The 70,550-nt window shown below is 32.7% G+C and overlaps 7 protein-coding genes and 1 non-coding gene across 42 annotated transcripts; 3 read left to right on the forward strand and 5 right to left on the reverse strand.

The window, feature by feature from the left end:
* Positions 1-5,782: 5,782 nt before the first annotated feature.
* On the reverse strand, positions 5,783-6,901 carry LOC112803165 (uncharacterized). The gene is made up of 2 exons (XM_025846679.1): positions 6,301-6,901; positions 5,783-6,186 (listed from the first exon to the last, which is right to left on the reverse strand). The coding sequence occupies exons 1-2, from the start codon at positions 6,899-6,901 to the stop codon at positions 5,783-5,785; spliced, it is 1,005 nt and encodes a 334-aa protein (XP_025702464.1).
* Positions 6,902-13,757: 6,856 nt separating this feature from the next.
* LOC112800317 (GDSL esterase/lipase EXL3-like) lies at positions 13,758-17,933 on the reverse strand. 2 transcript variants are annotated; one of them, XM_025842533.3, is made up of 5 exons: positions 17,037-17,933; positions 16,818-16,948; positions 16,219-16,446; positions 15,879-16,134; positions 13,758-14,087 (listed from the first exon to the last, which is right to left on the reverse strand). In XM_025842533.3, the coding sequence occupies exons 1-5, from the start codon at positions 17,329-17,331 to the stop codon at positions 13,894-13,896; spliced, it is 1,104 nt and encodes a 367-aa protein (XP_025698318.1). In that variant the 5' UTR covers positions 17,332-17,933; the 3' UTR covers positions 13,758-13,893. The 2 variants fall into 2 exon arrangements, with proteins under 2 accessions (XP_025698318.1, XP_025698319.1); XM_025842534.3 differs by having other exon boundaries at positions 17,163-17,877.
* Positions 17,934-24,687: 6,754 nt separating this feature from the next.
* On the reverse strand, positions 24,688-30,748 carry LOC112803166 (uncharacterized). 24 transcript variants are annotated; one of them, XR_011861832.1, is made up of 8 exons: positions 30,155-30,670; positions 29,878-30,037; positions 29,551-29,625; positions 29,062-29,382; positions 27,809-28,812; positions 25,625-25,705; positions 25,371-25,510; positions 24,688-25,016 (listed from the first exon to the last, which is right to left on the reverse strand). XR_011861832.1 is itself a non-coding variant. In XM_072196307.1 (7 exons), the coding sequence occupies exons 3-7, from the start codon at positions 29,612-29,614 to the stop codon at positions 24,968-24,970; spliced, it is 375 nt and encodes a 124-aa protein (XP_072052408.1). In that variant the 5' UTR covers positions 29,615-29,625; positions 29,878-30,037; positions 30,155-30,670; the 3' UTR covers positions 24,688-24,967. The 24 variants fall into 24 exon arrangements, 6 of the variants coding, with proteins under 6 accessions (XP_072052408.1, XP_072052409.1, XP_029154036.1 ...); XR_011861836.1 differs by lacking the exon at positions 29,878-30,037 and having other exon boundaries at positions 25,636-25,705; positions 30,155-30,729; XR_011861838.1 differs by lacking the exon at positions 29,878-30,037 and having other exon boundaries at positions 25,419-25,510; positions 30,155-30,729.
* Positions 30,749-31,601: 853 nt separating this feature from the next.
* LOC112800319 (uncharacterized) lies at positions 31,602-36,300 on the forward strand. 5 transcript variants are annotated; one of them, XM_072196312.1, is made up of 8 exons: positions 31,835-31,990; positions 32,392-32,461; positions 32,762-32,908; positions 33,025-33,574; positions 34,815-34,891; positions 34,992-35,159; positions 35,405-35,486; positions 35,982-36,300. In XM_072196312.1, exons 3-6 carry the CDS (start codon positions 32,901-32,903, stop codon positions 35,089-35,091), a joined length of 735 nt encoding a protein of 244 aa, XP_072052413.1. In that variant the 5' UTR covers positions 31,835-31,990; positions 32,392-32,461; positions 32,762-32,900; the 3' UTR covers positions 35,092-35,159; positions 35,405-35,486; positions 35,982-36,300. The 5 variants fall into 5 exon arrangements, with proteins under 5 accessions (XP_072052410.1, XP_025698328.1, XP_072052412.1 ...); XM_025842543.3 differs by having other exon boundaries at positions 31,709-32,461; XM_072196311.1 differs by having other exon boundaries at positions 31,749-32,461; positions 33,022-33,574.
* Positions 36,301-38,467: 2,167 nt separating this feature from the next.
* LOC140173305 (uncharacterized) lies at positions 38,468-40,521 on the forward strand. The gene is made up of 4 exons (XM_072196313.1): positions 38,468-39,574; positions 39,677-39,856; positions 39,960-40,040; positions 40,171-40,521. Exons 1-4 carry the CDS (start codon positions 39,431-39,433, stop codon positions 40,252-40,254), a joined length of 489 nt encoding a protein of 162 aa, XP_072052414.1. The 5' UTR covers positions 38,468-39,430; the 3' UTR covers positions 40,255-40,521.
* A 5,068-nt stretch (positions 40,522-45,589) lies between these two features.
* Positions 45,590-52,126, reverse strand: LOC112800318 (lysine histidine transporter 1-like). Of its 7 annotated transcripts, none has more exons than XM_072196314.1 (12): positions 51,565-52,126; positions 51,085-51,156; positions 50,658-50,974; positions 49,403-49,509; positions 49,198-49,302; positions 48,336-48,497; positions 47,745-48,128; positions 47,102-47,495; positions 46,434-46,539; positions 46,223-46,314; positions 46,062-46,130; positions 45,590-45,839 (listed from the first exon to the last, which is right to left on the reverse strand). In XM_072196314.1, the coding sequence occupies exons 6-12, from the start codon at positions 48,482-48,484 to the stop codon at positions 45,741-45,743; spliced, it is 1,293 nt and encodes a 430-aa protein (XP_072052415.1). In that variant the 5' UTR covers positions 48,485-48,497; positions 49,198-49,302; positions 49,403-49,509; positions 50,658-50,974; positions 51,085-51,156; positions 51,565-52,126; the 3' UTR covers positions 45,590-45,740. The 7 variants fall into 7 exon arrangements, with proteins under 7 accessions (XP_072052415.1, XP_072052416.1, XP_025698320.1 ...); XM_072196315.1 differs by having other exon boundaries at positions 48,336-48,535; XM_025842535.3 differs by having other exon boundaries at positions 48,336-48,570.
* A 2,425-nt stretch (positions 52,127-54,551) lies between these two features.
* Positions 54,552-55,372, reverse strand: LOC112804084 (heavy metal-associated isoprenylated plant protein 27-like). Its single transcript, XM_025847513.2, has one exon. The coding sequence runs from the start codon at positions 55,351-55,353 to the stop codon at positions 54,883-54,885; it is 471 nt and encodes a 156-aa protein (XP_025703298.1). The 5' UTR covers positions 55,354-55,372; the 3' UTR covers positions 54,552-54,882.
* Positions 55,373-70,058: 14,686 nt separating this feature from the next.
* LOC112804729 (small nucleolar RNA R71) lies at positions 70,059-70,167 on the forward strand. Its single transcript, XR_003203346.1, has one exon. It is a non-coding gene; the product is annotated as a small nucleolar RNA R71 (small nucleolar RNA).
* Positions 70,168-70,550: the final 383 nt, after the last annotated feature.

Here is a 70,550-nt window from a genome sequence, read left to right on the forward strand (position 1 = left end):
GAGACTCTTCGGGGGCAGTTGACCCAATCTAATGAGAAGCTTGACGCTGCCGAGAAAAAAGCTACTACTGCCGAGAAGAAGGTCGCTGCCGCTGAGAAGAAGTTGGAAGAGTCGGACGCTAGGGTTTCACGTCTTGTTGAATGCGAAATGACTTTAGAGAGTCAGGTCGGCGCGGCACAAGGACGGGTGGCCGCGATGGAGAAAGAGAAACAAGCCGTGGAAGCTGAACTAGCAGCGTTAAAAACAAAGTACAAGGACGTCGTCAAGCAGGGGAAGGGTGCGATCCTGGCAACGGAGGAGGCCCTTAAAGCTCAGGTCAAAGTTGTTGCTCCTGACTTCGATACGTCAGCAATTGGTGTTTTCAAGGTGATTAAAGACGGCAAGATTATTGACGTTCCCAAAAAATGATTCCTTTCGACTTGTATGAAACTTTTGGTTGGCCGTTTTGGCTTTTGTGAACTGTTGTTTTACCGGGTTGTTTGCCCATGTTATTATAATCAACACTTTTTTGTTCGTCTGGTTGTGTAGTCGTTTATATTCACCGTTATTGGTTTGCGGTTGTTATTCGTTTTACCGTATTGGTAATATTCCGGCTAAGTTGGTTGAGCCGGATCGTGGCTTTTCGTGTAGCCGTTTCGTATTGTGGTAATTGATGGGCTTCCGGGGTGATCGGTCCCGGGGTCGCGCGTTGTTGTTGAGTAGGGGGTTTTCGCTTGCGCAGTGGAACAAAACAAAAGAGAGAGAAAAAATTTGCACAAGTATATTTTATTCGAAAATTGCGTAAAATGCCCTAACAAAAAGTACAATTCAGACGCGTTAAATACTTAGCTCGGGTGGTCGGTATGTCGCCTCATGTGTTAGGAGTAAAACCTTCTCAGGTTGCTCGCATTCCACGTTCTTGGGATTTCTTTGCCATTGAGCCTTTCCAGCTTGAAAGCGCCTTTACCCATCACTTCTTTGACTCTATAGGGGCCTTCCCAGTTTGCTGCCAGTTTGCCTTCTCCTGGGGTCGGCAAGCCGATGTCGTTGCGCCTTAGGATGAGATCATTTGGTTCAAACTCTCTTTTGAGCACTTTGGCGTTGTAGCGTAGTGCCACTCTTTGTTTCAGCGCTGTTTTCGTCAGATGGACCATTTCTCTGGCTTCGTCTATCAGGTCCTTCTCCACGGCTTCCCCTACTCCTTTCAGAAGTAGTCGCGGGCTCGGTTCTCCGACCTCTACGGGTATTACTGCGTCTAACCCGTATGTTAGTCGGTAGGGTGTCTCCTTGGTGGAGGACTGCTCGGTTGTTCGGTAAGACCAGAGGACCGAGGCGAGCTCGTCTGCCCAAGCTCCTTTTTTATTATCCAGTCACTTCTTTAGCCCTAACAGGATAATCTTGTTCGCGGACTCCACCTGTCCGTTCGTTTGGGGGTGTTCTACCGAGGAGAACTTCTGTCTTATACCCAGGCCGGTGAGGAACTCCGTGAACTTCTTGTCGGTAAACTGTGTGCCGTTGTCTGAGATGACGATCTCCGGGATCCCGAATTGCGTTATCACCTGTCTCCACATGAATTTTCTGCAATTGGACGAGGATATGCTGGCCAGCGGCTCGGCCTCTATCCGTTTGGTGTAGTAGTCAATGGCGACTATAAGGTAGTGTTTGTTTTCGGAGACAAGACACGGAGACATGGACAGCACATTCTTAAAAAGCGTTTGGAAGCAAAGACATGGACACTGAACATATTGTCTCCGGGACAGTTTTTTATACTTTTGTGTCCACTCTTTTACGAAGGATAATGATGGACACGGAATTTGGAAGAGGGACACGGACTATTTTTATGAATTTCTTTTCTTTTTTGTCCATGGTGCTATTTTTTATTATTCCATTGTTACCCCTTCTTATTTTTCCTATTTTGCGTTGTTCTCAGAAAGTACTTTTTTTCTTTTTCTATCTCTACGTTCTTTTTCTTTCTCTTTTTTTCTCAGATACTCTCTCCTCTTTATAAAAATTTTTATTGGACTAGATAATTTCTTTTTTCTTATCATTATTACTTCAACATCATTTTAACCTTATATTATATTATTTGATTTGTAATAAAAATAATAACAAAAATAATTAGTCTGGAGACTTTTAAAAGATAAATATTATAAAGGTAAAATTGATATTTTAAAATGTTAAAAAATAATTTATAAATTGTAATTGATTTTATATAATTTAAAGAAAAATTAATTTTTTGAAAAGAAAAATAAAATTTTAGATAAAAATAATTAATTTTCTAAATAAAAATAGATTTTTATGTGCAAAAATTAATTTTTTCCATTTAAAAATGGATTCTTTTTTTAAAACTGATTTTGTATTTAAAATTAATTTGGCTTATTAACCTAAATGAAATTTTTTATTAATCAAACTCAGATTTTTTTTGTTAATATTAACCATATGTATTCCTACATATTAATAATAAATTTTAAAAAAATAATTATATTTATAAATTTTATTTTAATATAAATACTATTATATAATTTTTTATTAAAATTTTTTACTGCTTCAAATATTTTTTTCAAGTTCCCACTGTCTGTACTCTTACGTACTCTCATTATTTATTAAATTAGTTTATACTAAAAAATTTGGAATCACATGGCTATTTTAGTCATTTATATAATATTTTAATCTTGTCCATGTGTATCCAAACATAATACTGGACATTACATTAGTGTCCTATCCATCGTATCCAAACACGAAGCACAAAACATAATTTTTAATGTTTCTGTCTTATTGTCTTTGTCTCAGTGTCCTGTTCTGTCGTGTCTCTACAAACAAACGCTACCTAAGGTACTTGACTTGTCCGGGGCCAACTGGAAAATGTCCTAGGAGATCGACTCCCCATTGTGCGAATGGTCGGGAGGCCGTTAACAGGCTTAGCTCGGAGGCCGGTGCCCTGTGGAAATTGGCGTTCTCTTGACACTTGGTGCATTTCCTGACGAATTCCTTAGAGTCTGCCATCATCGATGACCAATAGTACCCGGCCCGGACTAACTTTCTTGCTAAGGCTTTGCCCCCTATGTGATGTCCACAGCAGCCTTCGTGGACTTCCCTGAGGACGTAGTCCATCTGGTCGGGGTGTAAGCATTTCAGTAGGGGCTGGTTGAGCCCTTTCTTGAATAGCTGTCCTTGAATGACCGCATATTTGGCTGCTTCCCTTCTCAGTTTCGCGGTATCCTTTTCGTCGTCGGGGAGTTTGCCATTTTCTAAGAAGCTGGTGATGGGGTCTAGCCATGAAGGACCCAGTCTTGATAGATGCAGGGTGACCGCCGGCTCCCTCGTCATACCTTGGATGAGGGACCGGTTGCCTTCTCCTGGTTTAGTGCTGGTCAATTTTGATAGGAGATCTGCCCGTGTGTTCCTTTCTCTGGGCACGTGGTGGACCGTGACCTTCTCAAACTTTTGGCTCAAATCCTTGACTTTTTCCAGGTACTTTTGTAATAATGAGTCTCTGGCTTGATAGCTCCCGTTTACCTGGGAGGTGACGACCTGCGAATCGCTGCATATTTCCAGCCTTGTTGCTTCGACTTTCGCTGCTAGGGTTAAGCCCCCTATGAGGGCTTCGTATTTTGCCTGGTTGTTCGAGACGGGGAATTTGAACCTGATCGACTGCTCGTATACGACTCCAACCGGGCTTTCCAGGATGATCCCGGCGCCCCCAGAGGTCTGGTGGGAGGCTCCGTCTACGTGGAGCTTCCACCGTGCGCTTGTTTCTTCGGTTGGATCTCCCGTTACTTCTACTAGAAAATCTGCCATTGCTTGTGCCTTGATTGCTTGCCGGGGCTCGTACCGTATGTCATATTGGAAAAGTTTGATGGACCAAGTCATCATCCTTCCCGCCAGGTCGGGTTTTTGGAGCACTTGTCGGATCCCTTGGTCCATTCTTACGACTATCCGGTGACTTTGGAAGTATTGTTTTAACCTCCGTGAAGAGGTCAAGAGTGCTAGAGCTAGCTTTTCCAGTTTGCTGTACCTTAACTCTGCCCTTTGTAAGGCTCTGCTCATGAAATAGATCGGTTGTTGAACCTTCCCTTATTCTCTTACCAGAACCCTGGCCAGGGCTTCTCCTGTTATGGCGAGGTACAGGTACAGCGGCTCCCCGACCTTTGGTTTTTCGAGAACCAGGGGTGCCGCCAGGATTTCCTTGAAATGCCTAAAAGCTTCCTCGCACGCGGGCGTCCATTCGAACGCTATCCCTTTCTTCATGAGGTTAAAGAAAGGTAGGGCCTTTGCTGCCGAGGCTCCGAGAAAACGGGATAGCGAGGTCAGTCGTCCTGCCAATCTCTGGACATCCTTGATACAACCCGGGCTCTTCATCTGGAGGATCGCTTGGCATTTTTCCGGGTTAGCCTCTACCCCTCTTTGGGTTATCATGAATCCTAGGAACTTTCCAACTTCCATAGCGAAGGCACATTTGAGGGGATTGAGTCTCATGCCATGTTGTCGGAGAGAGGCGAATACGTTCGCCAAGTCATTCAGGAGGTCATCAGGTCGCGTTGTCTTTGCGAGGATGTCGTCCACATAGACTTCTACAGTCTTGCCTATGAGGTCGTGGAATATCTTGTTCATCAGCCTCTGGTATGTTACTCCTGGGTTTTTCAGCCCGAAGGGCATCACCTTATAACAGAAGGTTCCTTCCGGCGTTATGAACGCCGTCTTGTCCTCGTCGAGACGGTGCATCGGTATCTGGTTGTGGTCGGAGTAGGCGTCCATGAAGCTCAAATAGCGGTAGCCTGCCGCAGCGTCGACGAGCGCATCTATGTTGAGGAGGGGGAAACAATCTTTTGGGCATGCCTTGTTAAGGTCGGAGTAGTCTACGCACATTCTCCATTTGCCGCTGTGCTTTTTTACTAGAACTACATTCGAGAGCCATGTCGAGTAGTCTAGTTCTCGTATGAAACCTGCTTCTAGGAGGCCGGCCGTCTGCCTGGCCACCTCCTCTGCCCTCTCTCGCGACATCTTTTGTCTCCGCTGGGCTACCGGGTGCGCATCCGACTTCACGGCCAGGTGATGTGACATAATTTTGGGGTCTATGCCCGGCATGTCGGCCGGTGTCCAGGCAAACAGGTCCCCATTGGCCCTGATCATTTCTACCAGGGGCTCTTTCAATTCATGTGGGAGGTTCCTGTTGACGAACGTGAACTTTTCCTCCGTGTCGCCGACCTTGAACCTTTCCAGGTCCCCTTCTGGTTCCGGTCTAGGCTTGTCGTCTACCCTGGCGTCTAGGTCAGCTAGGAACACTCCCGACGCTTCCTTAGATTTCTTCCTTAAGGACAGGCTGGCATTGTCGCAAGCGACCGCCGTTTCCATATCTCCCCTTATAGACCCTACGGACCCATCGTCGGTAACAAACTTCATGACTAGAAGCTTCGTGTTGATTATCGCTTTAACATCATTGATCGTCTTTCTCCCTAAGATGATGTTGTAGGCTGTGGAATCTCGGAGAACCACGAATTCGGCCATTGCCGATCTCCGGCCCTGTGCCTGTCCCACAGAGATCGGCAGGGATATTACCCCGTCTGGCTTGATGAAGTGGTCGCCTAATCCAATGACCCCGTGTTGGTGCGATGATAGGTCGGCGTCTCTTAATCCTAGAGCGTCGAACACATTGCGAAACATGATGTTCGAGTCTGCCCCCGTGTCGACAAGGATCCGTTTAACGAGGCCGGTTCCCACCCTGACCGTGATGACCATAGGTGGGTTCTCGGGTGCCTCGTCGAACCATTGGTCTTCGAGGCCGAAGGAGACGCATGGGGGGCCTCTAAGAACTTCGCATTGGGGCGGAGGAGACCGCCAGGATTTTGGCGTCTTTCTTGTGGGCTGACCTAGACCTTGGCGCAGAGTTTTTGGCGGTTACTACGTTTATCACTGTGAGACTGTGGTCTTTGTCTTCTGGCTCTTGTCGCCGCTTTGCTGCTCGGGTCTTGGCCTCTTCGCTGTCTTGGTCGCGTTGCCGTCTCCTCGGCTCCCGTATGAGATGGGAGAATTCAGAGAGTTTGCCATCTCTTATTGCTTGTTCTAATGCATCCCTTAGGTCAAAGCAGTCTTGTGTTTGGTGTCCGTAGCCCTTGTGGTAGTCACAGTAGAGGCTCTTGTTCCCTCCCGTTCGGTCCTTGAGTGGTCGGGGCTTCAACAAGATCCCTCTTTCGGCTGTTTGCTGGTAAACTTCCACAATGGGAAGTGTTAGTGGGGTGTAGTTGGTGAACTTTCAGATCCGGGGAAACGATCTGTGTGCCTTGGTCAGCCCTCCCTCCTTGGCTTGTTCCTTGTGCCTCTCACCGTTACCCTGTTGCCTAGGTTGATTGTAGTCGGAGTGCCGTTTATTGGCGGCCACGACCTGGCTGCCTTCTTCGTCATTTATGTATTCCTTAGCCACCATTTGGATCTCGTGCATCGTCCAGACCGGTTTCGTGGTAAGGTATTTTCGAAAGTCCTCGTTCAGGAGGCCGTTCGTCAGGCAAAGGCTGGCCACCGAGTCGGTTAGGCCATCAATTTCCAAGCATTCGTCGTTAAAGCGATCCAGGTATTTTCTGGTCGGCTCCCCGGGTCTCTGGGTTATCCCGAGCAGGTTGATCGGATGTTTTGCCTTTGCTATCCGCGTTGTGAACTGAGCCAAGAAGGCACGGCTGATGTCCGAAAATCCGTAGATGGATCCCTGCGGGAGGCCGTTAAACCATCGAATCGCGGGTCCAGCTAGGGTGACTGGGAAGGCCCGGCACCTCACCTCGTCCCCTACTCCCTCCAGATTCATTCTAGCCTCGAAAGCCGTGAGGTGTTCCAGAGGGTCTTGAGTTCCATCGTACCTCATGTCCGTCGGTTTGTCGAAGTGCTTTGGCAACCGGACCTCAAGGATGGACCGATGGAACGGGGTGGCGCCCATTATCACGGGTTGCCGCGTCCTCACAAGCCTTCCTTTCCCGCCTTCACGATCTCGTCCTGTGTGGTACGTTTCCTTACCTCGGGAGTAGATGATTGTGTCGTTTCGTCTTCTCGGGATGGGGGAGTCTTCTCGGGTGCTTTCCGCTTCCGTTCTGGAAGCGGAGGCGTGCCATGGGTGACTTCGGTGGGAATCCCTCTCCCGGCTTTCTGGGGACGGGGAGTAAGTAGGATCGGTGGTCCGTCGATCGTGCTCCTGATCAGCTAGTTGTCGTTCCAGATTCTGGACTCTGTGCGTAGTTCCTGCATTATTCGGGCGCTGTCACCGCAGTTCCTCCGAAAGGTCGCGTCTCTCGCGTTCTAGTTCGTGGTTCGATGTGTTGCCGGGGGGGACCTTCGTCGTCCTCCCGGTGATGCGACAGAGGCTGCCGCCTCTGCGCCGGCTGCTCGGCCTTGGTCTCCAAGACCCGGCACAACTTCCATAACAATCCCCACAGACGGCGCCAATGTTCGGTGGACGGTTACCGGACAATTCGGGTGGATATTTGAGGGGGTGAGGACGCTTCAATCGTGGTCGTGCTGGGTTCGGATCTGCCGGGTAGCCGAGCTCTCGTTGTGGAAGGAAAGAGGGGGTGCCACCTGCAAAGACACTCCGACGCTCTAGTCAGTTAGTGTGCTGGTGGGAAATAGGTTAAGTGGAAAGTGTGACGTACTTTGGGGGAGGGTAGGACCTTTCCCTTATATACCATGTCAGGTGTGGGCCCCAGGAGGGCAGAACCCACCTTCTTCGAAGCTTCCTTGTACAGATGTGGCGGCCAGCTGTCTCGGAAGGATGCGCGGGTCGGGCAGGTTCAGGTCACCTGACCGTTGAGGTCGGGTAGTGATCGGGTCGGGTACGCCCAAGTTCTTTCTTGGGCCAGGTCGTAACAATATTCATCTAAAAAGTCACAAGTTGGAGTCTCCCTATCTTCAATAAAAAAAATTTGTGCTAATTATTTTATTAGATCGATATTTTAAGTCAAATTAATACAATTATGTTAAATATGAATTAAGATTAGTCATCAACAGTATAAATATATATTAAAATATAAAATATATATTTAAAATAAATTTAACAACATATACATTTATTCATAAATATATTATGATTAATTTTAATAATTAATATATAAATAATATTGTTAAAATTCATATCTAGTCATGGATTGGGGTTGTGGATTTCCAAATCCAAATAAGGGGGGTTAGATGAGCAAGGAGGAAAAAGTAAACAAGAGTTACGAAGCCAACAAGGAGCCCAAGAGGTATCAAAAGAGTGAGGGAGCATTAGCGTCATTTACGCTGTGCTTAAAAAGGAAATTAAGATTAAAAAAATAAAAATAGAGGTTAAGAAATACAAGCCAAAAAATTTAATTAAATTTTTGTATTTTTCCGGTTAATAATATATAAAACTAAATTATATCTCATTATTCTATTTTATTTAAAATAAATATAAAAATTAAAATAAAAACAATTACTAAAATATTTTTATTTATTAAAAAAAAAATTAACACTGCAAAACATAACCCTTTTTGGCTTTTCTATTTCTCTTTTCCTGAGCCCTCAACCTCAAACCTTATCTCCTTCCCTTATTTTATTTTTTAGACAAAAATTATAAGTTAGGATCTTACAATGAAAAATGATAAGCCTTAATTTATTTTTAAAAATAATAAAATTAAAATTTAAAAAAGTTAAATAAAAGTATTTTTAAAAAGAAATGTTCTATTTTAAAAAAATTTAACTTGTGTTTTTTATTTAAAAAATACTAAAAGACTGGAATTTTATATTTTAATAATAAAATTTTAGTTTTAATTTTTAACCGTTAAATATAAATTTATAATATTAAACTTTAGTCTCCTAATTTCAATTCCAACAAATAAACACACAATAAAATAAGACTTAATTTGGTTAAACAATTTAATTAAGTTATTTTTGAAAGATAGCTTAAACAATAAATAATTATATTAAAAATAATTTATAAATAAGTTATTTTGTGTTTGAATTTTTAATTCTAAAAGTGTTTATTTTATAAAAATGTGGTAAAAAATAATAGTATTACGAGAGAAGTCATTTTTTCTAATTTTTCTATAAGTTCTTAAATAACTTCTTAAAAAGTCGTAATTTAATTTTAAAAATTGCACCAAATATTAATACTATTATTTTTTATAAATCAAAAATAAAAAAAAATTATTTTTAAAACTTCTTAAACGAGTCTTTTAAGTGGTCACCAAGGAAAAACAAGAAGCTGTAATTAGAAATACAAAAATGGAAGGGGCAATTAGAGATAGGGGCATACCGCAAGATCGACGATGATGGAACATCCATTTGTTGAATTCTCTTGTGTGGCAATTGGGAGGTTGTGTAAGACATGGCAGTGGAACATGACAGAGAGGGCAAATGTGATGAGTCGCACATGGCCCTTCGCTTTTCAATACCTAAATAGTTGTACCTTCTAGTAAATTGTTGGGAAATAATACTTTCTCTAATAATAATATAATTTTGTGTTTTTCGTGATTGATACGTGCACATTACGGTCACCTTGTTAATGAAAAAGTTGATTCTCAAGACTAATCTGTCCTTTGTTAAACTCTTTCCGCCCCTAGCGGGTTCACCATTCATGCGTGCGGTCCATTAATTAGGCACTTGTTTCTTATTACTAAGGTGAGACAGCTTTTTTCGCGACGGATTAATTTTTAATCCGTCGGATCGTGAGATACTATTTGAGTAAACAAAAACAAAAAAAAGTGAGAGTGTTTTTATAATTTTTGTGAGAAAAAAAAGAATTAATGACGGTTTTGTTATAAGTGTAGAAAACAATAAAATTAATCAGGAGATCATTTAAACAATTTTATTTACTAAAAGACTTACAGTAAAACTTTTAATAGTATAAAATTAAATTTTATCAATAATTAAATTTCAGTTAGAATTAAATTAAATTTTAATGTTTAGAATGAATTAATAAAATTATACAATTAAATTAAATCTCAGTATTTAGAATGTTTATCAAATAAATTAAAATTTTATGATAGACAATTTTATTTTTTATTAATATAATATTATATTTAAATAATAAATATATTTATATATTAAATTATATGAGACAATTAAAAAATTATATTTTTTAACTAAAATTTATTCACTTCTTTTAAAAAAATCAAAATTAGATTAATCTAAAAATATTGAATTCAAAAAATATTATTATTAATTAAAAAATTAAATATTTTTGATATTTGATTCCAACGACAAACCAACAACAGAAAACAAATTTAAACTATCAAAAACCAACTTATTGAGTGGTTTAATGACATAGTAAGTAAAATAAAATTAGTTATTAATAATAAATTATAGCAACTAATTCATGTTATTAAAATATAACAAAAGTATGTAACTTTTTACTAGTGTCATGATTGACACAATTTCATTTAAAATGTTACGTACTGACAAATACTTAGTGTCATTAATTTAAGTTAAACACAAAATTTATACAAGTGGATAATTTTTTTAAATATACATAATAAATCTTTAAAAAAAATAGGTATATATTATACTAAGTAACTTGAAGAAAAAGAAAAAAAAAAGAAAATGAATATAGTAAGCGAAGAAAGAGGATGTATTAAAAGGTAGGAAACATTGAAAGAATATGAGTGACAAAAATTAAAAAAATAATTAAATTATAAAAATATTTTTAAATTTTTAAATTTTAAGTAAAATTTTAACAAAATAAAATTTCAATTTGAATATATATTTCGGTCAAAATTAAATTTAAAAAAATAATAGAATTAAATTAAATTTTATCTGAACTAATTTAATTATTTTTATTTTAAACACTGAAACTAAAAATAAAAATTGAATTAAATTTAAAAAAAAAATTCAAACACATTATTAATAATTATTGTCAGTCATTCAATAAGATCATTTAATGATTTCACCCCAAAGTCATACCATATAAATATCACAAATATTACATGTATAATTAATTTATATATAATTACTTATGTAATTTACCAAAAAATATAATAAGAATAATTTTGAAAACAACCAAAAGTATATTTTTAAAAAATATCTATTTAAAATAAAATAAAAAGAATTGGTTATTTGAAAATAATTGAAAAAAATTAATTTATAATTTAGAATTGTTATAAAATTATTAATTTTAAAATTTAAATAAATAAAAAAATAATATTAATAATTATATTTCTAATACAAATTTATATAATATATGAAGCTTATACATAATTTTCATTAAATACTTAAATATTTAATACTTATGAAACCTAATCGTAGGCCACCGAAGAATTGCACCTGCTTCTGTATGTGCAGTGTGCTATCCATGTGACCCACTATATCCACGTCACGTTTGCACACGAACGGTGCTTTATGCGAGTAGAAATGTTATATAAATCTTACAAATTATTACGTATACGGGTTTTTTAATATGTTATTCAACTATTTTCTGTTTTTAAAGCGCTATACTCATCATGAAGTATTCTTTTTTTACTTTATCTTTTTTTTTCTCTTCCTCTTTCTCTCCTTCTCCCTCTTCCTCTTTCTCTTCTTTTTCTTTTTCCTCCTCCTCTTCTTCTTCCTCCTCTTCTTCTTCTTTTTTTTCGTTTTTTTTTTCGATTTTCATGGTTTGTGAAATCAAGCTTTGAAATCGTTTTGAAGATAATGGAACTTTAGAAATACACCTAAACGATTACAGAAATACACCCAAACGATTATAAAACTACACCCAATGAATTTAAGAAATACACCCAAAATTCGTTGAAGTATACCTTATGCATAATTCAGAACTCTTTCTCTTTCTCATCTTCATCTTCTGCTGCTTCTTCTTCTTCAAAAATGATTTCAGAGCTTGATGTCAAAAAACAATGAAAATCGAGAATAATGAAAAACGGTTCGAAGCGCGTTTTGAGTGTTAGTTTTAATTAGACTTGTAAGACTTACAAATCTTAATTGCTTGTATGCGAAAAATTTCTCATTTTATTATTTTGTAAAAAAAGTAGTTATTAATATCTAAAAATATAAATTAAAAATAATGGTCAAAATAAATAAATTATGATTTTCTGTTACGTGAGTGGCGCGTAGTGACTAGTGAGTAATGCATAGAATATTTATATATGAATGCTTTATTCTGGTTGAACTAATTATTAATTAATAAATATAATTAATGACTCTTTATGATTAGACCACAATCTTTAACTAGAGACAAACTGCGAGACTGCTGGCAACGCAAATAAAGTAACTTCCCATTAAAGTATTGTATCTTTATATGTATAAATTATTAGTTAGTACAACTAATTGTTTTGTCACGGGCAAAATGGAATAATAATATATGTATCGTGTATACTTTTGTATTCAACATATATAATTAGGAAGTTACAAAAAAAAAAAATACATATATAATTAGGTATAGATGTATGTGACCATATCAAAGTCTGAAACCTTTAATTTGCTGCTTTTTTTTTTTTTTTTCCCGTGGACGGGGCTTTACTGCTGCTAACTAGCCTTCACGGACCATTTTTAAGTTACGACAATGCATGGATGGGTACAAAAATTAAGTAATTAACAATAAAGTTTCCAACATGAGAACCATTTTTTGTCTTGATCTAGCTATATAATAATATGATGATAAATTGATAATCATTTGGTTTAACTGCCATACATCTATATCCTCCTCTCTTGTTAACAAAAAAAATTCTGAATTTGGTCGTTTAAGAGTTTGTCGAGGAATTCGATATATACCCAATGTGAGATTTAAATTATCGATATTTAGATTTACTTTGATAAATTTTTTTATAAAAGGTGTTTGTATTTTTTAAAAGTATAAGTACTTTATTTGATATTTGATAAATAAAAAATTTATGTGCTTATATTTATAGTTTTTAAAATTTAGAGTACTTTCAAAAATATTTAAAGAAGAAATTTTTAAAATTATTCTATATTTATCAAAATTAAAAAGTTTAATATAATCTTATACATTAATTAATATTCAAATTTAATTTTTACACTAATGTCTATTATAGTATTTTTGAATTTTAAAAACTATTTTACTAAATGCAGATGTTAGTGCTTATACTTATTAAAAATTATTTTTCATTTAATTTATCAAATAAAGATGCTACGACTTTTAAAAATTAGTTTTTATAAACTACTTTTGAAAAATATAAACTTTATCGAACTAAGTCTTACTTAACTGGGATAAATGAGTTGATTCGACCCTAAGTTGATTAATAATTTTAACTATACTAGAAGTACACTAATTAGTATTTTTTCTTTTTTCATCATATTCTTTCAGTCCGGCAGGTTGAGAACTAATCTGCTACGGTACTGAGTTTCATTTAAGAGTTTGTCGCTGGCCGATAAATTGCTACATGCACAATGCAAAATTCGAACTTCTACACTTATTTAAGCGAACTAGTAAACTAACTACCAAACCAATTTGATTGACATCAATAGTTTTTTTAATCTTTCTGTTTTTGTTCGGAACTATTTTGGGACAAACTATGCTGTCATCAGTTTTACTTTTACATCATTCCGGACCCAAAAACCTGAAATTGGATTAGTTGTTACGGACCCAATTGTTCAACAAGGCCCAAGTTTCCTAACGCATTTCGTGTAAGTTACAAAGTTCTGAAGAGTCATTGGCGACGGAAAAATGATTCTCCTGATTTGGTGTTGACATTTGAAAATATATAATTTCTGATTTTTTAGTCATTTTTCTTTATGATCTCTTTGACAAGGATATCATTTCCAATTGGGATGACTGAGAGTTTTCAGTTAAACCACATAGCTAGGTGAACTAAACAAGAAGACACATTAAGTTACAAACAAAAAAGTATATGAATGAAGAAGTAATATAGTGAGAATGAAACCAGTGTCAAATGTCATATTCTTCCCATACTCATCTAAGAGGTTGCGGTTCGAATATCTCTATCTTCGATTAAAAAAAAAACAGTGTCAAAAGAAGTCGTTGATTTTGTGACGGAGCACCATAGAAGTGATCAATTTATAGGCTTTCTCGGTAGGATGGTAACTATCCCAGAATATATAGTTTGAATCATCGGTACATGTGTTTATGCTGAGGGAGTTGCAGGACATGCTCGCTTCTATAATTCCTGTTCCACAGCATCCTTTGTCTACTACTTCAAAATCTACATCAACAGTTACCATATACATATAAATTTAATAGTAAGTTAAGCAAGGCAATACCATGCAACTGAACATGTGCTTGCTAGCTAGCTAGCTAGCTAGTGAGATAGATATGGAAGTATGGAGCTCTATTATATACGTATGTACGTACATATTGTTTTAGTTGGTAGTTGAGGTATATCTATTGCCATACCCATATGATATGATTTGATACCATGATAATTAATGAAGGGTGCTTGTTCCAATACAGATTTGAAGTATACATAGATATAGAAAAACAGAAAAGAGGGAGTGAGTCACATTGATCCATTATTTAATATGAATTGTAACTCAGGTTTAATTATTTAAAATAATTATAACTTAGTCTTAATTATCATTTATTTTTTATTTGTAACTGATACTTTATTATCGATTTAATGACTATTATTTTTATTTTAATGACTAAACGATCATAACATGAATATTATTAATTAATTTTATATTTTTTATATCTAATTTAAATAAGTACTTACATGATAAACTTTATAAATTTCATTTCATGTCTAAAAAAGGCAGCGGTTAATTCCAAGAGCAGACATTTTGTGGATGTCTCTTTTATTTAATTCATTTACATTTGTATGTCTTTGTATGTTATGTATATATTAAACAATAGATAATAATAGGGAGACAAAAAAAAAAACAGCTAGAATTTACTTTATTTAATATTTATTAATTATTGCAATAATTAATAAATGTTAAATAACACAAGTTATAGTTATTTTTGACCAATTTTTTTTATTATCAAACATTTTTGTAACAATAATGTTAAAAAATAAAAAAAATAATTAAAATTTATTTTATTTAATATTTATTAATTATTACAATAAATAATGAATATATATGAGTAAGATCCTTAATCAGGACTAAGAGTATGAAAACGGTCCAATATTATGATTTATGAATATGCAAGTGAATTTAATGGTTTTTTTTTTTACTAAATAAAAAGATAACTTTTAAATAAGTATGAAGAGATGGTGTCATTTTAAATATAATTGATTGACAATTAAATTTAATGTTAGTGTAGCTAGTTGCTGATTTCTCTATGAATATTATGTTAAAATAGTATCATCATAACTTACAACATGACTATATTATACCACTATTTATTATTTATTTTTATGTAACACAAAATCAACGTAGTGATTAATTAAAGAATATATAATATTTGTCTGTCACGCAATTTAAATTTGGCCCTTTTAAATTATACTTTTGACGAATTCTTTTACCATTAAACTATAATATTATTTTAATATTTTTTGGTTTAGCTAAATCATTTAATGCAAGAAAAAGTATAGATAGATAATAAAAATACTAAACAAAATGAATAATAGATATATCGAATATTTATTTTATTAGGTGTGCAAATAGTTATTCTAATATTAAGATTTAGGTGGATAATTTGAAAGTGTAATGTATTTTGATTTGATTGGTAGTTATTTATATTGTTCAAAAAAATTATTAATTACTTAGCATAACTCTTAATGTAATATAAGAATTTTTCGTTTTTTTCCTTGTACATAATATTAAATGCTAGTTATAAATATTGCAAGTGTATAATTAAATTTGGGTTGGTAGAGTGATCAGTTCATTTATCTATTTAATTAAGTATTAGGATTTGTATGCAGAATTTATTAACCAGTGATATATCTTTAAATAAAGAGATTCACGGATTACTCTTTAGATGGTGGGACCCAGGGATACCCTGTACCAAAAAAAAAAAAAATTAAAAGTGGATAGAGAGAGCATTTGATTACCATATTGAGCTGGGTTTTGAATCACTTGATCCAATGTGTTGTAAATATCGAGGTAGACGATCCTAGCATCTGGAAACTGTTTATTGAGGAGCTTTGTTTGAGAGAGGAGTTTCATGTTGAATAGAATTGCAGCTTGATTTTCAAAATCTGAACATGCTCTATTTATGCCTCCCTCTACTGTCCTCTGTGACGGCACACACCCTATAATTGGCATGCTAACCACTCCAATCCTCCTAGCACCTACCCCATAAAGCTCCTGCTTTCAAATTCCAATTCATCAATAATCAAGAATTTAGAAATGGGATCTATAATAATTCAATTCAAAACATATATAATATACCTTTAAGAATGTGAAGGCTAGTGAGGCCATTAAGTCAGTGTAAGATGGAATATCATATTGTGATTGTCTAAATGGAAGGTAAGTGTTAGCAATATCATCACTTCCCAGGCACACTATGTATATGCTCTTTGATACTATTGTTTCTGCTCTGTTTTCTCCAACTGCTTCCCTTATCTTCTTTTGGTACTCCCCCAATTTGTCTAATTGATCTGATAGTGACATTGCACCCTAAATCACAAACAATAGGAGTGTAATAATAATAATAATAATAATAATAATAATAATAATAATAATAATAATAATAATAATAATAATATGTATTCTCCTATTAGTTTAAATTTTTAAAATAAGTAATTTTATGATATAAGAATTCAATTCTTATTAATTTTAAAAAAAAATCAACATAAAATAAATAAAAAAAAAGATATGTAAAATTTATGCAAAATCTAAAAAAAAATTTACTTAAAAGAATATAATAAAAATATAATTATTTATGTGTTTTTTTTAGCATAAATTTTCCACACAAATGAATTTATTACTAATAAATAGTTTTGTCTGTATTGATGATATTTCAATATGAATAAAAGATAATAGCTTACTGCTGCTTTTGAGGTAAGAGGATCGTATCCAGCGCCTCCCGAGGCAAAACTTACACCAGTAAGAAGTTCTTGAAGTTGCAGATTTGGATCCAGATATGGTGGCAAAATATCTTTTACTCCAAATATTTCAGCTGGAAAAAAAATAATAATAATAATTGAGTTAGAACATGTTGATAATGTTGACTACTACATGCAATGGCACGTAATTGAAGTTTGTACCAATGAAATCTGAAGGGACTAAACCATTGCTGAACCTCCCATTAGGTTTATATCCTCCAGCAGCAAAGTCTCTACCATATGGTGGGAAATTGCATTTCGCAATGGTTTTGATGTAGTTGTTGTTACCTGTGTCCACTATGGAGTCCCCAAACACAAAGATTGCTGGCACACTTTCATTCTTCTTTCGTATATTCTGTTCTTGACAGCTCATACCTTTGACACAACATGAAATAATAACAAGAATGACTATAGCCACATGATAATAAGGAATCGCTTTAAAGATAAACCTTATCATCTTAAATTTTGAGACTAGAACAATGATTGTGTATATATATTATTGCAAGCTATTTATAGACATTTCTTTAAATATACAAGATAATTAAGGTTCAAATATAAAATTATATACTGATATCATTTTATCTTAATTATATATTAGTGCAGGATGACAAATATTTTACATTTTAATTTAAAAACTTTAGATTCATGTTTTAGGAATAATATATTTTTTTTATGAATATACAAGAAGGGTCTTAATTTGTTTCAAAAAAATTTTGCACTCTAATTACACCAAATCTCATTAATTAATTCTGCAAAAGTTGGATTAACTTGGTCAAAAACGTATTTCTGAGATTTTGCACAAATTGCCAATAACATTCAGTCAAGAATGTAGTTAGAGATTCGAACAATTAAACAACAAGATGCAAGTTATATTTCACTGTCAATCACAGTTTATAGAAATTCGAACAATTGAGATATTTATAAAATTGAAGATAAAACTATGACTTCTATTGGATGTGCACCACATGAACAAGCTAGATCTCTTTTATTTAATATTACAATAATGTGAATGACTTCTTCTGAATAAATAGTGATAGAACCTAGCCCACAACAACCCCCAAATATCATCTTAGTTGTAGGGGTGTATATGGTCCGACTCGGTTTGAAGATTCGGTCTGAATCCAAAGAATTTTGGACCATGAAGATTCGGACTCAAAGTGACCGGAGGAGAAGAAATAAAATCTGAAAAGTGAGTAAAATCGAGATTGGGCTATAGTTCAGGTCACCCAGATTCAGTCTGATGGTCCGATTATCATACATAATTAATATTCTTAATTTCTTATGTTAATATTTTATATTTTGAATGAATGATAGCTATTCTTATGTGAAATTTAAGTATTGTAAACTTTAATATTTTGTGTTATTAGTTATTATAAGACTACAGGTTAGTGTTTAATGTTTAGAATGCATAAGACTTTAGACTAATGCATAATATTGTGTTATTTGTATTGACTTAAATATTTGGTATTATTAGACAATATTAGTATTGATTGTGGTTATGTTTTAATTAAGAAGGATTGGTTCTTGTTATATTTTTTTAAGTGAATTTTACTATGTTAATAATGGTTGGAATTTTAAAAATTTGGATATTTTCAAGAAAATATTAAGGTAATAGAATGTTAATTGTCTAATTTTCGCTTGATTTTTACCCGATTTTCACCCTATATAATTGTGACCAAAAGTATGTAGGCTTCATCGGATTTAGCATCGGATTCGAATCTAATAAATAAATTCAATATATATTTTAGACCGAATTTGTATCACATCAAATCCGGTTTCACTGATCGACTCATGAACACCTCTAATTAGTGGTAACTAATAATTAATTAGCATTCTTTAAGCATAATAATTGCGCAACTGCACTAACATGGCTTATAAGCTAAGGGCACATGGGAGTCTTCAAGCTAGACTAGCTAGTTGTGACTTGTGAGTAAATTTAAGAGTGGGTATGGCAGATTCAGGTTGAAGTTGAAGTTGAAGACGGTTGGGGATTAAAGGGGTATGGGTTTCCACACTCAAAATTAAGAAAACGTGCATCTTGCACTCACTCATGAGACAAGTAGACAAATGCATTCAAGGATCAGATTTTCAAAATGCGGCGCAGCACCAGAAACAAACTCAGAAATTAAAGAGTAGCTACAAATATATATGACTAAGAAATGTGTTTCCAATACTCAGGAACGGATCCAGAAATTTTGGGGGCCAATAACATATATAATATTAAAAAATTATGCAAAAAATTATATAATATAAAATACATTACAAAAATATATTGATAGAAAATATATTTTAAAGTACAAAAAATATATATGTACTTTTTATTAACAAGTGGTCAATTTTTTGTTTCATAAAATTCATCGATAATAAAATTTGTGTCAAATTTTTCTGTAATTTTTTTTTAATATAATTAAAAGACAATTAACAAGAAATTTATCTTTCATTTTATTTTTGAATTATTCTTCACAATATTCATAGTTGAAAAAAAACTCTCAGTTGTAATAATTGAAATAGAGAAAATTAATACCAAATGAATCAAAAAAGTTGTTCACAAGGAATTGAAAAATTTTATTTAATTAAAAAATATTAGTAATAATATTTTTTTATATTTTTTTAATATTATTATTTATTTTTTAAATATTAAAAATAATTAATATTTAGGCTAGACTGAATTTTTATTTATATTAGACTAAATACTAAATAAATTTTAAAAAAAATTAAGTCGTACTTAATAATTTATTACTATTAATTTTTTTTTAAAAAGTTGAGACGAGGCCTCCACTCGCCCGGGGCCGCGTAAGTCCGTCCCTGCCAATACTAGTGAGTAAAACTCTCATGTCTTACACGAGAGATTCAATTGGTAGAAGCATGAAATACTTAATGAACTTTGTTTATTATTAGGTCAAATTTCTTTCATTTTTTTTTAGCTGGACCAAATAAATACCACACGATGACAAAACAAAATCCTCAATGTACAGAAATTTTCCTACGCAATACTACTTACCTAGGAATTTAAGAAAAATGTAATTTATATTGTTTACGTATATAACTCTTTTTTTATATGATAAAATATATTTTTTATTTTTTAATATTTATTATTATTCCTTTTAATACAAAAAATAATAAGTACGTAGAAAAAAATATGTTTTGTAACATAACACCTATACAAAAATATATTATTATTCTTTTTAATCCATAATCATCATATAAATCCGCAATAAATTAGTGTTAGCAAAGTCTTTTTTTTCTTTTGGAGAGTGATGTACTTTTGAATTTTCTGTTAGGAGTAAACACAGATCGGATATGACCAAAATCTTGATCTAATTTGCACTAAAATATCGAATCCAATCCGATTCATATATTTGCATATGTGATCGGATATGGGATATATCCGCAAAACATATAAATACTTTTTAAAAGTTTATTTTTATTAAAAAATATCAATAAAATATCTTTTTTCTATTTTTTAAATATATTTATTTTTAAAATAATATTAAATATGTTTTTTTAAATAATAAAAATAAAATAATGTAACATATATGATAATTATTAGTTAAAATAAAATATAAAAATAATATTTATTTATTTATTTTTACTGACCCACTGATATGTATATCGGATACGTAAATATCTACATAAAATCTGCAATTTAATTGTATTAGTGTGCAAATTGGATCGATAGCCTTGCAAATTGGATCTATATCTGTAATTTTCAAATCGAATTTAAATAAATACCGCAGATATATTCATTGAATCAAATTCGATCCACAAACACCATACTTTTCATGGGTTGGGGGCAAGAACGATTTGAAAAAAAAGCCCAATTCTGTAAAAACCAATATGAAGAAGAAGAAAAATGGGGCTTTAGTGAACAACTAACTGCTATGGTCAAGATACAGACATCCCCCTGCTCTAATGTTAGTCAGCAATTTATTACTTGAATTATAGTCATGTAATAGTTATTCTCAAATGAAAAAGACTAAATCTTTCTTCTGTTGTTGTAATTGAAAACTTCGCCTATGTTATACTTGCGGTACATAGCCGGTCCCAAGCCCGGATAAAGGAGGAGGGTTATGTTAGGTCTTCGACAACTAACATAAAAATATAGTCGAACCCCCAGCTTCCTAAGATGGGTAGGAGAAGAGGTAAAGTGGGATGCGAATGGAAGCGCGGAAGAGATGTGGAGGGAGATGGCAGAAGTTATTAGAGGAACAGCAAAAGAAAGCTTTGGTGAATCTAAAGGAATAGGACCAAGAGACAAGGAGTCATGGTGGTGGAATACGAGTGTACAAGATAAGATAAAGATAAAAAGGGAGTGCTTTAAAGAGTGGTCTCTATGCCGCAACGCAGATAACTGGAAAAAAATAAGGCGGCTAAGAAAGAGACAAAAGTGGCTGTAAGTGAAGCAAAAACAAGAGCATATGAGGGTCTCTACCAATCTTTGGGCACGAAAGAAGGAGAAAAAGGTATATATATAGAATCGCAAAGAGCTGTGAAAGAAGAAGGAGAGATTTGGATCAGGTTAAGTGCATAAAAGATAAGGATGGAGAGGTGTTGGCTCAAGAGGAGAAGATTAATGAAAGGTGGAAGCGCTACTTCTACGAGTTATTTAATGAGGGACAGAAGACTCTTCCGAGCCTTGGTCGGTTATGCACAAGGGAAGAAGATCAAAACTTTGACTACTATCGGAGGATCCGAGATTTCGAGGTAAAAAAGGCTTTAAAGCAGATGAAAAACGGCAGGGCAGTATGACCTGATAATATCCCGATTGAGGTTTGGAAGGGTCTTGGAGAAAAAGGCATCAACTGGTTAACCAAGCTTTTTAATGAGATTTTAAAGTCAAAGAAGATGCATGATGAGTGGAGAAAAAGCACATTGGTACCTATCTACAAGAATAAGCGGAATATGCAAAGTTGCAAAAACTATAGAAGGATCAAGCTTATGAGTCATACCATGAAGTTATGGGAAAGGGTGATAGAACGGAGGTTGAGAAAAGAAACACAAGTAACAGAGAACCAATTTGGATTTATGCCAGGCAAATCTACCACTGAAGCGATATACCTTTTAAGAAGGATGATGGAGAGGTATCGTAGTAATAAAAGTGATCTACATATGGTGTTTATTGATTTGGAAAAAGCGTATGATAGAGTACCAAGGGAGGTCTTATGGAAGGTTCTAGAAAAGAGGAGAGTAAGGATAACATATATTCGTGCAATTAAAGACATGTATGATGGGACCACAACTAGTGTGAAGACTCAAGGTGGTGTGACAGAGAAATTTTCTATTGGTATAGGATTACACCAGGGATCATCCTTAAGTCAATACCTTTTCACATTAGTCTTGGAACTACTCACAGAGCACATCCAAGAGCCTGTGCCATGGTGCATGCTTTTTGCCGATGATATCGTCCTTATGGGAGAGTAAAGGGAAGACCTAAATAAAAAGTTGGAATTATGGAAAGAAGCTCTAGAAGTGTATAGTCTGCGCATAAACCGTAGCAAGACGAAATACACAGAATGTAAGTTCAGTCTGAAAAGGGAAAACCCTAATATATAGGTGAAGATTGGAGAAAATAGCTTATGAAAAGTTTAAAAGGTTTAAGTATCTTGGATGCATCATACAGGATAATGGAGAGATTGAACAGAATGTAAATCATAAGATTCAAGTAGGTTAGTCAAAATGGCGGAGTGCATCTAGTTTTATATGCGACAAAAAAGTGTCTTTAAAACTTAAAGGTAAATTCTATCGCACCGCTATAAGACTGGCTATGCTTTATGGTACGGAGTGTTGGGCGGCTAAAGGGGAGCACAAACATAAGTTGAGTGTGGCAGAGATGAAGATGTTGAGATGGATGAATGGTCATATGCGATTGGATAAAATAAGGAACGAAGATATAACGGAGAGAGTTGGAGTAGCACCCATTGTGGAAAAGATGGCTAAATCGCGTCTCAGGTGGTTTGGACATGTGAGAAGAAGACCGATAGAACATCCATTCAAGAAGGTGGATGAGATGGAAGATGGACAAGGGGTGAAAGGCAGAAGAAGACCCAAGAAAACCATCCATGAGGTGGTCAAACGAGATCTACATGTAAACGGTCTCTCTGTAGACATGATACATGACAGAGCATAATAGCGTCGTTTGATTCATGTAACCGACCCCACTTAGTGGGACAAGGCTTTGTTGTTGTTGTTGTAATTGAAGAAATGAAAATAAAAATTATCAAGTAAATTTTTAAAGTTAGAAATTCTATGATACTTATAAAAACTATTTCCGTCCGGGTTTAAATGAAAGGAATCATCCAGTTGCAAACTCTTTTAATATTTACCTTCATTTACCTTCAAATTGTGAGTTAATTAGAATAAAGAAAGTTACTTTTATTAATATAAGGATGTTAAACCTCTTTCGAATAACAGATTCTACTCTTTTAAACTGATTTACCTTACTTCTCACTTAAGAGTTGGATATAAATTTTTTTTTTTATGCATAAAACTAACAACATATTTTATCATGTTCATCCACTTTATATACTAAAGAAAAAAAAAATAAAACACTAAGCGAAAAGAAAGAAAGAAAAAATACTAAGCTATTGTGAGAACTGAGAAGAACTAATAAAAATTTTGGATACAATTAATTTAATTACTCTCTCACAAAGAAAATGTGTTACAACGAAAATAAAAAATGTTTAAAAGAAAGTGGTCAAAACAAAAAAATGAGTGAAATATTTCTCATGAATGTTGAATATCTTGCCTCTTTAAAATAGCTAACTACTCCTTAAAGTACCCAAGTACTCCTTAGAGTATCTTATCTCTTTAAGAAATAAAAATTTTAGGAATGCACACATATATATATCCTAAATGATAAAAAGAATAAAAATTCATTTTCAACACAATAAAATGATTTAAAATTATATATATATATATATATATATATATATATATATATATATATATGATGGAGGAAAATAGATAAACTTGGCCTCAAAGAATCATGTGTAGTAAGTAAATGTTACTCAAACAAACACACATTTCCTTTAAAAGAGAAAAAAAAAAGAGATAAAACACATGTAAATATATCTATACACAGAAAATTTATGCAATAGACACCGTTACACTTACATCTAATCACTCACCATTGTAATTTATTACCGAATGAAACCAAAGCAACCCAATTCTTTTCTATTACTCTGTCCACCAAACATAAAAAATCTACAAAACACTGGGTAAAATATAAGGGACAGTGACATTTGCTTTAAAATATAAATATCAAACATTTATTATAGTTAAAAGAAAAAAGAAAAAATTAGTACTCAATAAATAAAACAAAAAAAAATTACTGGTCATCATTAAATGTAATCAAACAATTTATTACCAATCTTTAGCAAATAATTCCACAAAAGAAGATAACAATATAATTAGTAGTCAAAGGCTTGCTAAGCATACAGTATGCATCAATCACCCTTGCAGATTGCTCAACATCGAAATCCCTTTCTTTCAAAACAAATGATAGGATTAAACAAAAAATATTAGCTTCTCCTATAACTCATTCAAATACACAAACTTTCAAACTATTCACCAAAGAGTAAAGAGGCAAAGCAAAAAAGTGCAAAGAAAAACATCAAAGAAGGTTATCCCAACAGACCGACCTAAGAATGTAAAAATCAGAATGCAATTTGTTTTGCCAATCTTTATATTTTTCATCCAAATTCACACCCTCTATATCATACTTCTTCTTTCCTGTTTTAAAATTTGGGGTCAAAGAGAAAACACTTCTTAATTTTAATTATTAGCTGAGAAAAAAATTATGATAGCATAATCATCGATTTAAAAGGTAACAATCCTATTAGTTCTTCTTAGACATAATCATCAATTTTACATAACTTTTTCTACAAACATTAGTAGAACTCGATCCATATCATTCACAGAAAAATGACAAATTCAACTCAATCCATTTTGGCCTATGATTAACACCCAAAAGGGAACGTGTTTTGAGAAAACATATTTTTTAAAAAATAAAATGTAGTTTTGTTTTGAGTATACTTTGTTTTGTTTAAATCTTTTATGTCTTCAATGCTGATGTTAGTCCTGCATGCCCTCCATTAGGCCTTGACCACTTCCATCCATCCACCAAAGGTCCATTCCTGCCAACTGATCATAAAGCAAGCAAGTATCATTAAATTGCAGCTAAATGATAAGCAAAGGTGACATAATGAATACACAACACCACCACAATAAAAATACTTCTCCGACAAAATAACCTCTCAGGTTTCCGCAGCAACATGAAGTTCATCTTCTTTAATGAATTTAGTGAAGGATGAATGATCACACACTCACAAGGAATTGCTCGTCACAAACAGTTAATGAGCAAAATGCTTAAAGGTAAAAAAGTTGCAAACTTTGAGGGTACCCAACATCATAAAAAGCAGAATTCGAACCAAATTTATAAAAAAATAGAGAGAAATGAAGGATGGGGTATCGATAGAATAGGAGTGTACAAATTACTTGAGTTGGAGAGATGAAGCTTGAGGTCTTGGGGTTAGAGTTCGATACCGTAGCTCAGCCATTTCATGAGTTAAGTCTTCTACTTCCTCTTTGTCCTTTAACTTTTCTACTCGCAATTCTTCCTTGTTAGCCTTCAACTCCTGCACATAAAAAGGCATTACAATGAGAATTTCTATTTTAATAGGACATAAATTAAATCATTATGGCAAAGATATATCAGATGACTAAAACTTGAATCCACCAATTGGTCCTACTTGATGAGCACCTTGAGTAACATCGTCCATTAGCCCTGGTCCAGCCCCTGACCATGAAGTGCAATCCAAAAGATTTGCAATCTGCATAGCACACATACAAAACAGTAAATAACTATTATTTTCTTTTATAGAAAAAGATTTTATCAGAAAGAGAAATAAAAGAGATGAGACATCCTCACATAAATACAAAAATATATTATTAAAACCTAAAGGGATAAGTCATGTACCAATGTTAGATTATCCTTTTTCATTAGTTAGGAGAAAACACTTAAGCAAACCAGGAGCTTTTCATCATAGGAAAGCCGAAATGGTAATCCAAATTCCTATCCCAAATGAAATCACATTTGAAAGTACTCAATAAAATTCCTAGGGTTCTTTTCTATGTCAAACCTTTTCCAATATCACATTAAATTACCTAAGCCAAAAACTAATAATGTTTTTCAGAAAGCAAACTTATATTATTCACAGAAAGCAAGAAACAGGCATGAAGTTAGCTCTTCTGCTTGAATGTAAAAAGATCTACAATCAAGATATTAAAGGAATATATAGTGAATTTGCCACTCATAAGAAGGGCCAGAGTTATATGCTTATAGCCTTTCCTGATCTTATGCTCAAATTTTAGTGCCACTTCAGAAATAAAAAGTAGAAATCAACTAAGCTCGAAGTCCATGTGATTATCTATTCGATTGAACATATCAAATTCATTTAGCTTTGCCATGACATTTATCTTTGCATGTAGCTTTTCCAAATTCGACAGTGTGATTGACACTATCACATGGACCAACCTATGGATAGAAGAAACTTGTTATTTAAAACAACTATCCAGTCTATCAATTATTTGGAAAATGCATCTCTTCGTTTTTCAAAGTGTGACTAATAATTAATCAGTATTGGTATAAAATTTTAGTTCTTCTTCATAGTATTGTTCTATCATTTTCTTCTTCCTTCTTTCTAAGTCAAATCCTAAAGACAGTTTTAAAAATGAATAATAATAATAATAATAATAATAATAATAATAATAATAATAATAATAATAATAATAATAATAGCAAAAAACTTTGCACTGCAAAAGCAAAGGAATTAAACTACACAAATAAATTCTAAAAAAAAAAAACACCATATTTGGTACTTTCTATCAAACAGAGATCATTTTTGGAGAGCCAAGATATCATTTCTTTCTTTTAAAACTATTATGTCAAAATTTTTAGGTGTCTTGGGGAGGTCAAAACAATAGTATACTCACATTATTTATTTGGTGGCCAGTGCTCTCTCTCTTTTTTTTATTCCGTAAATTCGCACATATCAATTGCTAAATTTGTTTTCTTTATTTTAAATAAACAATGATGAGAAGACTCAAAAAAGGAAATTTAGAAAATAATAGAAACAATGCAATAATCTAAATAAGGACCATTCTTGCCTTACAGCAAATTATACTACTTTCACCACTAATATAACAATAAAGAGACACTACAACCTTTGCCACTGCTAAATGATCAAACCTGATTTGGTTTTGCTCTTTTGCCAGAACTATTTGATCATTTTTCTTATCATGACATTTGCTATGGCCTGTGGAAAATAGGAACCACTCTCACTGCATACTATTACCACCTATCACTGTTATGTTATTAAGCACACACCCATATTATCCCCAAGAAATTTCAGCTTCGGTTTTGGTACTCAAGCAATGTAGAATGATTGTGAGATTGAATTGAGAGAGAAACAAATTGAGGAAAAAGAGAGAGGGAGAGAGAGAGAAATGATGAATTCGAAATTTTTTTTGAAGATTAAAACTTTAAAACTCATTCAAAAATTTTTGCGGGAAAATTCGTGCTCATGAGTTTTGTTTAGAATTTGAAATAAAAACATTTGGCTGATCAGTGAAAGGCAATCCGTGTGATGGTGTTATCAGCCAATCAAATGCTACGATTATCCACTGAAGAAAAATACAAAACTACAGAGAACAGTTGTCACTCTCTTAGAAATCATTTAACAGTGCAAAATAGTGTGTGAATTTACTGTTTGGCTAGTTAACCATTATATATTAATAGATAGATAATAAATAAAAAAATTTATTTAAATTAAAACAAAAACAGAAAATATTTACAAAATCTTATACTTTATAAATGGAAAGACAATACTTCTTAATCTTTTGTCAACAGAATATCAATATATAAATAGCGTTACCGCTGAACACAGTTGGTTGAAGTCCTCTTGATTGAATACACCTGCACAGAGAAAGAGAAGATGGAAGATAATAATAAAGATATCAATAGAATATCAATATATAAATAGTGTTACTGCTAAACACAGTTGGTTGAAGTTCTCTTGATTGAACACATCTGCAGAGAGAAAGAGAAGATGGAGCTGCTTTGGTTGGAGCTGGAGTGCTTGGATTCCTATGCCATGTCTCAACTTGGATGGTTCGTTTATTCCTTTCATCCATCTCCCTCATCAATTAAATTTATTTTTCTAATTGAAATTTTCGTTTTTAATATAAGATTCAGCTATCCGTATCCTAAAAGCACACCTAAACATTACTACTAATTAAAATTTATAATTTTCTTTAATAAATATATTAAAAATTTAACTTTACATATTTTTCTATAAAAGTTTTCTTTCTCTTACGGGTCTGGCATCACGGTTTTGGTGCTTTCATGGATATGCACACAGATGGCAGATGATTGAGATGCACGTGGCTAAGTCTGGGAAGAGGTTTGATAGGTACCATGAATTAGGGAAATATGCCTTTGGGGAGAAGCTAGGGTTATGGATTGTGGTGCCTCAAACACTCAGCGGACGTTGGTACAGACATAATTTACATGATTACTGGTGGCATGAATAACAACAAATATATTAGCAACGGCAGTGAGCCAGTGGGGTTTATCGAGAGACATGAGGATGTTATCAGTAACAGAGTTTTCAAAAGCCCAGAAGTAGCACAAACCCACAACAATGTAAGCAGCAATCAGTCCCTTCCACATGGCCTTCTTTGAAGGCTTCTCCGGTCTCGAAGGAACTATTGCTTGGATCTCAAATAACACATTGTGTGCAGCATACCCAAATGCTAGGGTCCCCAAACTGGAAAGAAGTCGAAAACGTTCCCCATCGTAGTTGAAGATCTTCCATCATATTTCACATCTGGTAAGGCACCTTTACGAGCCGAACTTATCCATGCAGTCGTTGAGTAGCTGCAATTTTCAAATATATGTAACTATCAAGTTCTTAACTAATATAATTAATTACCATACTAATATTATTTTAGCATACAATATATATAAACTTTTAGGCTGTGTTTGGAAATTGTATCTAGCACAGAAATATAGAGATAAAAACCAGAAAAACAGAAATACATATAATGACCGATTTTTATCTTCTTGTTTTTGGCTCCAAAACAAGATCGAAACATGGTCTTAATTGATAAATAAATATGTGATTACCAGATGAACATGACGGCTGCGGAAATAGATACACCAATGATGGAATTGAAACTCAGGCTTGCAAAGATCATAATGAAGTAAGTGGTCCTAATTGGCTTACGGTCTTTGCAAAGAATCTGATGGGCCTTCTTCAAGGAATTTCCACCAGTAATCATATATATTATGTCCATACCAACATCCATTACGAATGTTTGAAGCAACACAATCCATAACCCTAGCCTCTCTCCGATGGCATATTGCCCTAATTCATTGCAACAGTAGTCATCCATTATATATAACATGCATATCCATGAAAGCACCAAAACCGTGTTGTCAGGACCCCTAAGAGAAAGAAAATTTTTATAGAAAAACATGTAAAGTTAAATTTTTAATATATTTATTAAAGAAAATTATAAATTTTGATTAGTAGTAATCTTCAGGTGTGCTTTTAGGATACATGATAGCTAAATTTTAATTAATGAGGGAGATGGATAAAAGGAATCAACAAACCATCCAAGTTGAGACATGGCATAGGAAAATCCAAGCACTCCAGCTCCCACCAAAGCAATGACATTGTGAAAAGCACTGTACCAAAAGATATTGATATTCAGAGAACTTCAACCAACTGACTTCAGTAGTAACACTATATATTTATATATTGATATTCTGTTGACAAAAGATAACAAAAGATTAAAAAGTATCGTCGTACAAGATTTTGTAAATAATTATAATTATTCAAACCTAGTATGAATTACATAATAGAAAACCAAATTCAATCTAATGCCTACAATTCATAGGATACCTGAGAAATCCTAAATCAATCTAAACCCTACTAACCTCCTGTATCTAATCGAAGATCTTCACCACCTACATCATCAGATCAGAGAATCAGAAGGAAGAGAGAAATCGAACTTGTAAAGCTAAATATCTTTCAGTCACTCCCACAAATCTCTCCCAGAAATCGATACTCATCTCTCTGAACCCTAACCCAATAACACTAGAGAGAGATAGCAGAAAAAAATGTGGCAAATAGTAAAAAATTAAATCAAACAACACAAACAGAGAAATAAAAGAAAGGTTTAAAGAAATGAATCAATCAAAATAGAATGCTCACCAGCCTGAGCAGGAGGAACAGCTTAGAAGCCAACTGAGTTTGCTGCTGCTGAGCCGCCGCAGCTGAGCCCTTCTTGAGTGGAGACGCTGCTGCCGCCGTGGCGATTTGCCGTGAGGGGTCCTCGGCGTCGTCACCTCGCAAATGGAAAGGGTTCGACGTCGCCATTTCTAGAAAGCTGGCGCGACATGAAGTTCGACGAAGCAGACCAGAGAGAGAAGATTCCACCGGCTGAACTAACCCGCGTCGTCGCCGTTGCTGTGCTCTCAAACGACGAGTTCGAGTAGCTACGGTTAGGATTTCGGATGGAGATCGTAGCGATTGGTGATCTCAGAACAATGGAGGAAGAAATTTGCGAAGATTGAAGAGACATACGAACTTGAAGGAGGAAAACGGGGTTGAAGAGGTCAAGAGGTAGGGTTTGGGAGCTAGATCGCGAGAGAGAAAGAGAGATCGACGGAGCGAGTGTGTCTTTGTGTGTGACGAAGTAGTGGTATAAGACAGAGAGAGCTTCTTCCTTTTCTCCCTTCACTTTCCCTTTCGCTTTCCTTTTTGATTTACAAAAAAAAAAGTGTGATACGAGGTTGGGTTATTTGTGCAGTTTTAATTGTACAGTGCAATTTAGATGAGATGATTTAAAAAAAAAATACTGTTCTAATTTGATCCAATTTCAAATAGTTTTGATTAAATTGAATTTATAATTTTTTAAATTAAAAAAATTAAATATACATAATAAATTTTAATATCAAATTTTACATAATCAATAGTAAAATAACAAATTTTAATAATATTTTAAAAAATAAATAATAACATAGAAATAAAATTATAAATTAATTAAAATAAATAAATAAATTTTATTTTGAACATAAAATATTTATTAAATAATAATAATACATGAATAATATAAAAATGTATAATAAATTAAAATTATAAATATGATAATAAATTTTATTATTATAATACATAATGTAGTTTGAATTGGATTTGATCGGTTTTATAAAATAAATTTAAAATTTGATCTGGTTCGTATAATTTACAAAAATAAAATCTAATCAAATTTAACTTAGTGTGATTTTAATAAATTTTTGATTTAAATTAAATTGGATGAATAATTTAATTTAAATTAGTTTAAATTTAAATACTCCTAATATCAGGTGAGATTAAACCCCCACTCTTTATACAAGATTATTGCTTAATAGATTTTTAATATTTGAATAATAATTTCTATATTAGTATATAATATTATGACTTATATAATATTTTTAGTGATTACTTTAAACAAGCTTTAAGTTAGAATAATCCATTTAAACGATAAACAAACATAAAAACTTTTTATCTGATAATGAGTTAGTCTTAGATTTAATAATTATGAAATGTTTTCATGTCTATTTCCTATGAGTATGAATTGTAGTTGTTAGTATAATTGATACTTGTTGTAAAATAAATAACTAAGATATGTTAAATATAAAATAAAGAAATAGAATTAGGTGATTCTAGTATTAATATTCACCATAATTAATATCTCAATATAATATTTCAAAGATTGATTTGGTACTAATTATTAATCTAATTTGAATCCTGAAGCAATTTAAAAAGCACAGAAGAACCTAATATCTAATTTCTTCAATCCCTAATTTCTCAGATTCACTTCAATTATTCTGTAGCATAAACTCAAGTTTTTTTATTCACTACTTTTTTCAATGATTCTGTTTGTATTGAGCGACTTTAATTTGTTTTCTTTTGTTTTAGATTAAATCTTAACTCTATAATTTGTTATTGAACTCTTTTCAAAGCCAACTTCAGCTTCATTTGGAAATCCCCGTAAACCATGACCTAATTGTAATTTCCTATTTTCTAAATCCAGAAATCCTGGTCATGTTTTTTTCTGGTCCTAATCGTGACTCTCTGAAGTCATGAACTCTACTGAGAGGAAAGAATTATTCAGAAAGTTTTAATTTATGCCTAGAATTAATCATGTTTGTGGTGGCTAAGTCATCTGAAATCTAAACTAAATATAGGTGTTGTTGCTATCTGCATTTTGTGTAGGACTCAGATCTCTCTATTTCATTGGCTACATTCTGAACGGGTTGACTAGTTGTTTGCACTTATTAGATTTATCGCAAGATTTTACAATGACTAATTTGTTGCCATAAACTAACAATAGTTAAATCCTGGTCATGTTTTTTTTTTGTTCTATTTTATTTTAAGAGCTAATATGTGTCTAAGTTCTGTGCTAGCAGAAAACAAGTTCGCAGTGGGAAGTGGAGCCAAAACTGTTTGTATATGCTACTATGAGCAGGAAAACAACTGGTTTGTCCTTGCTTCTTTCATATATTTTATTTTTCCATGCTTATTGCATCCTGGCAATGTAATGATTATGTTTTTCCATTTTTTCTTTTGGGCATACTTATGACTTTTCCTATATATCTTATATAAGTGCAATTTTTTATGTCATTTTGAAGTAAACTTCTACCTTTATGTCATTTTGGATTTCTCTTGTTTTTAATTTCAGTGAATGATCAACTAAGTTAGATGATTTAACTATTTTTGTCTCTGCTCAATGAAGTGTATTGATGGCTGTGTTCTGTTTGTGCTTGATATTTTTAACAGTGGGGTTCTTAGAGAACTTTGGGTGCTGTTAAGAGAATCCAGTTTGTTTGCCAAAATGCTAGTCTTTGTGTGCCAATGAAATACACAATGTGTCCATGAAGGTACCAGGTTGTATGGGCATTCAGAAAAATATGGTAAGATGGGAAGGTAAGGTCAGAAGGCCAGGAAATTCAGAAAAATATGTCTTTTAACAAAAATGTTGGAAACAAATCTGGGATGGTGGAATTTGTAGGCCCTAATGGGGAGGTTTTCATGTGTAGAAGTGATGTGGAGATTGGTTTGTCTCACCAAGATGCATTGATTGAACTTGGTTGCTGTTGTAAGAATGACCTTGCTTTAGTACACTATGCTTGTGCACTCAAGTGGTTTATTAATCATGGATCAACAATTTGTGAAATATGTGGACACATAGGCAATAATATCAGAATCTCTGACTTCAACAAGGTTGTTGGTTCTCTGAAAGAATATGAAGCCTTGAGGGAGAGAACTGTCAGTAGGGATCCTGGTCCTCATGTTCATGCAAATAATAATACTGGCGTTGATCCTGACGCTGTGGCTGCTATCCGGAGGCAAAGGCTAAGTGAGATTGCATTATGGTTTTGTCCTCATAATACCAGTAGTATAAACAACAATAGCAATGCCGACACAGTTTCACAGGTTGCTTCTGAGCAGCCTTCAAATTTTGTTACTGAAGATGCTGGCCCTGCACAGAGTCCTGCAACCAAGTGGGCCGTGGAAGGCGCAGGGATCCTGCTTGCTACTGGCCTGCTTACAATCACCCTTGTGTGGCTGATAGCTCCTCGAGTTGGAAAGGTACATAAGATTTAAAGCCAATCACAATAAGTGGTGAAACATACCAAATTCTTTATATGGTAATTTCTTGCCTAGATGTCTTTTGCCTGAATGTGTCTGCATATTTTGGAACTGCCCTAAATATGGGGCCTCAAAACCTATGCATTTACATTAATTATTATAGGGTTGAACTTCAGAATGTCATGATAATAATGCATGCATTGGGGTCATGCAAGCATGGTATTTCACTAAAACATGGAGCAAAGACACTAGTCTGCCATTGCTTCCATATAATTTGTAGAGCTTGCCTTTATTTCTCATGTCTCTCTATCTGCTAGATTAATACGAAATTGGAAACTTTAGCTAGCAATTTTATTCAAGGAATTTGTTATCATTCTTATAAAGGACATGAGATTAATAATGGACTCACGTTGATGTTATGGACTGGTATTCTCATACTGATCACTTATAAGGTGTTCTTCCCTTTGGCCATACGCATATTTAGGGCTTGTTTGGGTATGCTTCTAACTAGAAAGCCTCACAGAATTAAGCTAACAAACAATTAACAATCAAATGGATCTAACTACTCATAGTGTAATGAATCATCGTTCGTTTATAGATCAAGATTAAGCCTAGCCTAGAGTTTAGATAACTTAGTTCCAATGTTTAGAGCCACATCAATTGATCAATCAATATGAATTATGTGGACTCTGGCTTATATTCATCTGTAGGCTTCATTTTTTGTTGTCTTTCTTTTGATATGTTTGCTCTGTGAACATCTAGCTTAAGAAGAATAATGTCACTAGCGTTTGTGTTGTAAGGTGGTTACTTTTCTCGGAGAAGTCATTTTTTAACTCTCTGGAGCACTGGCTGCACCACTTTACCCTAGAACAATTTTTGCTGGCTAACTATGAAATGGCTCTAATGAAAAAATTGAGGCTTAAATCTTATAGCAGGTTGTATTTTATGCTATCATTCTGTGCTTCTGGCCCCAAACCTAACTAATTGCTCCATTCATGGCAACTTCGAGAGTTACTGATTTGGATGGGCAAAGGAAGGGACTGGACAGCCTTAATCACATCATAGCTTTTTTAGTCTTAGTTGAATATAGTTTTTTCCATGTTCGGGTTCATTCCAAAATACAGTGGTGTTGGTTGTGTTTGGAAGTTGATTATACAACTTGTTTGCTTCTTCGATGTTGATTTTGGTTAGAAGCCTGCATAATTCAACCTAACCTATAGTTGATCGTATTGTTGTACAGAAAACAGCCAAAAGTGGTCTTCACATCCTACTTGGAGGTGTTTGTGCTTTAACAGTGGTTGTTTTTTTTTCTGCTTTGTAAGTACTTCAGGCACCTTTCTATTGTATTTTGTTTGAGAAATTCGATCGAGTTTTGATTCTTGGATCCTGATAGTTTTGTATACTTGAGTTATTGCAGTTTGTGCTTATTAGAATCAAGTACGGACCTGCACGTTATTGGGCAATCTTGTTCGTTTTCTGGTTTCTTGTGTTTGCAATATGGGCTTCACGGACCTTAGTACTTAGACACATGGTGCCCATACACAATGCTAGTCCTTGGTACTGTGCACGAAGCCAAGGGTTCCAGGTACCAGGCTTTTGGTTTAGGAGATGATTGTTGGAATATTATTTGTCATACTAATCAGAATGAATGATATTTGGTCCCCCACCCCCTTTCTTTTGCAAAATGTAATGATTGGTATTAATTCACAAGGTCATGGTCTGAATTTTTGTTTCTAGACTTTGATATACTTGGTTTCTTGTTTCTATTTACATCAGTCCAAACAAAGTAAATTCATTCTTCGTTTCCCAATTATTATGGAATATGTGCAGGTGGAGGAGCGACTAGTCTCTGTGGATGAATTGCTAGATGCTGATGAGGTCTTCTGCACAGTGTTACTTATCTTGGCAACAGGTATCTCTTGTAGTACTACATAGGTTTCAACTTTCAAGTCTTTAGGTCGGTGGTTTTTTATGTTGTTTATAAGTCTCTTACAAAATTTTCCATAAACTTATTATTCCCCGAAGTAAAAACACCCGCTCCGTCCAATGAACCTAATATATTTTAATTAAAGAATATTCTCAAAAGACATAATTGTCATTTTATAAAGACAGTGGTTATATATATATTGTTTTCTTCCACTAGCAGGGATGGTGGTTGGTGGATTATTAAACTAGTCTATAGGTTTAGCTGTCTGAAAAGTGTCATGTGATATACTACGAATTATTAAGAAGAAAAGAAGATTAATGAATAACCGGTGACTTTGGTTTCCTAGCTAGTTAAGTCTTTTTAAATAATTGTTGGAAGACCTGGTGATTGGCTATGCGATTTAGCTAGCTAAATGCTTATTAGGTAGGTATCTAGGAAAACAAATTGGAACCAATGATTGACATTATTAAACTACTGTAGGTATCCTTTGGAGAAGGTATTGGAGCAGTGTTCCAGCAACTCTATGGTGTCCTTACAAGACTACAGATGGGTATTACAGAGGATGTGATGAATTGGACTGTTGAGTTGAGATAGGCACACAAAGAAATAGCTGGCACTGCATCTTCGCTGAAATCCCGTGCAAATCTCCAATCACTAGACCTAGTTCTTTGAAAATTTTGCTTTTGGATATGATTAGTTCTTGTGGATAGTCACTCGGGTGTGTGTATTGCTATTGAATGACCATATTATTTCTCTTGTTATCTAATATTCTATATAAATTTTATTTTTATATTCAAAAGTTTATTTGCATTAATGATTTATTATTTTTCAAATAGAAAAAATAATTAAAAAGATATAGGTATATAACTATTAAAATCGATAGTAGCGTAAGAATTTGTCGGTATCTAAATAATTAAACCAACGGCAATTATGTTATATAATAATATCGACGGCAACGTTGTCGATTTTAATAAGAAGGTAAAATTCTCAAACTCATATTATAAACGAAAATGATGTCGATTTTATTAAATTATTATCGACGGCTAGGCAAGCTGTTGATTACTTGATTTTATTCGAATTTTGAAAAATCGACAAGTTTAATAACAACCATCTCCGCTGTCTATTTTACCGTCGATTTTTAATACTATCGAGAAAAATCGACAAGTTTAATAACAACCATCTCCGCTGTCTATTTTACCGTCGATTTTTAATACTATCGATGGCTTAGCGGTCAATTTTAACGATGTTTCTTGTAGTATATTTCTTGTAGTATATATATTACCAATATATAATAGCGTACATAAGAGAGAGAAAAAAAAGAGTGTATTAAGTATTAACGGTATAAAAGAGAGAGAAGATTTTAATTGATTGAGTATGTATTATCTCACGTTCTTGTCTTATTTATAAAAGAAAGAGAAAATAAAGTACCGCTCACGGTTAATATTGCACCGCCTAAATTAATTTGATTGGACATTTATATTGCAACAATACTAAAGTTATCTATGGATTAATTTATACACAAAAAATAATATGGCTAACTCTAGAAGTATATAAAATTAGAGTAAATAGTAACTCCGAAAAAAAATTTTAATATGTGATTAAAATGTCAGAATAAATTGTTTTACTTTAAAAAAGCATAAAACAAAATTTTAAATTACCAAGGACAGTAATTTAAAAAATTATGCGGTGATTTAAATGTATAATGTCTTTAAAAGAATACTAAAACAATTTAAAATCACGATTTATTGGTAAACACGTAAAATAATTTAAAATATACAATAATATATAATTTAAAATTGAATAATATTAATTATAAAAATCTATTAAGTATAAAAATGATGTGAATGAATTTATGAATGTTATATAATAAATAAGGAATGTATTTTTATTATTATAATATAAATTAAATGTAATAAATATAAATTGTGTATTTATTTAATAAAAATATAAATTGATAAATGTATATTATTATAATGTGTTATTTTTTTGGAATTTAAATTCTCTAAATTTTGAATTTCACTTCGGTGGATAAAGTAATCTCTCACAATTTATTTTATAAGTAGAACCAAGAAAAAATATGAGAGAAAAATCATTCAAAAGTGAAAGATCACATTTTATCTTCTAAAATAAAATTCAAAATTTTAATTTATTTTTTAGTTGCTCCTAATATCCCTTAATCCGTCGGACTAAGAACTAATCCACACCCGACCAACCCAAATTATTTATTATAATATGTTATTTAATATATGCAATCAATGCTTTTATATATAGTAAATATTAAGATAAAAAACATAAGACCGGAAAAAGAATAAATAAACGTTACTTATTAAATAGAAAATTTTGGCTACTTTTGTTTCTTAAGTTTGGTTCCCAAATTTTTTTTTGGGCAAGAAACACGGATTGTACTCTAATGAAATAACCTATTAAAAACAAAAAGGAAAGCTATACTTAGTACTTATTTAAACGTCATTATCTTAACAAAAAATATCTTTTTTAAATAAATAATTTTTTTAATTTTTTAACATATTTAATAAATTTCTAATAATAAAAATAAAAATACAAAAAAAAATAAAAAATGTTCTTTTTAAGAAACTATAATTTACACTTTTTTTTTTAAATTCTTTTTTTTTAAAAATGATATTTTCATGTAATAAATAAACAAAAATATTTTAATATTATTATATCCAAACACAATTAAAAAATAAAAAAAATCTTTTCACATGAAATATCCAAACATAAAATTACTTTTATTTTTTCATAAAATCTTCTAAAACAAATAACTAAAAAAAAAATCTTTTTTAACAAACTCAGCTAAATAAACCCTTAAAATCCTTAAAATGAAAGTAGTCTGTTCTAATAAAATACTTCACTTGATAAAGGTATTTTTCTAAAATAGCTAATTAGACATTTGACCAAAGGGCTAAAAGAAATCTTTATCTTTATAGTAATACAAATGGGGAGCTCATTTGCTGACGTGGCGCTCATACGTTGAGTCTGGGAGTTTATTTGCTTACGTGTCGTTACTAGAAATTTTTAGATTTATATTTATAAATTATAAATTATTATTTGCTCAGGTTGTTATTTTCAAATTTTAAGTTTGGGTTGTTTTACTTAGGTTGTTATTTTTAAAATTTTAAATTGTTTTATTTGTTTGGATTATTTTACTTATGTTGTTATTTTTTAAATTTTAAATTATTTTATTTAAGTTGTTATTTTTTAAATTTTATTTAGATTGTTATTTTTTATATTTTAACACTATTTTTTAAAATCTGTTAATTCTTTTTAGCATAATTTTTTAAAATTTTGTTGATTTTTTTTAAATTGTAGCTACATAAATTCTTTTAAAGAAATTTAGAGTTTTAAAAAAATTTACATTAATTATTCTTCGGTTGTTACATACTAATATTACAATAAATAAATATTTACGTTAGTTTAGAATTTTTAAATTATTATTTATTTAAGTTGTTATTTTTAAATTTTAAATTTGGGTTGTTTAACTTAGTTTGTTGTTTTTTAAATTTTAAATTAAAGTCAACCAAATTTTAAAAAATTTAGTTATGATGCAACTATAAAAGGATAAGTTCTGAGAGATGTAAAGCACCACAATTTAAAGTACATCAATCCCTTTCTTTACATATATCCAAAATCTCCCTACTTATTCTACTGGCTGATATTCACAAAATTGCTAACATCAATCCTACAATCGACAATTTGTGTGTACGTATACGAGTGATATGGTTATGGACACTATCAAGTTACGGAAATTCTCCATTGCCATACTCAATTGAGATGGTTTGACTCGATGAAGACGCGAGTTTTCTACTAATATCCTTTTATCCATGACTCCAAGGTTATTTATTTATTTATTTAAATTAAAGTCTATGTACATTGGATTAGATATTAAATAAGTCTATATTTAACTTTTTCTTATGTTATTTTCTTTTTTAAGCAGGTATCGAATAAAGGTTGGTGTCATTGATGATTCTAACTGTGGATGTTATGTAGTCTTTGACAATGAGGCAAAACAAGTTTTGGAAGAGAGCTGTGTAGAGATACTTGATCCACTCCTATTGGTAAGATCTAACCAATATTTATTTCTAAAAGCATTAGTGAAGATATTTTTATTGGTACTTTTTATATTATTTATTATTAATATATTATGTAATATTCTGTAGAAAGGAGATCTATCAGATACACCTACACTTTTACTCAACCTAATTGATAAGATCTTTCTCTTCATTATTGAAGTTCAAATATATGATATTTCATATTTTTCACCTTCTTATAAAGTTAAGAAGATGACTAATAATGTGGATCTCATAAATAAATTCAAAGAGGCTCACCCTATTCAAATTGTGAGTATATATAAGTGTACTTCTATTAAAAATTAATTTATTTTTTGCTTTCTTGGTCATTAGTAGTATCTAATTTATAAAAAATAATTAATTATAATTTTAGGATATTGACTACACCGGTGCTTTGTTTCTAATTTCAAAGACATCCTCAATCATTGAAGGGGAGAAAGTAGAAGGTACTAAGGTATTTGTTCAAAAAATATTTTTTTTGTTTGTTCTCTCAAAATTAGATCTTAATTTTATTAAAAAAATATTAGTGAGATAAAATCAAAGGTTAGAAAGAAGTCTTTAATTTAACGTGGTTTTTTGTACAGAATTTGTTGCTTGAATTCTCCATTGAAGTTGCGGCCAATGATGAATCTGAATTGTTGGAAAGTGCTATTACACCAACTAAGTGACTATCCTCGGAGTCGGAAGATTCGAAGGTGGAAGGAGATACTTCAACTTGCAAGAAGATCAAGATTAAGAAAGAAACTTGAGAATTTGGATGCACATGTTTTGGAATCTCTTTTAGAGTCTATCTAATAGAATAATGCCAAACATATGTTTGTTTTGGTGGAAACATTGTCTTTTCTTGAGTTATTATTTTTCTTTTGGCTCTTTTCGATTTTTATGTTTGGAATTTAGAATTTTTTTAAATATAAATTGAAGTTATTTGGTTATTACTTGTGATTTTATTTTTAATTTGATTCTCACCGTTGATATTCTGATAATTTTTAATTTAATATTTAAAGTCATAAAGTTATAAATTTTTTCTTTGAATTATTGTTGATACAATTAAGTTAGTTATTAATTTTAATTGTGTACTTATTTAAAAAAAATCTAATTATAATTTTTAAATAAAGTATTATGTTTATAATTTTAAATTTAAATTCAAATATACTTTTTTTTTGAATTTTTACGTAAGCAATTCGGTTTGAGAATATTTTTTAAAAATTTATATAATTTATAAGTTACTATACTAATTACAAAGGATTATAATAAAATAAATAGAATTATCAGTCTTATTAAGATGTGAAATTATTTATACTATTTAAAAAAATGTAATACTGTTTAAATTTTAGAAAAAGTATAATAAAGTTAATATTGTTTATGATAAAACTATAAAAATTATTTTTAAATTAACAAATTTCTATATTCCTAATGGACAACGGACGTTTGATTAGAAAATTTTATTTAAAAATTTAAAATTTATACTAGCTAATTAGAAAATTCTATTTTAAAAATTTTAAATTTGAATTTCTAATACTAATTTCTAATTAAATAAGTTTTTAACCATTTCAATTTTTAAATTTAAATTTTTTTACTTGCCACATTTATAAATTTTTATTATTATCTTTTTAGATTGTCTCTCCACAGTAGAAATACTTTCATCTTTTTCTCTCTTTTTAAGTATTTTTTCTAAATTTACGTAATTTATAAGGTTATTAATTTTTAGATTACATTTAATTTTATTTATTTTTATCGATAAATAATAGGATTGATACTATTTATGACGAAACTAATAAAAACTATTTTTAAATTAACAAATTCCTATATTCTTAATGAATAACAAACGTTTAATTAAAAAAAGTTTATTTAAAAATTTTAAATTTACACTAGCTAATTAGAAAATTCTATTTAAAAATTTGAAATTTAAAACTCTAATACTAATTCCTAATTAAGTGGCTTCTTAGCCGTTTTGATTTTTAAATTTAAATTTTTTTTATTTGTCACATTTATAATTTTTTTTCTATTTACTTCGTTTACATTGTTATTTTTTAGATTATAACAATAGAGGTACTTTTATCTTTTTCTCTCCTTTTACTTATAAGTTTTTCATTTTCAATCTCTTTAACTATAAGTTGAATTTATTGATCGTGAGATTAAACTTATATTTATTTGAAAAAAGATACTTTTGTAAAAAATATATATATTATTTTCTGTAAAATATGTTTACGTAACTAAATAAATGAGAATAAAAAAGAAATTAAAGCAGCCATCGAAAATAAAATCTGTGCAATTTTACATAGACATAAGAAGGCATTAATTTCATGTTCTATTTGGTAAGTTAGACATGAGAAAAAATTGTAAAAAATTAGTGTTTTCGCATTTTAGAGAGACACAAAATACATGTTTTTAATGGGTATTTGTGTACGACTATGTCTTTCATATTTTTGTCTCAGTAAACAAACAACATACATGTACTCCTGTGTACTTCTCCTGTGTCTATATTTTGATGGACATATATACCAAAAACAGACGCTGTCATATGTGTACTACTTTATTTTTTTAATAATATAAAAAATTTGATAATAAAAATGTATTATGTATAATGTATATACATTTTTAATTGGTTAAAAAATTTATTTATTTGATATTTTTAGGTATATATTGAAAGATACAATAAGTTCAAAGAGAAGTAAGATTATATTGAAGAGAAGATTGATATTAAAAGACAAAGAAAATACAAAGCAAAGCACAATTCAAGGTAGATTTCATATAAAAAAATAAATTAATTATTTTATCATTTTTGTTTTTAGGTTAGAATAATATATTTTTTTATTTGGTATTTTTAAGTATGTCAGTTCTATATATTTAATTTTTATTGGGTATACAAAATAACTAACATGTCATGAGTATTTTGGTCGAATGAAAGCCCATAAAATACAATATTTTTTATATATTATTTAGCTATTGACAAGTAATAAATTATTAATTTACATTGTCTTCGTAATATGTTACTAAATTTGTTTATGAAAAAATTACAGGAAATTCGAGTGATAGTTCTAATGGTGTGTATTTTCAATCGGTGTTGTCGAACATTACAAATAGCATTAATACAGATTTTTATTTTTGTATGATTTTTTTTAGAACTTGCTTATGGGAATGTACATGCACTTTATGTATTTTGATTTTTCTACTATTTATTCAATTATAAACTTTAACAGAAAATATGTTCAAAACTAATATCTCGAGTTATCTTATTAGGTAATAACCCAACACCATATTGATCAAGGTCTCCAATTACTAATCTACACTCTGTAGATAAAAAAATGATGTTCTAATATTAGTGATATTAGTAATTCAGGTATCACACATGAAGCATATGATAGTCTATGTCATCAGACAAGTCAACAACATCTTCAACAAACATCAAATAATATCTACCAGTTACTATGTTAATATGTTTTTATTATTTAAAGACCAAAAATTTAACTTTTTAATTGGTCTATTAAAAATAATCATTGGTATATGCTAAATAATTATTATAGATTCATTGGAGTACACAAATCGAATTAGATTGCAAAGGGATGTAAGACTGAATATGAAGACTATGCTATTTCAAAAGAGACATGGTAAGATAAACATGATAAATTATAATTATCACAAAACTAAAATTTTACTTTTTTTATCTTTAATACTACCTTCATAATATATATTCATAATTCAGCTGATTCAAACATTTAACATATATTCATTTTTCTTTTTTTATAATATAAAATACTTGATGTATTATCTCTAATGATTACAGGAGCAAGTACATTTAATTCAAATTTAGATACTAAAAAATTAGAAGAAGTGTGCATAGCTGAAAAAAAAGACACCTGATACAAAGAGAAACATTTTTGAAGGAATTGACTACAAATCTTTCAAAAATTTTTCAAGAAGTTGAGAATATTACTGAAAATACGACTATTTTAGATGATTCTGTGCAAATTTAATACCCAGCCATATTTGATGTAGCTGAGAATACAGGTAATTTAAGAGGTAGCAATATCAACACTTTATTATTTACTATTGTTATGCTTTTTATAAACAAAAAATTATCGTTTAGTGTTCAAGTTTTAAAATTCAAACTAAGATATGGTTATATATTATAATTTTTGTATTTGAACATTGATTTATTGTAAAACTTAAATCTTGAGATTGGCACAATGAAATTGTATTATATGATCTCATCTTTTTAATCCATAAATTGCATTCTTCGGTAATCTTTTATAAATATTATTTTTATACTTAACATGGTGAAAGAAAGGTATATTTTTATATAAATTATTTGTTGCAGATATAACTAAAACAATTTATTATCTTGGTGATTATTAGATGTGATAGATATTGATGACCCAGAATTTTTTGTCGGCATTGCGACGCCATGATATGGTACGAGGAGAGATTAGAGAAGTCCAAAACAGGATCCAATTTTGAGTTCTCAATATGTTGTATGCGAGGGAAGGTACAACTGCCGTTTTGAAGCACCTGATCGGACGCTCAGGAATCTTATGTCAGTTACCGATCAACATAAGACACATAAACCATTTGGTGGTAAGATTGTTGTTCTAGGAGGTAATTTCAGACAGATACTTCCAGTGATTCCGAAAGGAAGTAGACACGATATATTAGCATCCGCTATTAACTCATCCCAGCTGTGGTCATTTTGTAAGGTTCTGAAATTGCATACGAATATGAGGCTTCTAATGTCTTCTTTGGATCAAGATGAAGGTGAAATGAAGATATTTGCTAATTGGATACTTGATGTTGGAAATGGAAATATTATCTCTGTTGTTGGTGATGAATCAGAAGTTGAAATTCCAAATGATCTATTGATTACAACTACTGATGATCCTCTCTCTCATTTGGTAGACTTTGCATATCCAAATTTGTTGCAAAATATGTCAGATTACAGGTATTTTTAGAGTAGAGCAATTCTTACACCCACACTTAAGAGTGTCGAGAAGGTAAACGATTTTGTCTTGACAATCTTTCCAGGGATGGAAAAGGAGTATTTGAGCTCTGATACAACATGTCAAGCTGATGAGAATGAAGATGTAACAAGAGTGGTTCACACCAGAGTTTCTAAATGACATCAAATGTTCGGGACTACTCAATCACAAGTTGACTTTGAAGCCAGGAGTGGCTGTAATGCTACTGCGAAACATAGACCAGACTTTAGGTTTATGCAACAGGACAAGATTAATAGTTAACAAACTTGGCAGCAACGTAATTGGAGCGACGGTAGTGACCGATAGAAATATTGGAGATAAAGTGTACATTCCAAGAATGAACTTGATCCCTTCAGATTCAGGATTGCCATTTAAGTTCCAACGGAGACAATTTTCATTAACAGTATGATTTGCAATGACCATTAACATGAGTCAGGATCAATCATTATCACATGTACGGCTTTATTTGCCAAAATCAATGTTCATCCATAGACAACTTTATGTTGCTTTGTCAAGAGTTAAGAGTGGCAGTAGCCTTAGGGTTTTAATTCTAAACGAAGACGGAAATCCAAAGTCATCAACAACAAATGTCGTGTTCAAAGAGGTTTTTAATAATATTTAGGTAAGAATAATATTATTTTCATTTTAATAGCATGTTATGATTTACACTTTTGTACAAATCTTTACTATAGATATAACTAATTTATCTATAACTCTTTTTTCAAATTTGAAATGAAATGTGTAACAAGAAGCACAACATCCAATGATTTTCTAATGAAGTTAGTAAGATATTAGGTTGTTGATAAATTTTTATTAGCTTTTTGATATAAAATTTAGGGTAAAATTAACATGCTATTATTACAGTTATATATGTTCTTATTTTTTTTTATCTCCCTCCTTATGGTTCAAGAATATTATAAACTTCGAACTCTTCTATTCATATTTTACTTTGAATAAAGATAAAATAACATATTTAACACGTTTATTATATAACGATGATGATAGTGTTATACTAAATTTAAAAAATATATGATTATAAAATATTATTTTTAATTTAATTTATCAAATTTAAATATAAGCCCGTGCATCGCACGGGTTTAACACTAGTAGATGAATAAATGTGATGAATAATATCCAGAGTAACATCATCGTTGACGCAACCTACTTTGTGCAAAAAAAGATCAAGAGAAAAATTTGTAGCCCTTAGCTTGCAGTATGATCTCCCTCATTGCGCCAATCGAGCCTAAAACCATCAATAATACTCCAAATACGATGCAAAACTGAAACACCATGAAAAAAATTTAGAGTCATATATATAGTATAATGGCAAATTTTGTGAGATTTTAATACATTCACTCTTAGTGTGTGTAAAAGAGTACTACACTTATATTTGATTTTTTATTAGTTATTAAGAGCACTATATATTTATTAGATGTCATATTATGCAATATATGGAAATTCAACTATATAGAACTATGAGAATAATTTTTAAAAATACATACCCAATTTGCACACCAGGATCCGCTAAATCTCTTTGGTTTATAGACTACTAGCCATATTATGCAAGGGAGCTGCGAAAGTTCATTAAATTGAATACCGTCAGGGTTTGTTTGTAGGTTGCAAAATAATAAATAAATAAAATGGGATTCATTTATTTCCTTACGAAGTATGAGGTTGGAGCAAAGACAAGTCCTCCTAAGAAGCTAAGGAGCCCACCAAAAAATGGAAATATAATTGCAACTAGCATAGTAAGTGCTGCATTGCATGTGAACAAAATTTTCAACGTTGCTGTTAGATTCTACTCACGTGTGCATTGAAAAAGAACAACTATTATATATATATATAGTAGGAAAAAGATTATGAAGAACACTCACCAACATAAATATTGCGGGAAATGAAACGAAGGTACCAAGTTGGCTTGAAATTCATTCTCCGTACCATGAATGATTCCATCATGTCAAACACCGGAACAGCAAACACCTAGCAACAACATGAGAACTTCTTAGTGCTCTCAGGAACTCTTGCATTCATTTATTAGTTAAATGATAAGTCATTAATAAATATTTGTAACAAAATTACTTTCACCGTGTGTAGCATAAATTAATTAGAGAAGATAATCCTCTTATTTATTCTAAGAGCACCTATACAAATGACTGAATATTATATATCCAGATAATAAATTGTGATGATGATGCAATACATCTTTTTAATTATCAAGTTTTTTATTTTTTTATTTTTTATGTTTTTAAAAATTAACATATAAATTTATAGTTTTTACTCTTTTAATTATTAGGAGAATAAGTAGGAAGACGAATTAGGATTTTTAATTATTACTTTATATAAAAATATATGTTAACTAATTTTTAATGTGCAGATAAATTCTTTAAACAGAAATTTGATAGCTAGTTAGTGACTTATGTTCATTTAACTATTTAAGTTTTTGTGTAAACAAAAATTTATAAAACTAAGATACGTGAAGCCCAATCTGGAACTCTAAACTAGCAAATAAATTAACACAGCCTTAGTGTAAAGCGAAATGTACCTGATAACTTCCAGTGACATGAATAACGACAAATATATTAGCAACGGCAGTGAGCCAGTGGGGTTTATCGAGAGACATGAGGATGTTATCAGTAACAGAGTTTCCAAAAGCCCAGTAGCCAAAGATTGCAACAGGGAAGTAGCACAAACCCACAACAATGTAAGCAACAATCATTCCCTTCCACATGGCCTTCTTTGAAGGTTTCTCCGGTGTCGAAGGAACTGTTGCTTGGATCTCAAGTAACACATTGTGTGCAGCATACCCAAATGCTATGGTCCCCAAACCGGTAAAAAAGTCAAAAACGTTCCCCGTCGTAGTTGAAGATCTTCCATCATATTTCACATCCGGTAAGGCACCTTTATGAGCCGAACTTATCCATGCAATCGTTGAGTAGCTGCAATTTTCAAATATATGTAACTATCAAGTTCTTAACTAATATAATTAATTACCATACTAATATTATTTTAGCATACAATATATATAAACTTTTAGGCTGTGTTTGGATATTGTATCTAGCACAGAAATACAAAGATAAAAAACAGAAAAACAGAAATACATATAATGACCGATTTTTATCTTCTTGTTTCTGGCTCCGAAACAAGATCGAAACAGAGTTTTAATTAATAAATAAATATGTGATTACCAGATGGACATAACGGCTGCAGAAATAGATACACCAATGATGGAATTGAAACTGGGGAGATGCGAGAGGAAAAACTGAAGGCTTGCAAAGATCATAATGAAGTAAGTGGTTCTAATTGGCTTACAGTCTTTGCAAAGAATCTGATGGGCCTTCTTCAAGGAATTTCCACCAGTAATCATGTAAATGATGTCCGTACCAACATCCACTATGAGTGTTTGAGGCACCACAATCCATAATCCTAGTTTCTCCCCGAAGGCATATTGCCCTAATTCATGGTACCTATCAAACCTCTTCCCAGACTCAGCCTCGTGCATCTCAATCATCTGCCATGCCGTGTATAACGTGCATATCCATGAAAGCACTAAAACTGTGATGCCAGGACCCCTAAGAGAAAGAAAATTTTTATAGAAAAAGATGTAAAGTTAAATTTTTAATACATTTATAGAAGAAAATTACAAATTTTGATTAGTAGTAATGTTCAGGTGTGTTTTTAGGATATATGATAGCTGAATCTTATGTTAGAAAAAGAAAATCTCAATTAGAAAAATAAAGTTAATTGTTGAGGGAGATGGATAAAAGGAATAAACAAACCATCCAAGTTGAGACATGGCATAGGGAAACCCAAGCACTCCAGCTCCAACCAAAGCAGTGACATTGTGAAAAGCACTGTACCACCACTTCCCATTCCTGGACCTTGTCACTGCGAGCCAATTATTGATATCTTTATTATTCTCTTCCATCTTCTCTTTCTCTCTGCAGCAGTTGTGTTCAATCAAGAGAACTTCAACCAACTGTGTTCAGTAGTAACACTATTTATATTGATATTCTGTTGAGAAAAGATAACAAAAGATTAAAAAGTATCGTCTTTCCTTTTATAAAGTATAAGATTTTGTAAATCTTTTTTGTTTTTGTTTTAATTTAAATTTATTTATTCATCTTTATATTTATTATTTAAAACTTAAAAATTAAAAGATTCAAACATCACTCTGATTTTTTTTGTCCAGTTAAAATCCTAATTACAGTTATCTTTTATTAATATCTTTTGTAAATAATTTTATCTTATTTAACTTTCTTTTTTTAAAAAACTTACGTAGAAATTACCTTATTGTAGATGACATAAGAAAAACCTACCTTTTTCCATAATTTGATCCTTCATTCTATGAAATTAAAATACGATATGTATTAAAGATTAATACTAATAAACGCCGCGGTAAATACTTTTCACCTTAAAATTTCCTTTCATCTCACACAAAGTAATTAATAACACTATTTTATCTATGGAGTTTCGGTTGGATAAAATTGGTGTACACAAAAATAAATTTAAAATTTGCTTAAAATATGATAAATCCCATCTTAATTATTACGATTTTAACTTTTTCTGTTTAAATTTAATTGGAGGAGTTATTTGTGTACGATTGATTTTAATAACCACAATATGACAAAGCATATGTACCTATTTCATCCACTCCTCAAGTCCATTATATCATTGGATTTCAAATTTTCCTATCCTGCACTCTTCTTTATTCGACACCCAAGCTTGGCTCCAATACTTTATCTCCTATTTCACGACTTCTGTATTTAGACTTTTGCTTTGAAACATTTTGCAGTTTCTATGCTTCCAAATACACCATGTGGTTGCAAAGAAGTTCGACACCTACCGCTGCTTGTACCTTGCTGGAATTGGTGCCGCAATCCATGACTTGAAGCATTCCTTAGCTCATCATGGCCATGTTCAGTGCGGACATTCATAGAAGCTGGTAAAATCCTGCAAAACATGTCACAAGCAACTTCAGAAGCATATTTTTTACTATTTTGACTCTTCTGTTCATTGCATAAAAGCAACAAACATATCAATGGTGTCCCCCTCATTGAATTATATATTGCATAATTGTACAGTTAACATGAAACCAAATTTTAGCATGATAGTGGATATGTAAACTTAAATGCATACTTCAAAATTTAAATACTTTTTTGGAACTGATATGAATTCATCTTATTATCAAATGATGATGCAAGACTTGGTAAGTAAAAAAGATGAGATTTAAAGGGAGAGGGACAACTGGTAATGCATATAATTGGTTCATTTTGGAAAAAGAGCTAGCCATAAAGGATCTTGACGATCCTTTAGTGTCAAAAGCATATGGTGCAGTATTTACTCATCTATCTCCTACATCCACTCCACTGCAATGAACTCCAGAATATGAAATCCCCAACCAAAGATAGGTAATTTCAGGATTAATCTTATTTATCATATCTATGCTAGTTCTCATATTGAAATGGGATGAAAAGGTTGAAATAAAACAGAGGCCAAATACTAAAACAAATTTTATAAGAAAACAACACAACGAGCTAGAAAGAGATGAGAAAACTGTGACTCTCACAGCAACGAAATGGAAATTTGAAATTGAACATTCAGGACAAACAGAATAAAAAGCAAAAAAGCAGAGAAAGAACAAAAGAAAGAATTGTAAGAAAACAGATCAAAATATATATTGCAACATTTTCCACAAATTTTAACACCCAAAAGAGCTAAATTGAAAGGTAAATTGAATGGATTTTAGGATTTGTTATTTGCGCAACCCAATTCACTAACTTCAATCAGTGTCAATATCATTATAGTATATAGCAAGATTGGAAATTCTATTATGTGTACTTAAAAATGACTACCATTTATTATGTACACAAATAATAATAATAATAACTCATTTGATTGATAAATATAAATTTTAAAGCACAAGATATCTGTTAAGAATTTAAGATTGCTTAAAAAGTTGAAAGTTTAAGTCCTTTTTAAATAATAAATACATTAAAAATTAAAATAGTCAAAATTCAGAGCATGTTGCCTAAAATGAGTTTATAGAGTGTGCATATATTGAATATGATTAGCCGCCGAAGTATTGAGAAAAACTGTACCTAGATTTGAATCTCAGAACTACTGCCCCAGTGCCCCTGAACCAGCGACCCTCTCTGTTTTCCGCTTATCATCAAAACCGTGGTATCCATGACTACCGTCTCTGGCCGTCGCAATGGTAGCTGGGATACCAGAGCTTGATGCCACACCCCCATGTCCCGCTGCCGCTGCTGCCTTTGTGGTCCACCTCACTGCAACAGATCTCATAACTCTCCCCTTCATCCCCAACATCACACTTCCTAGCAGCTGCAGCTACTCCATCAATGTAGGTGTCGATGATCTGCCACCTTGCAGGGTTCATGATCATCCGAAGATCTTACTATAATGGTAAGAGAATATTATTCATCAAATTCTTCTCATTCTCTGATGATAAATAAATTTTAACTGAATATTCTTTGAGAAGTGAGAAGGAAACCCAATAATTTTTACCTTAACACGCTTAAAATGTTTCTCCTGTTGTTGCACTCTCTTCACTTTATCCTCTTGCTTTTTCCTTTCCATCTAACAGAAAATCGAAAAACAACTAAAATTATTCAAAACTTCTATGAATTACATAACAGAAAACCAAATTCAATCTAATGCCTACAATTTCTAGGATACATGAGAAATCCTGAATCAATCTAAACCCTACTAACCTCCGATATCTAATCGGAGATCTTCACCACCTACATCATCAGATCGGAGAATCAGAAGGAAGAGATAAATCGAACTTGTAAAGCTAAATATCTTTCAGTCACTCCCACAAATTTCTCCCAGAAATCGACACTCATCTCTCTAAAACCTAACCTAATAGCAGTAGAGAGATATAGCAGAAAAATGTGGCAAATAGTAAAAAATTAAATCAAACAACACAAAAAGAGAAATGAAAAAAGGTATAAACGAACGAATCAATCAAAATAGAATGCTCACCAGCCTGAGCAGGAGGAACAGGCTTAGAAGCCAACTGAGTTTGCTGCTGCCGCTGAGCCGCCGCAGCTGAACCCTTCTTGAGTGGAGACGCCACTGCCGCCGCGGCGATTTGCCGTGAGGGGTCCTCGGCATCGTCACCTCGCAAATGGAAAGGGTTCGACGTCGCCATTTCAAGAAAGCTGGCGCGACATGAAGTTCGACGAAGCAGCCCAGAGAGAGAAGTGTCAATGAAGGATTCCACCGGCTGAACTAACCCGCGTCGTCGCCGTCGCTGTGCTCTCAAACGACGAGTTCGAGTAGCTACGGTTAGGATTTCGGATGGGCTCGTAGCGATTGGTGATCTTAGAATAATGGAGGAATAAATTGGCCAAGATTGAAGAGACATACGAACTGGAAGGAGGAAAACGGGGGTTGAAGAGGTAGGGTTGGGAGCTAGAGCGCGAGGAGGGAGTGTGTGTGACGAAGTAGTGGTAGTGGTATAAGGCAGAGAGCTTCTTCCTTTTCTCCGTTCACTTTCCCTTTGCTTTTCTTTTTGATTTAAAACAAAAAAAAAAAGAAAAAATGAGATGCCACCTAAGGTCATAGTTACCAGAATCGAATCGATTAAGGTACTGAATTATTGGGTCATTGATTCAACCGGTGAATTATTGATTGAACTGATTAATCTGATCTTATGAAAATAAAAAATAAAATATAATAAAAAATTTAGAATTAAAAATTTAAAATATATATCTTTACTAATATTTTAAAAGGCAAATCATCCATATAAGCCAATGGCACACCATAATTTCATAATTCAGCCAAAAGAAAAATGGATACATGAATCAACCAGATACACGTTTCTATGTAATTCGAATGAGAACAATTCTTCTAATTCAAATTACACACATGCACACAAGTACTAATTCGAATCAACCTGATTCGAATTACACACTTACACACACATTTTGTGATATAATTTGCAATACTTTTCTACCCATTCTTTTATTAAAAAATTAATAATTTATTAAAAATTTATTAAAAAATTAATAATTTAATAATTAAAAAATATATATTTTATTTCATGCATTAAAAAAACTAACAAAATATTTAATTACGAAACTTCTTTAAAATATTAATGAGCTATCAATTCGAATTTCATAGAATACTCTTTTGTCCATTTTTAATAGCTCATGAATATTTTTTAATAAATTTTTTTAATAAATTTATTTAAATTATACCATAAAAAATATTTTATTCTATACAAAATAATTTAAAAAATGACTTAAAAGATGTTAGAAGTACTATAAAAATTTGTAATGTCCTAATGACTTAAGACATTAAAAAAATACTCTACATAGTCAATAATAATTTAGAATTAAAGAAAATATATTTTTATCATGTATTTACATAAATCACTAGAATATTACAAACTTTGATAGTACTCATAACATCTTTTAAGTCCTTTTTTAAAATTATTTTGTATGAAATAAAATATATTTTTTAATTATTTTGTATGGAACAAAATATATTTTTTAATTATTTTGTACAAAATAAAATATTTTTTTTAATTTCTAAATTATTATTGACTATGTAGAGTATTTTATTTAAAATTTGAGTACATGCATGTATTTACCTAAGTCATTAGAACATTACAAATTTTTATAGTACTCCTAACATTTTTTAAGCCATTTTTTAAAATTATTTTGCATAGAATAAAATATTTTTTGTAATATAATTAAAAAAATTTATTAAAAAATATTCGTGAGCTATTAAAAATGGACAAAAGAGTATTGTATGGAATTTGAATTGATACCTCATTATTATTTTAAAGAAGTTTCATAACTAAATATTTTATTAGCTTTTTTTAATGCATGAAAAAAATATATATTTTTTTATTTTTAAATTATTAATTTTTTAATAAAAGAATGGACAGAAAAGTATTACAAATTATATCACAAAATGTGTGCAGTTCGAATCACTCTCTTTCGAATTACTATGGGCATCAGCATCAACTCTTGAGTAATTTGAAGCTGTCCAATTCGAATTACATAAAAACGTATATTTGGTTGATTCATGTATCCATTTTTCTTTTGGTTGAATTGTGAAATTATGGTGTGACATTGGTTTATACGGGTGATTTGCCTTATTTTAAAAAAAAAATCTAGGGGCCAGCAATTTTATTGAATTTTGGCCAGCATGTAACCAGCAGAGAAAGGTGAGTCATTCGATGAAATTTCACATCAATCTCACACCATTAAATCATCATTGATGGCTATTTAATGGCTACCAATCACAAAAGTTAGCTGTCCCCTAACATTACTCTTTTAAAAATATCTAACTATTCTAAACAATATGGAACAGAAACAATAAGTATTTTGTTAATTTTATTCTATCATAAATATTTTTATTTTGTTTTTATATTAAAATAACTATTATTTTTAAATTTTAATAATGTATTAATTAGTTTATATCTATTATACTATTATATACTACAAGTATTTATTGAAAAATTATGAAAAAAAATAATAAGTGAGTTTATAATTACGGTTAAATAAAAATATAATTAATTTAAAAATAAGTGAGCTTATAAATAAAATTAAAGTAAATTAAATAGGAGTGAATTATTTGTCCAAAGATATCAATATGTATTTTAAATTTTTAATTTGCATATACATTAGTAACAAGCAAGTTAGCTTGGTGGTTGTGGCTACTGTTTTTCATTTTAAGGAAATTTTGAAATTGAAACGGTTCGGTTAGATTGATTTTTACCAATTCATACTAGTTTTTTATTTTGTACGGTCCAATCATCAAACTGGACCAATACAAGATTCAATTTACTAATTTTTTGGTCGATCTGATCCGATTTTAATAACAATGCATAAGGTTATTAGTAGAAGACCTGTGCATTCACGGACTGAAAATTTCTGTTTTGTGTTTTAAATTTATTTTTCAGTCTTTTTGGATTGTCATTTTTTACGTTAATAAAAAGTATTTTTGTTGTTCAATTCTTAATTAAATATAACAGATTTATTTACTCTATCACTACTCAATACATAAATATTTTTTTCTAACTCTTCATAGTTTGCATAAATATCGTTACTTTTCGAAACATTAATTTTGATGTTTTTTATCTTGTGCGGTCCAATCATTAGACCAGACCAATATAGGATCGGTTTACCACTCTTTTGTAATTTCCATTATTCACTGCATTAACAACTATGGCAGAGTGCTTCCTGAACAACCCGCCACTTTGTACAATGACACTGTACATGAAGCTCCACATATGACATGCACAGCATTGAATAACCAAGGTACAGATAACATGTTATGTTATATTCACATAACAGTGCAAGCATTGGGGTTCTCATCGCTGAAGGCTGTGGTGTACTTGACCTCAAATGAGCTAGCACGTGCCAGTTGAGAAGCTTCTGGATCCAAGAGCACGTTCCTGACGTACCCAGGCGGAGCCTTCTTGTCATAAGCCTCTGGCGCATATGGGTGCGGAACGACGTCGTATGGTACATATGGCCAGAACTCTGCTTTCTTCCCGGTGCGCTGCCTCACACGCTCTAACACTTTCTCTGGATCCACGTAACCCTTTACTGTTAACTTGCTCTGCTTGGGTTCAACTTCCACTTCTGTCACGCCTTTCATCCCTTCCACTGATTTCTTTACCCTTCTCTCGCATCCTTCGCAATCCATCTTCACCTTTATTTCCACTCCCTGTATTTGCTTCACCTTTCTACTTTTGTGCTGTATTCCACACCATTCCTCACACAGCTCTCCAATACTATCAAAAACACCCATTATTGTTTATTAGTTTTTACGTGCCTCATTAATCTAAGCTAGCTAGTTTGCTTAGTTTATGAAATTTTATATATAGTCCTAAAGGAGCAATCATAAGATCGAATGCGACCCTGCTTTTGGCAGAAGATTCTAGTGAAAAAAAAGTGAACCAGATTATTCTAGTAAAAATATATTTTTTTAATTTTTTATTTTCTTTTATTTGCCGTGGTGAAAAGTGAAGACAATAAACCTACCCACCTATCGTTCATAAAATCATCATCATCCAAGGTGAAAAGAAAAGAACAAGTTTGTAATTGACTAAACAATAATTGATGTCTAGTTTTAGTCTTCTAGTTATAACAATTTAATACCAACGAATGAATAATGATTGATAAGGAGCTCAAGCACATGCATAAAAGGAAATAAATAGATAAAGAGTTAATAGTTAAATTAGTCTCTGAAAGATAAAATATTTTTTAAATATATTTTTGAAAATTTTTTTTAATCAAATTAGTCTTTCAAATATTACAAATTAAATATATTTGTCTTTCAGTTACTCCATTCACACTTTTCATCAACAATGGATGATATAAAATATTAACTGATAGCATACATGACACATAACATGTTCAATTAGATGTTAACTAAATATATTTGCAAAAATTTATCAATTTAGTTACTATGTCATATTAGGAATAATATTTGTATAATTAAAGAAAATAACTAAATTAATAAATTTTTGTAAATATATTTGATCAAATTCTATTAGACATATCAGGTATTATATATGTTATTAATTAACGTTTTATAACATTAATCTTTGAAAAGAAATTATTCATAAAGTGATTGGAAGATAAATATAATTAATTCGAATTCTTTAAATAATTAATTTAATTAAAAAAAATTTAAAAACTAAATTTAAAAAATATTTTATTTTTAAATATTAATTTGATTATTACCTCAATAAATAAACGAAGAAATTAAGATTTTTGGGTGAGAATTATAAAAACACCCAACTAAAACGGAGTATGAAAAGTTAGAATTCTATGATCAAATCAAATTCATAAAATTATTTCTATTGTCGTAAGTACTCGTTAACTAACTTTAACCTTTTAGTTTGAAACATAACCCGACGTAAAACATTAGCTAGATGAATTCATTATTATCCATTTTATTTGTTGTGTTACACAAACATTTTCTTATGCGATAAAATACATACTTTGAATGCTTATTCTATTTCATATATTTAGTTGACAAGTCATAAGAAATTATGTGCCAACACAATACAAAATAGAAATATAAACAAATAAATAGGACTCATCTCATGTGTTGTTGAGAGATATATAGTTTGCTTTGTTGGATCAAGCTAGTGACCACAACTATGCTCTTCTGGCTGACATTTGGGCTTTGAGGTAGGAGTAGATCCTCTTTAATAAAAAAATAAATAAATAATATCTAGTATTTAATTTAATCATTTATTATTTTTTTTCTCTTATTTATTTTTAATTTTATTTATAAAATTAAAGGTAAGAGATCACAGTATATTCTATCCAATGTTAAAAAAACTAGAGAGAATTCATTTCTCTTTGAGGCATCGACCATGGACTGTGTCTATAGCACTCTAACTGCCTATTGTGAACTGTCATGGACTCATGGGCAGGGGCGGAGCTAGGTACAAGCAAAGGGGGGCAATGGCCCCCCCTAATTTTAATTTTTTACATGTAAATTATATATAAATTTCAGTTTAGCCCCCCTTAAAATTTTATTTTAGTCTTATTTTATTGTGTAAATATTTTTTGCCCCCCTCCAATATTTTTTCTAGCTCCGCCCCTGCTCATGGGTGAGTGAGACTAGGATAGGGTTACCGACCCAAAAGAATAATAAGACTAAAGAAAAACAATTATTTATATCCGTAAATTTTATAAATGTTGACAAAAATATTTATTAAACAAAAAATTAATATTATATTTATAATTAATATTTATTAAATAATTATTTTTGTCACATAAAATTTATTTTTTATACGACAAAAATACTTAATTTTTTTTAATTTTGTAATAAAATTTTTAAATTATTCTTATATTTTGTCTTCAATTTTAACTTCATCATTTTTTTTTCTTTTTTTAATTTTTTTATTTTTCAACAAAGATGTTTCCTTTTTTTTCATCCACCATCGCATTGTATTTTTTCTTCTCGTTATTTTCAATCGCCAACATTAAGTTTAATTTGTGGTACTTTTCTTTCTTCTTCTCCAAGACTTCAATTGCAAAATCGGTGGAGGAAATCTTTTTTAAAATTCTATTTTTTTTTCTCCTTTCCGGTATTATGCTGTGCAAATCTAATATTATTAGGAATTTGAGTTTGTTCATTTAATTTCTGAAAAGGCTGAGTGGAATTTCTTCGAAAGAAATTGTCGTCGAAGAATAAAAAAGCAAGGTCGATCCTAGGTGTGGCTTAACATGAGACAAACTGATTTGTTTTTTTTTTTGGTGTATTAAAGGAGTATGATTTTGGTTTAATGAAGATGGGTTAGTTGTTGGATTTTTTTTACATTTCTTGGATAAAGTTTTTTTAAGATTGGACTTTTTGTTGGATTATTGAGTGTGGAGGAACATTGTAGTTTTATTTTTATAAGGATTATTTTAGAATTTGTTTGGGTATTGTTCTTATATGGTAAGTCTTGGGAGAGGTATAGTTTGTCTGGACTAAGGTTTAGCTCGTTTCAATTTGGGTTGGATAGAGCATATGTCGGCTTCCAAAGAACAAGGCAGCGAAAACTTGCAAAATGCTCAAATAAAAAAGAGTGTGAGGTGAATATAATGTAACTTAGAGTGAATAGTGTATCTTTTTTCTATAAGATTTTTTCTTTATATTAAGTTGTTACGTTATAAGGTATTTACTTTGTGGACCTATTATTTCGATAATCAATTTTAAATCTTTGCAAATGATTCCGTTATAACTAAGATTTGGTACAATTAAATAGACACATTTTATTTGTTTTCACCGAAGTTTTAATGTATAAGATATATTTGAGTCGAGTTATAACAAACAAATCAGGTGTCATTAAGTTGTAAATTTTTTTTTCAATGAAATTTATTTTTTGATTTTTTAGTGTGTTTGAAAAAATATAAAAAATAAAAATAAAAAATATTTTTTTAGAAATTATACATTATTTTTTGAAAGACTTTTTTATTTAAAACAAGATATTTTTAACATTATAAATAATTTTTTTCTTATGTTGTGATATCCAAACATAATTATTAAATAAAAAAATATTTTTATATAAAATATTTAGATATAAATTTATTTTAATTTTTTTAAATTATTTTTTCCCCTTAAATTTTCACCCAAAGAACTGAAACAAGTCCTTATTCATGCATAGGCTTATTTATCCTAGGTAACTATTATTAAGATAATTGTTTAAGCAATAAAGGAATTTGTTGTTGGTTCACAATTTAATTAATTATTTTAAACGGGTCTGCTACACATACAAGCAATAAGGCCTTACAAGTGTTACAAGTCCCCAGCTCACAAACATTCCACACGTGCACTAATTATATTGAATGGAGCGTAACATTCACGCGCTCCCACTCAAACGGTTATGCTTCTCTTCGCGTAAACCGCCCCTTAATAGCAGACTCTTCCACTTCTTCCAGTTCTCAAAGTCATTCAGAGAAAACGCAACCCTTCCATTTTCGAGCAACATTCGAAACTCAAGATATACAACTCGTCGCTAACATTCGAAAACTCCATCAACACACCATAAAACTCTCGATCAAGAATCTCCAGAGAAAACAAAGCTATAATACTCAAGGTACGTTACATTACCATTCCTGTATATTTTCCAGATTTCGAACTAGGTTTTACTGTTCTTCTAGGTTTTACTGTTTTTCTTGTTCTAAGTCTCATTTTACAGTTTTTAATGTTCTACTTGTTCTAGGTTTTACTGTTATTCTTGCTTCTAGGTTATTCTGTTCTTCTTAGTTGTTCTAGGTATTACTGTTCTTGGTGTTCTAGTTCTTCTGGTAACTGATTTTTGGGAGTATATTGCGTGATTTGGTGGGTGTATATTGAGTATTTTGTTGGGTGTATATAGCATAATTTGTTGGGTATATATTTCTGAACTGATATACTGTAATATAGTCAACAGTTGCAACTGTTCTAATATTTGCTTGTCCATGGGTGTATATTGCTTGACCTTGTAATATTGCTTGACCTTGTATATTAATGCATGTTTGAGTGATATCTGACTGATATATATGGGTGTATCTGACTCATATCTATGGGTGTATCTGAATCATATCTATGGGTATATCTTACTGATATCTATGAGTGTATTTTTCATTTCAGAAAAAATGGCAGGCAGAAACCAAGCTGAAAAAAATGTAAGAACAAATATATGTCTTAGATGAAATCAGTTTTATATAATAGAAATATATCTGACTATAATTTTACTTTGTTTACAGCAAACCAAAGACCTTAAGTGTGCAACACATTTGTTAAGTAAGAAATTCAGAAACATGAGCGAGGAGAAGAAAACAATTGTTAGGGATTTGGGATTTGGTGGCCTGATGCACATCCCGCCGCTAAGGGTGCATCACCAAATTGTCAGATAGATTCTAAGGATATTGACACTGATTAATGTAAATGTTATATAGTCCTGTAACAAATTGAACACATGCCGTAAAAATTTTCCAATTATAATCCAGTTTATTGTAAAATTTCTTTCAATAATTAAACTCTCTCTGCTGTATTCAAAATGTATGAATTACATGTACTATAATATGAAGGAAAACATCAAACCAAATATACACCCATAACCTGCCATTTTTTACACCCAAAGAAAGTTGAATATACACCAAAAAATCTATCCCCCTGATGCTTTATCCCTAAAATCCTAAACCCTAAACACTTAAAACCTAAACCCTAACCCCTAACCTGTAAACCCTAAAACCTAAATCGTAAACCCTAAAACCCTAAACCCTAATACCTAAAACCCTTAAACCGTTGTAAAAAAAAGTATTTTATAACATAAAAACAAGATTCTGAAGTATATATATGTATATATATGTAAAATGTGAAATACAAGAAAATTCAGAAATACTCCCAAAAGGACACTGCTTTTACACCCAAAAGAATGTATGCTCTCGCTCCTTTGTGTGCTTCACATCCCTGTCCAGAAGTGGTGATCCAGATAGATTGGAACCCATATATGACGGTCTTCATAGAGATCTGCAGAATACACCCAAACACAGACTATAAATACACCCGAAAAAAATTAAATTTACACCTCTGGTGCAGATTTTAAACAAACATTACCTGAAAGCCACTTGTTGTCCACAAGACCAAAATTCAGCAGAAAATCATTTCAATTCCTATTAAATGAGTCTTTAAGCACACTAATACCAGCCTCCTCGTTATTCTCTATTGTACGACGAATGGACATGCTTAGTTTCCTGTGCTGTTTGAGATATTTTAGATTTTCATTTTCCCTCTCTGCTACATGTAATCAATTGGTTCTTAATCTCATTTCCCTTCCTATTTGTGCTCCGAACTCTTGTAGAAAACTCTACAGCCTTGGCATAGTTCCTGTAAACTTTTCCAGCATCTTCAAGGGTGGTAAAGGTCATTCCAACCTTGGGAACAAGCTGGTCATCAACAACAGAGAGAGGCTGCAGAATACACCATGTCAAAAACTAAAAATACACCCAATCATGTCTGATATAATACACCCGAACCGCAACAACTCAACTAAAATGACAATAAAAGCCATAAACTGTAAATACACAGGCTGCAGAATACACCATGTCAAAAACTAGAAACACACCCAATTGTGTCTGATATAATACATCCGAACCACAACAACTCAGTTAAAATAACAGGAAAACCAGTAAACTGTAAATACATCCACACTTCCCTCAAAAATACACCCAAAAAAGTTCTGATCTACACCTGATCATCTGCTATAAATTCCAGAAAATTAATCAAAACTAATACATTACATTCAATCCACATATTTATCTTCATGCGTTGGTTTGACAGTCAATGTTCACGAATTATTCACCTACACAATGCTATACAAATTACTGCAACAAAATTCATAGTAATCCTATGTAAATCAAACATCAGGAACTTCGTTAGATTCAAATTCATAATCCACTTCGCTTGGATTCAGCTGACAATCTGAGGTTGAATCATCCATTATCTTCAAAACGAGTTCAAACTTTGATTTCAGAAAACAAAAAATCAAATAGAAAACGAAGCTGGAGTTACAGAGAGAGGAACTAACGTAAATGACGAAGAAGAAACGAGTGAGAAAGGAGGGGAAAAGAACGATCGAAGAAACCAGGAGAAGCTTCGCGAGAAGAAGAACGAGCAAATCTGCAAATAAGAAAAACGAAGAAGGAAACAAATCTTTTAAATTTGGTAGTTATATATAGCTCGTGTATACGACGTAGCCATTGGAGCGCGTTTTAGATTTTAGGGTGTTAAGTAACTTGTAAAGCATACAAGTCGTTAGCGCTTGTATGCAGAGCTTTTCTGTTTAAAATAACTCTTAAAATAAAGTATCCTGAAATAAGGTGAAAAGTCAAATAATTATGTGGTTGACTATAAAGTTATAAAATGCTACTGTATTAATGTCGAATGATATATCTTTATCGCTAATAAAGTGGTTAAGGTAAAAAAAATGTGACTTTATACAATATAAATGTCTAACACTAAATTTTCATTTATAATTGTAAAATTCAACCGAAAAAAAAGTATATCAATGGCAGTTACATCACATAATGCTTTTGAATATAATACCTAACTCTTTACACTAAATAATAAATACTAGTTAAAGTATTTATCAATTTATAGTATTTTTGAGGGATAAGTGGTACGCGGAATCGTGATTACACTTTAATTATATAAAATTCATTGCTCTTTCTTCTCTGGCAATGGTACCAAAAACATGATGCCAATACCATGGTTCACAATTCCGTATAACTGACCAACAAGTGCACTTGGTCGTCCAAGTAATACCTTACGTGAGTAAGGGTCGAATCCCACGGAGATTGTTGGTATGAAGCAAGCTATGGTCATCTTGTAAATCTCAGTCAGGCGGATATAAAATGATAATGGAGTTTTCGAATAATAAATAAAGTAAAGGATAGAGACACTTATGTAATTCATTGGTGAGAATTTTAGATAAGCGTATAGAGATGCTTTCGTTCCTCTGAACCTCTGCTTTCCTGCTGTCTTCATCCAATCAGTCTTACTCCTTTCCATGGAAAGCTTTATGTAATGCATCACCATTGTCAATGGCTACTTTCGGTCATCTCTCGGGAAAATGATCCAATGCCCTGTCACGGCACGGCTAATCGTCTGGAGGCATCACCTTTGTCAATGGTTGCATCCTATCCTCTCAGTGAAAACTACGCTTACGCGCTCTGTCACAGCACGGCTAATCACTGGTTGGTTCCCGCTCCTCCCGGAATAGAATCCCTTGATTCTTTTGCGTCTGTCACTAACGCCCAGCACTCGCGAGTTTGAAGCTTGTCACAGTCATTCGATCATCGGATCCTACTCGGAATACCACAGACAAGGTTTAGACTTTTCGGACCCTCATGAATGCCGCCATCAATTCTAGCTTATACCACGAAGATTCTGATTAAGAGATCTAAGAGATATTCATTCTGCCTTGTTTGCATGTAGAACGGAAGTGTTTGTCAGGCACGCGTTCATAAGGGAGAAAGCGATGAGCGTCACATAATCATCACCTTCATCATGTTCTTGGGTGCGAATGGATATCTTAGAAGCGGAATAAGTTGAATTGAATAGAAAAACAGTAGTACTTTGCATTAATCTTTGAGGAACAGCAGAGCTCCACACCTTAATCTATGGAGTGTAGAAACCCTACCGTTGAAAATACATAAGTGAAAGGTTCAGGCATGGCCGAGATGGTGACAAACCCCATTTTGATGGTTTATCTTGTATTGATTTTTGAGGATTTTATAACCTTTTACCCACATTTATTCAATGAAATAGCATGGTTTTATAACCTCTCCTTTAATTGTGCTTAAGAGTGAAAACATGCTTTTTAGATCTTAAAATGAATAAATTTAATTCACCTTGATTCCATTAGATGCCTTGATATGTTTGTTAAGTGATTTAAGGTTTAGGAGGCAAAGATTGGATCAAGGGAATGAAGAAAGAAAGCATGAAAAGTTGGAGAACTCGTGAAGAAATGAAAGAACCGGAAAGCTGTCAAGCTGACCTCTTCGCACTTAAACAACCATAACTTGAGCTACAGAGGTCCAAATGATGCGGTTCCAGTTGGGTTAGAAAGCTAACATCCGGGGCTTCGAAATGATATAAATTTTGCCATATGTTGCTTCGCGTTCAGGGGCGCGCACGCGCAAGGCCACTTTAATGAAATCGTCCCCAGCGGTTTTAGGAGCCTTGTGGGCCCAATCCAACTCATTTCTGATGCTATTTAAGTCAAGGATTGAAGAGAGATGAGACATCTAGTTACCATTAGTTTAGTTTAGCTTAGTTTAGTAGTTAGAATTAGTTTCTAGAGAGAGAAGCTCTCACTTCTCTCTAGAATTAGGATTAGGTTTAGCTCTTAGATCTAGATTTTAATTCATCTTCTTCTACTTCTATTTTCTCAATTCCTTGCAGTTACATTCATTCTTCTTCCATTCTTTTGTTGCAATTTCCTTTATGTTGTTCTTATGCTTTGTTGTAGATCTACTATTGTTCCTTCCATTTTCTTCTAATAATTGTTCTTCTTTGCTTTTCTATTGTTGATCTCTTGCCTTTGTAGTTAGATCTCTCTTTAATTCTTGAAATTTATGTTGTTTACTTTTATTGCCTTTTATGTGTTTGTTGAAATGCCTCTTCTAGATATAGTATAGATTTTGTTCCTCTTGGCCTAGGTAGAGTAATTAGTAACACTTGAGTTATCTAATTCCTTTGTGATTGATAATTGGAGAGATTGCTAATTGGTTTGGAGTGCACTAAAGCTAGTATTTCCTTGGGAGTTGGCTAGGACTTGTGGCTCACGTCAATTCATCCACTTGACTTTCCTTTATTTAGTAAGGGTTAACTAAGTGGTAGCAATGAACAATTCTCATCACAATTGAGAAGGATAACTAGAATAGGACTTCTAATTTTCATACCTTGCCAAGAGCCTTTTATAGTTGTTAGTTTATTTTCATTGCCATTTACTTTTCATGCTTCATATCAAAACCCCAAAATAACTCACAACCAATAACAAGACACTCTATTGTGATTCCTAGGGAGAACGACCCGAGGTTCAATACTTCGGTTTATAAATTTAGGGGTTTGTTTTAGTGACAAACAACTTTTTGTATGAAAAGATTATTGTTTGGTTTAGGAACTATACTTGCAACGAGAATTCATTTGTGAAATTCTAAACCATCAAAAATCCAATCGTCAAAATGGCGCCGTTGTCGGGGATTTGCAATGGTGTTATGTTATTGGTTATTGTACATATGTGAATAGTGTAAATAGCTTGTCTTTTGCTTGTTTACTAGATTTTGTTAGTTTTATTTTGTCTTTCCATAATGAATTCTCACTATGGCTATGAGTTTGGTCCTGATTGTGTTGTAGGAAATGTGAACTTTAATGGCAACATGTACCATGGATGGAACCATCAAAGATGGGAGGAGCCTCAAGGAATTGATCACTCCTATTGGCAACAACCTCCGGATACTTATAGGTATAATTTCCATCCTAATGCATGTCAATTTAATGGCTATGATGACTCTTCTTGTGACACTCAACAACCACCATCATATGCCTATGAATCTCATCCTCAACATGAACCTCAACCATACTCACAAGCCTTTCCACATCAAGCACCTTCCTATGATCCATATCCACCATATGACCAATCATTCATGCCATATTCTTATGACCAATATGAGCGAGAACCCTTAGAACCACCACAACCCTATCAAGATTACTCCCAAGAACCACCTCAATACCACAGCTACTTTTATGAGTCTTGGCCGTGGCCCAAAGCACTTTGTTTTCCAGTATTACCACCGGATACATAAATGCCACAGACACATAATTGGGTGAACCTTTTCAAATTGTGACTCAGCTTTGCTAGAGTCCCCAATTAGAGGTGTCTAGGGTTCTTAAGCACACTCTTCTTTTGCTTGGACCTCGACTTTAACCGCTCAGTCTCAAGTTTTCACTTGACACCTTCACGCCACAAGCACATGGTTAGGGACAGCTTGGTTTTGCCGCTTAGGCCAGGATTTTATTCCTTTGGGCCCTCCTATCCACTGATGCTCAAAGCCTTGGATCCTTTTTATTACCCTTGCCTTTTGGTTTTAAGGGCTATTGGCTTTTTCTGCTTGCTTTTTCTCTTTTTTTTTGTTTTTTTCCTTCTATTTTTTTTCGCTATTTTTTTCTGCAAGCTTTGTATTCACTGCTTTTTCTTGCTTCAAGAATCATTTTTTTATGATTTTTCAGATTATCAAATAACATGTCTCCTTGTCATCATTCTTTCAAGAGCCAACATATTTAACATTCTTTGAACTACAACTTCAAAAGGCATATGCACTGTTCAAACATACATTCAGAAAACAAAAAACATTGTCACCACATCAATATAATTAAACTAAGTTCAAGGATAAATTCAAAACTCATGTACTTCTTGTTCTTTTGATTTAAAACATTTTTCATTTAAGAGAGGTGATGGATTCATAGGACATTCATAACTTTAAGACAAAGTTACTAAATACTAATGATCATGTAATAAGACACAAAACATAATTAAGCATTTAACATAAATAAAACGAAAAACAGAAGAAATAAGAACAAGGAATGAGTCCACCTTAGTGATGAGTGCGTTTTCTTCTTGAGGAACCAATGATGTCCTTGAGCTCTTCTATGTCTCTTCCTTGTCTTTGTTGCTCCTCCCTCATTGCTTTTTAATCTTCTCTAATTTCATGAAGGATGATGGAGTGCTCTTGATGTTCCACCCTTAGTTGTCCCATGTTGGAACTTAGTTCTCCTAGGGAGGTGTTGATTTGCTCCCAAAAGCTTTGTGGAGGAAAGTGCATCCCTTGAGGTAACTCAGGGATTTCATGGTGATGAGCTTCTTGGGCTCCATGAGTGGGCTCTCTTGCTTGCTCCATCCTTTTCTTGGTGATGGGCTTTTCTTCTTCAATGGGCAAGTCTCCTTCTATGAAAGCTCCGGCTGAGTAACATAGATGGCAAATAAGATGAGGAAAAGCTAGCCTTGCTGAGGGGGAAGGCTTGTCGGCTATTTTGTAGAGTTCATTGGAGATGATTTCATGAACTTCTACTTCCTCTTCAATCATGATGCTATGAATCATGATGGCCTGATCCACAGTAACTTCAGATCGGTTGCTAGTGGGGATGATGGAGCGTTGGATGAACTCCAACCATCCTCTAGCTAAAGGCTTGAGGTCCAGTCTTCTTAGTTGAACAGGTTTGCCTTTGGAGTCAATCTTCCACTGAGCTCCTTCCTCACATATGTCCATAAGGACTTGGTCCAACCTTTGATCAAAGTTGACCCTTCTTGTGTAAGGACGTGCGTTCTCTTCCATGTTTGGCAAGTTGAACGCCAACCTCACATTTTCCGGACTAAAATCTAAGTATTTCCCCCGAACCATGGTAGTATAATTCTTTGATTTCGGGTTCTTACGTTGATCCTGGTTCCTAGTGATCCATGCATTGGCATAGAACTCTTGAACCATTAGGATGCCGACTTGTTGGATGGGGTTTGTTAGCACTTCCCAACCTCTCCTTTGGATTTCATGTCGGATCTCCGGATACTCATTTCTTTTGAGTTTGAAAGGGACCTCGGGGATCACCTTCTTCTTAGCCACAACATCATAGAAGTGGTCTTGATGGGCTTTGGAGATGAACCTTTCCATCTCCCATGACTCGGATGTAGAAGCTTTTATCTTCCCTTTCCCTCTTCTAGAGGATTCTTCGGTCTTAGGTGCCATCAATGGTAATGGAAAAACAAAAAAGCTTATGCTTTTACCACACTAAACTTAGAATATTTCTCGCCCTCGAGCAATAAACGAAAGAATAAAAGAAGAAGAAGAAATACGGAGAGGGAGAGGGAGATGTGGTTACGGTCAAGAAGAGAAGAGAGGGTTGTGGTGTGTGAATTTGGTGAAGAATGGAGGGATTTATATAGAGAAGGGAGGGGGGGTAAGATTTCGGCCATATGGGTGGGTTTGGGTGGGAATTCGGTTTTGAATTTTGAAGGTAGGTGAGGTTTATGAGGTAGGTTTATGGGGAAGAGTGGGTGGATGTGAGTGGTGAGGGGCTAATAGGGAAGAGTGATGGAGGTGATAGGTGAAGGGTTTTTGGGGAAGAATGTTTATGGGATTGTGTGAAAGAGGGGTGAGAAGAAGTGAGTGGAGGTAGGTGGGGATCTTGTGGGGTCCACAGATCCTGAGATGATCCTGTGGAGTCCACAGATCTTGAGATGATACTGTGGGGTCCACAGATCCTGAGATGATCCTGTGGGGTCCACAGATCCTTAGGTGTTTAAGGATTTACACCCTTGCACCAAATTAGGCATGTAAAATGCCTTAGCACACAACTCTGGGCGTTCAATGCCAGGTTGGTGCCCATTTTGGGCGTTCAACGCTCATTTGTTGGCCATTTCTGGCGTTGAACGCCAGAACCATGCATGTTCTGGGCGTTCAGCGCCAGTTTTCCTCCAGGGTGCAGTTCTGGCGTCCAGCGCCAGATTGGTGCCCATTTTGGGCGTTCAGCGCCAGAACCATGCTCTGTTCTGGCGCTGAACGCCAGACAGATGCTCCTCCAGGGTGTGATTTTTCTTCTGCTGTTTTTGATTCCGTTTTTGATTTTTTTGTTTATTTTGTGACTCCACATGATCATGAACCTAAGAAAACATGAAAAACAATAGAAATAAAAATAGAATTAGATAAATAAAAAAAATTGGGTTGCCTCCCAACAAGCACTTCTTTAATGTCAATAGCTTGACAGTGGGCTCTCATGGAGCCTCACAGATGTTCAGAGCATTTGTTGAGACTTCCCAACACCAAACTTAGAGTTTAGATATGGGAGTTCAACACCAAACTTAGAGTTTGGTTGTGGCCTCCCAACACCAAACTTAGAGTTTGACTGTGGGGGCTCTGGTTGACTCTGTAGTGAGAGAAGCTTTTCATGCTTCCTCTCCATGGTTGTAGAGAGAGATCCTTGAGTCTTAAACACAAGGTTATCCTCATTTAATTGAAGGATTAGTTCTCCTCTGTCAACATCAATCACAGCTCTTGCTGTGGCTAGGAAGGGTCTTCCAAGGATGATGGATTCATCCTCATCCTTCCCAGTGTCTAAGATTATGAAATCAGTAGGGATGTAAAGGTCTTCAACCTTCACTAACACGTCCTCTACTTGTCCATAAGCCTATTTTCTTGAACTGTCTGCCATCTCTAATGAGATTTTAACAGCTTGCACCCCATAGATTCCCAGTTTTTCTATTACAGAGAGGGGCATGAGGTTTATCCCTGAACCAGGGTCACACAGGGCATTAAAGATCATGGTGCCTATGGTACAAGGGATCAGGAACTTTCCAGGATCCTGTTTCTTCTGAGGCAATCTTAGTTGCTCCAGATCACTCAGTTTATTGGTGAATAAGAGAGATTCATCCTCCCAAGTCTCATTACCAAATAAACTGGCGTTCAGCTTCATGATTGCACCAAGGTACTTGGCAACTTGCTCTTCAGTAACATCTTCATTCTCTTCAGAAGAAGAATACTCATCAGATCTCATGAAGGGCATAAGGAGGTTTAAGGGGATCTCTATGGTCTCTAGAAGAGCCTCAGACTCCTTTGGTTCCTCAAAGGGAAACTCCTTGTTGATCACTGGACGTCCCAGAAGGTCTTCCTCCTTGGGATTCACGTCCTCCTCCTCACAAGTGGGTTCGACCATGATAGTTATATCAATGGCCTTGCATTCTCCTTTTGGATTTTCTTCTGTATTGCTTGGGAGAATATTGGGAGGAATTTTAGTGACCCTTTTACTCAGCTGACCCACTTGTGCCTCCAAACTTCTGATGGAGGACCGTGTTTCATTCATGAAACTCAAAGTGGCTTTAGATAGATCAGAGACTAAGTTTGCTAAATTAGAACTATTTTGTTCAGAGTTCTCTGTCTTTTGCTGAGTGGATGATGAAAAAGGTTTACTATTGTTAAACCTGTTTCTTCCACCATTATTAAAGCCTTATTGACGCTTTTGTTGATCCTTCCATGAGAAATTTGGATGATTTCTCCATGATGGGTTATAGGTGTTTCCATAAGGTTCACCCATGTAATTTACCTCTGCTATTGCAGGGTTCTCAGGATCATAAGCCTCTTCTTCAGAAGATGCCTCTTGAGTACTGTTGGATGCATTTTGCATTCCATTCAGACTCTGAGTAATCATATTGACTTGGTGAGTCAATATTTTGTTCTGAGCCAATATGCCATTCAGAGTATCAATTTCAAGAACTCCCTTCCTTTGAGGTGTCCCATTACTCACAGGATTTCTCTCAGAAGTGTACATGAATTGGTTGTTAGCAACTATGTCAATAAGTTCTTGAGCTTCTGCAGGCGTTTTCTTTAGGTGTATGGATTCACCTGCAGAAGTATCCAATGACATTTTAGCTAAGTCAGATAGACTATCATAGAAGATATCCAGGATAGTCCATTCTGAAAGCATGTCAATAGGACACTTTTTGGTCAGTCCTTTATATCTCTCCCAAGCTTCATAGAGGGATTCACCTTCTTTTTGTCTGAAGGTCTGAACGTCCACTCTAATTTTACTAAGCTTTTGAGGATGAAAGAACTTGGCTAAGAAAGCCTTGACCAGCTTATCCCATGAGTTCAGGCTATCCTTAGGTTGAGAGTCCAACCAGAGTCTAGCTCTGTCTCTTACAGCAAAAGGGAAAAGCATGAGCCTGTAGACTTCAGGATCTACTCCATTAGTCTTTACAGTATCACATATCTGCAAGAATTCAGTTAAGAACTGAAAAGGATCTTCAGATGGAAGTCCATGAAACTTGCAGTTTTATTGCATCAGAGAAACTAGCTGAGGTTTCAGCTCAAAATTGTTTGCTCCAATGGTTGGGATGGAGATGCTTCTTCCATGTAAACTGGAATTTGGTGCAGTAAAGTCACCAAGCATTCTCCTTGCATTGTTGTTAG

This window comes from Arachis hypogaea, chromosome 5 (assembly GCF_003086295.3).
Source record: "Arachis hypogaea cultivar Tifrunner chromosome 5, arahy.Tifrunner.gnm2.J5K5, whole genome shotgun sequence".
NCBI classification, from domain to species: domain Eukaryota; kingdom Viridiplantae; phylum Streptophyta; class Magnoliopsida; order Fabales; family Fabaceae; genus Arachis; species Arachis hypogaea.

Bases quoted from the DNA above. Each gene is read 5' to 3' on its own strand.
- LOC112803165 (XM_025846679.1), bottom strand. From the start codon at position 6,901: ATGGGCGCCACCCCGTTCCATCGGTCCATCCTTGAGGTCCGGTTGCCA. The intron at 6,187-6,300 runs GTGAGAGGCACA...CCATTGTGGAAG, and splicing joins ACCTAGGCAACAGGGTAACG to TTTACCAGCAAACAGCCGAA.
- LOC112800317 (XM_025842533.3), bottom strand. From the start codon at position 17,331: ATGATAAGGTTTATCTTTAAAGCGATTCCTTATTATCATGTGGCTATA. The intron at 16,949-17,036 runs GTACAAACTTCA...TTTTTTTTCCAG, and splicing joins AGTCCCTTCAGATTTCATTG to CTGAAATATTTGGAGTAAAA. The intron at 14,088-15,878 runs GTAATCAAATGC...CTGTTGATGTAG, and splicing joins TCAAAACCCAGCTCAATATG to ATTTTGAAGTAGTAGACAAA.
- LOC112803166 (XM_072196304.1), bottom strand. From the start codon at position 30,319: ATGGCGACGTCGAACCCTTTCCATTTGCGAGGTGACGACGCCGAGGAC. The intron at 25,511-25,624 runs GTAGGACCAATT...TTTTATGTGCAG, and splicing joins TTACTCAAGGTGCTCATCAA to GAGTTGAAGGCTAACAAGGA. The intron at 25,017-25,370 runs GTAATTTGTACA...CTTTATGATCAG, and splicing joins GCTTCATCTCTCCAACTCAA to TTGGCAGGAATGGACCTTTG.
- LOC112800319 (XM_072196309.1), top strand. From the start codon at position 32,942: ATGTCTTTTAACAAAAATGTTGGAAACAAATCTGGGATGGTGGAATTT. The intron at 33,575-34,814 runs GTACATAAGATT...ATTGTTGTACAG, and splicing joins TAGCTCCTCGAGTTGGAAAG to AAAACAGCCAAAAGTGGTCT. The intron at 34,892-34,991 runs GTAAGTACTTCA...GAGTTATTGCAG, and splicing joins GTTGTTTTTTTTTCTGCTTT to TTTGTGCTTATTAGAATCAA.
- LOC140173305 (XM_072196313.1), top strand. From the start codon at position 39,431: ATGTTATTTTCTTTTTTAAGCAGGTATCGAATAAAGGTTGGTGTCATT. The intron at 39,575-39,676 runs GTAAGATCTAAC...AATATTCTGTAG, and splicing joins TACTTGATCCACTCCTATTG to AAAGGAGATCTATCAGATAC. The intron at 40,041-40,170 runs GTATTTGTTCAA...TTTTTTGTACAG, and splicing joins AGAAAGTAGAAGGTACTAAG to AATTTGTTGCTTGAATTCTC.
- LOC112800318 (XM_025842541.3), bottom strand. From the start codon at position 48,484: ATGGAAGAGAATAATAAAGATATCAATAATTGGCTCGCAGTGACAAGG. The intron at 46,540-47,101 runs GTACATTTCGCT...TGTTGTTGCTAG, and splicing joins ATGTCACTGGAAGTTATCAG to GTGTTTGCTGTTCCGGTGTT. The intron at 45,840-46,061 runs GTATGTATTTTT...ATGGTGTTTCAG, and splicing joins GATCCTGGTGTGCAAATTGG to TTTTGCATCGTATTTGGAGT.
- LOC112804084 (XM_025847513.2), bottom strand. From the start codon at position 55,353: ATGGGTGTTTTTGATAGTATTGGAGAGCTGTGTGAGGAATGGTGTGGA.